This window comes from Protomyctophum parallelum (genome assembly GCF_964188405.1).
Source record: "Protomyctophum parallelum genome assembly, chromosome: 2".
Classification (NCBI taxonomy): Eukaryota; Metazoa; Chordata; class Actinopteri; order Myctophiformes; family Myctophidae; genus Protomyctophum; species Protomyctophum parallelum.
In genome coordinates this window covers 4,652,070-4,724,158 of record NC_139699.1, presented here as the reverse complement: position 1 = coordinate 4,724,158, position 72,089 = coordinate 4,652,070, and the positions used below count along the sequence as shown (strand labels likewise).

At 42.7% G+C, this 72,089-nt stretch overlaps 2 protein-coding genes across 3 annotated transcripts; both read right to left on the bottom strand.

The window, feature by feature from the left end:
• Positions 1–12,879: 12,879 nt before the first annotated feature.
• lpcat2 (lysophosphatidylcholine acyltransferase 2) lies at positions 12,880–31,421 on the bottom strand. The gene is made up of 14 exons (XM_083759634.1): positions 31,063–31,421; positions 30,468–30,610; positions 27,475–27,692; positions 26,978–27,090; positions 25,352–25,412; positions 24,937–24,995; positions 24,513–24,547; positions 23,960–24,014; positions 22,247–22,329; positions 18,761–18,886; positions 17,068–17,221; positions 16,466–16,564; positions 15,522–15,663; positions 12,880–14,321 (listed from the first exon to the last, which is right to left on the bottom strand). The coding sequence occupies exons 1-14, from the start codon at positions 31,171–31,173 to the stop codon at positions 14,140–14,142; spliced, it is 1,581 nt and encodes a 526-aa protein (XP_083615760.1). The 5' UTR covers positions 31,174–31,421; the 3' UTR covers positions 12,880–14,139.
• A 1,165-nt stretch (positions 31,422–32,586) lies between these two features.
• Positions 32,587–68,074, bottom strand: mmp2 (matrix metallopeptidase 2). 2 transcript variants are annotated; one of them, XM_083794275.1, is made up of 13 exons: positions 67,631–68,074; positions 67,137–67,363; positions 64,234–64,382; positions 61,011–61,139; positions 60,384–60,557; positions 57,109–57,282; positions 53,516–53,689; positions 50,776–50,934; positions 49,268–49,406; positions 41,667–41,803; positions 37,259–37,418; positions 36,628–36,737; positions 32,587–33,736 (listed from the first exon to the last, which is right to left on the bottom strand). In XM_083794275.1, the coding sequence occupies exons 1-13, from the start codon at positions 67,763–67,765 to the stop codon at positions 33,633–33,635; spliced, it is 1,971 nt and encodes a 656-aa protein (XP_083650401.1). In that variant the 5' UTR covers positions 67,766–68,074; the 3' UTR covers positions 32,587–33,632. The 2 variants fall into 2 exon arrangements, with proteins under 2 accessions (XP_083650401.1, XP_083650402.1); XM_083794276.1 differs by having other exon boundaries at positions 50,779–50,934.
• Between the last annotated feature and the right edge of the window lie 4,015 nt (positions 68,075–72,089).

The window sequence follows — 72,089 nt, the reverse complement described above, 5'->3', positions numbered from 1 at the left end:
ACAATATTATACCTAGGGTGGCCACCTGCAAGACCTCAGAAAGGAGGACACTTTTGGTTTTGGAAAAGAACCAAGCAACCATGTCTATGAAAACAAGCCCAAAAGAAGCCTGACTAGGCTTAGTAGCCTATTATATAAAACAAGCCCAAAGTCGCTTATAATTAAGCGGACATGGCAACACTCTGAACGTCTCCACTCGCCTCTCTCTTTTTAAGACAGTTTGGCCGGCTCGCTGCGGAGGCGGAGCTGAGCAGCGCTGCGGAGATTTTAATACCCAGGCAGGCGACGTAAATGACACAAGCACTGTATATCACAAAAAACCGGATAATTATGTGTCCGGCCAGAGGATGAGGTGGGAGGAGGACAGGTGGGTCTAAAACCGGACTGTCCGGCGTGAAACCGGGCGTCTGGCCACCCTAATTATACCACAAGACAAACCTGTTTTTATTCTGGACACAGCAGTTGTCACAGTGAAGATCCACGTCCGTCTCTCCCAGCCCATAATGACAGAAGAAGTGGTGTACAGTACAGACAGTAGCTAATGACTGCATTGCTCCCTTTGCCACATGTCAGGCCTTCATCTACAGGTCATTGACCTGTTCTGGTATCCCTTCATACCAGTGGCGTGCACAGATAGACACTAGGGGGTGCTAGAGCACCCCCTGCCCTTTTGGCAATGTGCTAAAAAAAAGATGTGATGTGTGGACCATGCGGTGACATTGATCAAATCTTGATAAAAAAACGCTTCTACTATATTATTTAGGCCCCCACAATCTAAAGCTATATGTTTCTATGTCAGTGGTTCTTCGATAAATAAATAAAATAGCAGACCTACAAGCTCGTAGCGCGGCACTCGGTGGCGCGCTACGAGCTTGTAGATCTGCTATTTTTCAATAGCTAAAGCTCCAAAATGGGTTCCCGCCCCAAAATGCGCTGCACAAGGTGCCCTTTTTTTCACTTGAGCACCTGCCCCTCTAAATGTCTGTGCACGCCACTGCTTCATACCAAACATTCCACACTTGCGTTTGAGTTTTGAAAAATATCTCCTGCCTGGTTATGGCGATATGTGGATACAAGATCTGTAAGAAAATAGCAAAAACAAGAAACACATTAACTTTAATTCACTGTCGTATTAACTGTTGTACTTTGTACTAGATTAGGCTGTTATTATTTTTTGCACATGTGTGTGGTAGAGGAATCAATGCCATAATGACTAAATCGGGGAGAAAAAGTTTACACACACACACACACACACACACACACACACACACACACACACACACACACACACACACACACACACACACACACACACACACACACACACACACACACACACACACACACACACACACACACACACACACACACACACACACGCACGCACACACACACACACCCTGGCCTGAATATAAGATGGAAATGGAAATATTCAAAAAATGCGGTGGTATTATAATCGAGGAGTAGACTATCTGACATTCAATGTTCTTTTTCCACAAATGAGTCTTGAAAATTGGGGTTCTCTTATAATCAGTTTTCTTCTTCTGCACTTATATACTGTATATCTATAAAAGTATTTAAATATGATTGCATTATATATTTGGGTAACCACCACCTCAAGCCGACCACCACCTCATTGCTTCAGTTTTCCTCCTCTGGCACACAGCTCTATTGGAAATGGTTTCTTTTTGAACAAGCGAACATAAAGTATAAATCAGCCACAGTCAGAACACACCGGGCTCACAGTCAGAACACACCGGGCTCACAGTCAGAACACACCGGGCTCACAGTCAGAACACACCGGGCTCACAGTCAGAACACACCGGGCTCACAGTCAGAACACACCGGGCTCACAGTCAGAACACACCGGGCTCACAGTCAGAACACACCGGGCTCACAGTCAGAACACACCGGGCTCACAGTCAGAACACACCGGGCTCACAGTCAGAACACACCGGGCTCACAGTCAGAACACACCGGGCTCACAGTCAGAACACACCGGGCTCACAGTCAGAACACACCGGGCTCACAGTCAAGAACACACCGGGCTCACAGTCAGAACACACCGGGCTCACAGTCAGAACACACCGGGCTCACAGTCAGAACACACCGGGCTCACAGTCAGAACACACCGGGCTCACAGTCAGAACACACCGGGCTCACAGTCAGAACACACCGGGCTCCGCTCCACTGCATCTGCGTTGCACAGAAGCCAACACAATTCATTCTTATGAAAGCAGCAGGGTTCACCCCCCCCCCCCCCCCAAAACCTCACACTGACCCAGCTTTGAATTATGACACAGGAAAAGGTTTGCGAACAGACTCAACGACATGAGGCATGAGTTGTGAAACCCGCCCATAACAACGAACGTGAAAACAAACCTGGGAGAGCAGAGCATACAGAGCGAAAAACTTTGCCCTACACCCAGATCCTCCACTGTGTTCTCAAGAACCATCACTCAGGAAATCAAATAACAATCACTGTCGTGGCAGAATAATAGGGGAGAGCAGATCAACAAGGTGTCATCTGGTACGACAAGGCAAACATTAACAATACGGTTCGGAAGCCGTCGCCACAGGGCTGAACTCTGAGAGACTCCACACTGCAACAGTGGGAGGCACACAAGCTACTGTATGTCATTCTGTGTGTGTGTGTGTGTGTGTGTGTGTGTGTGTGTGTGTGTGTGTGTGTGCGTGCGTGCGTGCGTGCGTGCGTGCGTGCGTGCGTGCGTGCGTGCGTGCGTGCGTGCGTGCGTGCGTGCGTGCAGAAGCCAAGGGCCTAATATGAAAATGTGGTTTCATGTGATGTACCCCCAACTGGTCAAGCCGCAGGAATAGAGACTAAAGGAAGGATTCACATACGAAGGGGAAAAATAAATGCTGTTCATCCATGCTCAGAGCCAGGCCATGCTCAGAGCCAGGCCATGCTCAGAGCCAGGCCATGCTCAGAGCCAGGCCATGCTCAGAGCCAGGCCATGCTCCTGGAAGATCTGCCAATCGATCATGGCAGACTCAGCGGTGAGGATGCAACCATAGAGTTATGGGACGCACAGCTCAGTGGTCCACCGCCATACAGGTGTGTACCTTAGAGTATATATATTTATAGAGAAGGCACCCAGAGGAAATCTTGAGGCGAAATGGACATAGTGGCCGAATGAAGGTATTGCAGCCTGGCCCCAAACACATGAACGCGCTGTCCGTTGACTAACATTGTACACGTTCACGACGGACGACACTCGTGCGTGTTCAACGGCAGCGCGTTCATGTGTTTGGGGCCACTCACCATTGCAATCCGTCCCAGAATGCACTCTGTTCCTACCAGGAAGGAGGAGTGAATCCGCCTCATGCGCTTTTGAGCAACTTAATGCAAGTGGATGGGAGGAGAACTCGGGTGTCTTCTCTATAGATATATAACTCTATGGTGTGTACAGTATATGGATTGCAGAGAATCAAAAGAAAAGTTATGAGAAAAGTTATGACCACCAACCAAATCTATACTTCAGCCGTCTCAGTTCTGGAACACCAGATGTCCACACTCACTGTTGGGAGTCATGACGACAACCACACCGACTCAGTGTGACAAAGAGGACAGCTTCATTAACCCATTCTGACCTGAGATCAGATTCATAACGAGGTTTCCACTGGACACACACTGGTCCTGATGAACCCATTCTGACCTGAGATCAGATTCTAAAAAATGTCAGTCGTTCTTCGATTTAAAAAAAAATAGCAGACCTACAAGCTCGTATCGCGCCACTCGGTGGCGCGATATGAGCTTGTAGATCTGCTATTTTTCAATAGCTAAAGCATAACATGATGCCCGTTCAGAATGGTTTAACAATGCTGAGACAGAAATAGGACATTTTACAGGCATTAGGAAAGATAGGAAACCTAAAGGAGGTTTAGCCTCGGTCCCAGTATTAGTCATCTGCGAGGAGAAATGCCTGGTCACAACCTAAGTCGGACCGGAAAACATCCGTCAGATGTATTTCCCTCGGATACGATATTTTTTCGACCACTTGCTTCATTCACAGAGAATGTAAACTGATTTGTAAAGCGTCAACGTCATTTCCTTGAGTGGTACATCCGCCAAAATCCCGCAACTTCCACCCCCCAAAAAATGATGCCGTCTACAGCGAAGGTCTTGCCCAGCGTGTGTTTATGTAAGCTCAGACGTAGGATTCAAAGGGGCACGGTGGCACAGTTGGTAGTGCTGTCGCCTCACAGCTAGAAAGAAGGTCATGGGTCAAATTCATGATGACGTTATGATGTGACTCCTATAGGTCCTGACCGTGCTTGCTGGGCAATGTTATGCTGGCTGGGACCGCTTCCCCCTTCTTAAAGGGACACTTCACCCTTTTTGCAAAAAAAAATATGTTAATGACGTTTAGAAGCTTTAGATCACTTTCCTGGGGGTATTTATGTGTGTAATGTGTGGTTTTAGTTATTTTAGATTGTAGCAGTGAGCCTGTTGTCTCTGATGTCATGGACACTGGTCTCACTACCTTCCTGGACTACAATTCCCATAATTCTTTGGTGCACTGCTCCTCCTTGTGGATAGGGGGAGAGTTGTCTTACTGAGACAACATGTAGTCCAGGAAGGAAGTGAGCCCAGTGTCCATGACATCAGAGACAACAGGCTCACTGCTACAATCTAAAATATCTAAAACCACATATTACACACATAAAGATCTCCAGGGAAGTGTTCTAAAGCTTCTAAACGTCATTAACATATATATTTTTTCAAAAAGGGTGAAGTGTCCCTTTAAGATTAACTAGATCTAACTTCCTTTACTGAGGAATTCTGTGACGCTTACAGCATTGTCAGAGGTCACTCAAAAAGGAAAACTTCAGGCTAGAATGTCCACTTTTATACAGTAGATAGAAGTGCTCTTGAAATATTGACAGGTGCACTTGTTCAATGTCAAGGTTTTATTACACTAGCGTCCCTAAGATCCTTAAAAAGAAGCTATACAGTCGCCTCCAACTAAATTAGTCAAGTTGATTGACTATGGAGATGCCGCTGGAGGGCTCATCCGCGGATAACCTTGAATTATAATTTCTCTTATAATTAGAGAAGCTCAAAGTGGAGGAGAGAGCACGACACAAACTGGATTATTCAAAACCCAAATATCTAGTCAATATCTCGACAATTTAAATCTTGGGTATTTTTAATTGGTGCCATGACCCGGCTCGGTGGGGTTTTCCCGGTTGGGGAGTGAATGTAATGGAGTAACTCAGCCTGAAGCTCAAAGACCTAAGATCTCTCCCCTGCATGGCCGTGGGCAGATTCCCTCTGAATGTTTGGTTTCCAACACGGGACCCGGGTTTGAATGTTGTGTCAAACTTACAATAATTGTGTCCCCTTCACTTGTTCTTGGGGTTTTGGCTACAGTATTTGCACATAGTGTACATAGTGTCCTTTGCATTTGCCCGTCCTAACTATTATAAGCAGTGGCTGCCATTAATACAGAGATACGCGCCTGGGGAGCAGTTAGGGGTTAACGGTTAAGTGTCTTGCTCAGGGACACTTGGCACTTAGGGACGCGCTTTAGGTCGAACAAAGGTGACCTTCTGATACCCAGGTGGCCTCTCAGTCTCTCTACCCACTCAGACACTGAGGCTGCCAATATTCATGTAGCAGAACGAATGCAAACTGAGTGACCGCTCCAAAACAAAGAAAAATCTTAACTAGGTACGGACTCAGTGAGTGCAGTCTCGCGATCGAGAAAGGCAGCCATAGGCAGACCTGGCTCCCGAGAGAAGACAGACTATGCACCCACTGCACACAGAATTAAGTGGAAACTGAGCTACATTTCCTTTCTTTCTTTCAATCATTTTATTTTTCATTTTTGTACAAACCGACACATGACTCACATATACATACAGACTAACCGACATACCTACATACATTATACATACATCCATACATCATCTTCTTCTTACTACTTATATAATCATTCATGTAGTTTTAGAAATCATAAAGCCTTTGTTCTTAACATGAATAGTTCCTTAATTTGCCAAACCTCTTGATAATATTTCTGCTACATTTCCTAACCATCTGTCCACTGCACCAAGACATCCAGAGATACCATACTTCCCACAGATTACAATCACCCGCAGAGATTTTTAAAACATGACTAATGACAAAAAACTCCCATATCTGTACAACAATGTGCAAACACGCAGCAGCAAGATTTGTGAGCTAGCTGCTGTGATAGGAGAAGGATATCAAATGGAACAGAACCACCCTAAAGACTAATCATTGTGTGCATTCCTCAAATACAGTATCTGCATCGTGTGATCTTGGTACACAAAAATTGATTGTGCACGCCACGCCACGCACTCACGCACGCACGGTGGGGTTATAGTTACAGGGCGTAGAGAAGGGTTACACACACGCTCTCACTTGGGAGTGTGCGAGTGATAAACTGCTTGCATGTGTGTCCTTGACCACTCGATAGTTCACTGGAGCAGTGGAGTGCTCGATACTCTACTCAAGGACAAGGACACGCTGACGGGCAGCAGTACAGCTGCATGTTTAGGACCGTCACGCAGTGTCACGGATGGTGACCCACGGTGCGATATGGTGGCCCAGCATGGGGTATTGTTGCGGTGGCTGAAAAACCACTGTCACTTAACCAATTTCAACCGGACGTGCCATAGGCAAAAATAACTCGCACTTGTGTGAAGTGAGGTGGCTGGCAAAACAGTTTCATCAAAACGTGGCGCCGGCTGGCCTAGCGGTCCAGGCCCATACCACATATATATATATATATATATAGGCTCTGGCCTGACAGAGCGTTGCGTGTTCGAGCCCCGTTCATGACAACCTTTGCTGCATGTCTCTCCCTGTCTCTCTCTCTATCAATAAAAGGCACAAATCTTAAATAATAATGATAATGGAGAAAATGTAAAAAAAACAAAGAGTCGTATTCTCTGTCTGTGAAAATTGCATATGTCATACTCTTTGAATAAAATGTACTTTAAAATAATAATAATAATAATAATAATTTAAGAAATCATAACGGCCCGAAACAAGCATTAAAGTCCATAGACTTGGCTGGCAAAAAAGTGAATCATACATGCCCTAAACAAGCATTAAAGTTACACCTCTGCTCTCTCTGCTCATTTCCTTTCTCTCTACAGTCTACACTGCAACTGTCAAGCCTCAAAAACGTTCCCAAAAAATCCCTTCTTATCAATCTACAATTCAACCCTTTGTAGATTGTTAATATACAGTATGTAGGGCATAGCAGTGGGCATGGTTCTCTAGTTCCACTGAAGAATCGGCCATTCATGTTTCCCATAGAGATTTACAAAAATATGTGATCAAATATTTTAAGTCTTATCAAGCCACCCAGGATCCTGGTGAATCATGCCCATAAAACCTTTGATTCTGTGGAAAAAAAATATAAATAAACATAAATATAAACAAAGGGTATTTATTAAATGTAGTAAATCATATCATTATTATTATCGAGTTTGAGCAGGCTGGTTTACAGTAAAACATAAAATAAAATAAATGTTGGCTGCATATTTGTGTGCTGTTTATGTTTTCTACCAGGGAGGGGGCGGAGGGGGAATTGCTCTGATTGGCGAACCAACATTCTCCAGCGCTTGCTCCAAGCGCGCCCGTTCCTCTAGACAAGAAAGCACGCTGGCTGGGCCAGGCTAATACATTATAAACATGTCATGATTCGTGTCCGGGTAGAGCACTCGCCTTTCGACTGCAAGGTTATGGATTATCCCGGGCAGCACCAACTCAGCGTATGAGTAGCATGGCTTGATCTTGTTCGGTACTGGGAGCTGATGGTAGGTGTTGCGTAGCCTGGTTAACCCATTCTGACCTGAGATCAGATTCATACGAGGTTTCCACTGGACACACGCTGGTCTGACGAACCCATTCTGACCTGAGATCAGATTCTAAAAATGTCAGTCGCTCTTCGATTTTTCAAAAATAAAGCATAACATGATGCTGACACCAAAATGGGTGCCCGGTCAGAATGGGTTAATACAGAGATACGCGAGATCAGAGATCAGATTCTAAAAATGTCAGTCGCTCTTCGATTTTTCAAAAATAGCAGACCTACAAGCTCGTATCGCGCCACTCGGTGGCGCGATATGAGCTTGTAGATCTGCTATTTTTCAATAGCTAAAGCATAACATGATGCTGACACCAAAATGGGTGCCCGTTCAGAATGGGTTAATAAACCAGACTAATATCGCACGGACCGCGGGATATTAGTCTGGGGAGGCTCAGCTTGGATTTCATTTCCAGGGGGGGGGGGGGGGGGGGCGGGTTGAAACATTTTCTCTTTGACGCAATTGGTCAGAGCTACTGTCAGTCAAAGGTCTCAAGCATTGAAAGTCACTGTACCAAAGCCCGCCCATATTGCATACCGTGTGGCAGATTGGCCGCCCCATTTCTCTGGTGTAGGAAATGGGCGTACAATTGAGCCTCTCCAGACCGTAATCCGCCGGCCAACGGCTGATTCGGTCTAGTTTCCGTGCCGGGAATGGATTACTCCAGGTTACTGTCGCTGCCAACCTCGCTAATCGCGACTTCTGTTTTAAGTGTTTAATCCGCCGTAATGTAATAAATAAATAGAAAATCCGTCTTCGCCGCGGAGAAAGAGACTAGATGCATTTGTTTTGATGATGAAACCGGAAATCGTCACATGCTGTGGGCTGCTAGGGCTTCTGGGAAATTGAGGCCAATGCAAATGAATGGGGTTCAACGCCTCATGGAGGAGGGTCCTGTGCTGCGTCTTCCGGGTGTACCAAGATGGCGGGTGGTGCGATCATTCATAACAAACGGAGGAAGCTTTTTTCGCTCGATTTTCGCGGATTAAAAGCCCAAATAATTCAGCGTATGCTCTAAAGGTAATACAACAATCTCGGCAGTGAAGGGGGGTTGATTAAAATGCGGGTTAAGCGTATAAAACAGTCAAACTGTTAACCAGGCTAGGTGTTGTGCTCCACCTCAGCTTTCCATCTCCCAGAGGTCTAGCGCATTGAAACAGGGATAAACTCCATCTCCCAGAGGTCTAGCGCATTGAAACAGGGATAAACTCCTGCACCCTGGCTGATACAGACAATAAGCCTCTCTGACTTACTTACAGTATGACCTTATATCTGCTTGATAACGAGTATTATAATGCCTTACATTACAAGCACATTATAAATGTTGTAGCCTAACAGGTGACCCCAACAGCATCAATTCGATGCTGAGGGTCTATTTTGGGATGAGGGAATATGAATTGAGGGAACATAGGATGGGGGAACATATACAGTAGGATTGAGGGAACATGGTGTATTTTTGGATGAGGAAACAGATGTCTGAGGCATGACCCCGTTATTGAAAACTGAAAGACACATTTCCATGTTCCACCTCGCCTGAGAGCCAAGTTACCTTTTGGAGCCCTCGATTATCGGTCGCATCAAATTAATGGCCGCGGCCTGTCTGCCCTGACCTTTCCGTCCAGCTCTCCCCACCTCGATCCATCTGAAGGCCGCCTCCTGCACACAAGCCTCCGTCCACAAACAAAAACACAGGATGCCTCCTCACTCTCACAGGACCTGAGAAGACCAAATGAGATTACGAACGCATAACTCTCACAATCTACTAAGACAGGACCAGCGCCTGGGGCAGGGGCTGAAATGGATACAGAGATACACAACAGCAACCCCGAGGAGAGAGAGAGAGAGAGAGAGAGAGAGAGGAGAGGAGTGCGATTTATGCCCCTCCGTGCGGCGGTGTTTTGCGAACCGAAAAACGGTCAATCTATAAGCACACAACAGGCCGCGGACGTGACTCGTTGCGAGCTTGCAGATCGGCTATTTCTGGCGTGCGACACCATCATACGACAGAGTAAGAGAGAGAGAGATGAGTGCCCGGACGGGGAGGAGGTGTTGTGGGTGGGAGGAAAAACAAGTGTGACAACAGCATGACTTAATTGATTCCATGCCATCTCATCAATTGTGATTAAAATGAAATGGGGCCAGGTACGTTTGAAAAGGTTAAAACAAATTGAAGGTGGATAATCACAGCTGGTAATCACAGTCTAACACAGGGCTTTTAATGAAGCGCTTTGCTCTCCATCGTTCATCCTGTGCTCCTCTGCCAGTGTGTGTGTGTGTGTGTGTGTGTGTGTGTGTGTGTGTGTGTGTGTGTGTGTGTGTGTGTGTGTGTGTGCGTGTGTGTGTGTGTGCGTGTGTGTGTGTGTGTGTGTGTGAGAGAGAGAGAGAGGTCTCTAAGGGCTATCTGTTGTATCTAAAGTGTTGAGCATGCCTCATCAGGTGGAGTGTGTCAAATCAGACATGTCTGATTTGGTCTGTGTGTCAGTGAACCTGGAAATAAAGTCATTTACAGATCATGTTATTTCCCCAGGTATTCTCCACAAAGGCCAGCTAAGTGGAGGACAAAAGGTCTGACGTCGTGAAGCACAAACCAACAGATTAAAGTTCCATTGTACAACTTTGACAGCACCTTGCGCTGATTAAGCTTGAAACTTAAAGAGTGATGTTCAGAGACTCAATACAGCTGGTATTGTCCGACAAATTAGCCTGTGGAACATCAGAAAAACATAGATCGATATCATTTACTTTTCACCTGCATTCGACTACCGGTAATTATTTCAGTGCCTCTTCACCTCTCAATGCTGAAACTGGAGCAGATGGTACAGTTGCTTATGGTTTTGAACTTCCAATATGTATAGGGTTCAGTATTCAAATATAAAATGAAGCAATTCAATCAGAATCAAAATCCTAATAATTTAATGGTCCCATGTTTTTTTTTTAATAAACTGTGTACAAGATTTAACTCTTACAGTTTTACATTGTGGTGTAAAACTGTCTGCATCACTGCACTTTCCCACAAACTGTTAATTTATTAAATCAATCACATTTCCAAAGTTGACAAAGTTGATTAAATAAATTCACAGGGACAATTGTGTTGGGTTGATGTAGATACCAGTATTACTATTTGTATTTACTTCAGTTAATGCTAAAAATAATGAAGATAGTTGTGATATGTAAACATTTTCACCTCTTTTATCTTACCATTATGGAACCAAAATTCTGCTTATCAATAAATTATGGTTCTTATTTATTCCCTAATCAATAAGAACCAGAATTGATAAACAGAATCAGAATCAATACAATTCTAACCATAGCCAATCCTACCAATATGTATGGACATTAGCTAACATTTTGTCCATTTGCTTTTGTAATGAGCAAGTAATACAAATTCAAATTCAGATATTTGTCTCTTGAAGCCTTTCCCTTTTTTTCTTTCACCAATGCATTTCCTTTAACCCATTCTGAACGGGAACCCATTTTGGTGTTGGCATCATGTTATGCTTTAGCTATTGAAAAATAGCAGATCTACAAGCTCATAGCGTGCCACCGAGTGGCGCGCTACGAGCTTGTAGGTCTGCTAAAAAAAATTAAATCGAAGAACGACTGACATTTTTGGAATCTGATGGTCAGAATGGGTTAATCAGACCAATGTGTGTCCAGTGGAAACCTCGTATGAATCTGATCTCAGGTCAGAATGGGTAAATAAAATATAATTGGCCCTTGCCTCCGAATGTTCAAGTTGGGGTCATTCCTGTAAATGGCACCGCTAACTCACCAACAGGTACTGACCACCATGTGTACTTGTGTAGATTCAGGACTTGTGTTGCAGATCCATATAATCATTTCTATGGAGAACTGCTGGCACCTGGTGGCCGTTTGAAGAACAGCAGGGGTAGAAAAGGTATTCAGTGCCGAGCATTCAACACCTCATTACAAGCAATTACAAAGTCTAAGAAACTACTGATTACAAGTTTCCTCACTGTGATATACAACATCACAAAGGACACAACAAACAAACGCAGAGTTAAAATGGTACTCGTTTTATTGCAAGAAAGCAAACTTTTGCTGTGTTAACAAAAAAATCATAATTGCGACGCATCCTAAATGAATAGCAATGCGGCCGAGATAATTGGAAGGCATAGCCCCATTGGAATATGCTCTGGTGAATAGACACTGTTGCCTGTTTGCTCACAAATTGCCCTATTTTCAGCTGGTTGCTCTGCTTTAGTCGACTTAACGCTGTGCAGACACACTGCTGCATCAGCAAACAACACTCTTCTTCAATGGAAATGCAAATAGATACAGATGCAGAGCAAAACCTTTAGCTAATTATACCGGCGTCTTACAAGGTCCATGTCCCAGAGCGCTGGGGGGGGAAAACAGGGGAAAGCGCAGCATGTATGCTCTTTTGCAGACATTATTTCCATACGGCACCACTGTGAGGTTGCCAGATCGGGCATTAAAAAAAAAAAAAAAAAAAGGAAGTGCAGTAATTAATTCTGCAACATATTGTCAAAAGGACTTTCCTACATTTAAAAAAGTGAAATGTTTTGCTTATATAAAATTGTGAGGTTTGGAAATCTCTCAACTTCCAGTCAATACAGACTGTTAATACCGACTACATGGCTAGCATGTAGAAATACAGAGCTAGAAGTCTGGCTGTTGTCCATGCTAAAGCACAGTGTCGAGGATTATTGAGGTTGCAGTGCACTAAGATCTAAAAAATATACAAGTCCAGGTAAAATGTATAATACAGTGTGACAATATTTAACCCATTCTGACCTGAGATCAGATTCATACGAGGTTTCCGCCGGACACACACTGGTCTGTCTGATGAACCCATTCTGACCTGAGATCAGATTCTAAAAATGTCAGTCGCTCTTCGATTTTTTCAAAAATAGCAGACCTACAAGCTCATATCGCGCCACTCGGTGGCGCGATATGAGCTTGTAGATCTGCTATTTTTAAATAGCTAAAGCATAACATGATGCTGACACCAAAATGGGTGCCCCGGTCAGAATGGGTTAACCATAAGCTTTATTTTATACCTCAGCTGTACAAAGGTGTTATGTGGGCAAAAATAGTAATAATCCATTTTGTAGATCTGCTATTTTAGCTCCTTAATAGAATGTTTTGCCTTTAATGACATGCCCAAAATAGGGGCACCAGGCATATGCGGTGAAGACACCCCCCCAACACTGTCAACTGACTTGTCGCCCAACTTCCTGAAATAATTATTCCCACACTACTTAACTTCAAGTTCCTACATGTTTTGTGTCCTATTAAAATCACTTCATGTCAAAATAGTCTCTGTCACTGACAACCTGTACTGTCGGGGTCTAGACCAGTGGTTCCCAAACAATTTAGCTCAAGAAGCCAAAAGAGAAATTAGCTGTTTGCCTGGGACCCCCCACACTACTGTGAAAATATCAGATCTACAAGTTCAATATAGATTTCCTATTGTCACTACTTCTTAAACATTTGTTTTCTTCTTCACGAAATTACTGAAAAATAATCATTGAACTTTAGTTTTTTCTTTTTTTTCTTTTTTTTGAAAATGATAATTAAAAACAAAATGTAGGAAAAAAATTATAATAAAAAGGACACATAAAAATGTATCTGGGACCCATAAATGGGTCCCGGCCCAGTTTGGGAACCAGTTATGAATGTGTATACAACCACACGTCTGGAGTCTTCTCTTCACCCGACAGGGAGGAGTTTCACGAATGTAAACGCATGCACTAAAACATGCTATGCCTCCTAGTCTCCCAGGCCAAACTGTAGGAATCGCAAGTACAGTGACAGAGATCATAATAATATCAATAATAATCTTTTTCTCCCGTGAGGAAATTGAACCCCAGTGTGCCTGATGGAGGGCATGAACTTTGCACCTGCTCACAAACGCACACAATGTGTTTGTCCGTTAGCATTCAATGATGTTAACAGACACTGAAGACGTCCGTTTCTAAAACCGTTGGCTTGTGGCACACCTGCTCTTGCTAATCTTAATAAGGCACTCACACGTCATGATAATAATAATAATAAAAAAAAGGCAAGTACGCACCTGCCAATTTATACAGTGAGGTTCACTTAGCACTGCTGTGGTAAGAGCCAGTAGATTTTGCTTCTCCAGAAAAAAATAAAAAAATAAAAATCAGTGCAAATAACTGTTTGAGTTGTCCATGTCCATGCAACAGATACGGCCATCTAACTTTCAGTGCAGTCCAAAAACAAAAAGCTAAACTCCCACGTCCCCCCCACTCCCCCTCCTACATCTCAGTCATCTTTCTTATCAGACGTGCTCTCTTCATGTTTGTCCACTGATTGGTTAGCGTAACTGGCCTGTTCCTCATCGTCCATCCCGGTTGCCTGGAGGGCCTGGTATCGCTGGAGCTCCAGGTACGTGGTGAAGAGCTTGGCATACTCTGGATGGCTCATGGCGAAGGCCTGGAACTCAGCTGTCACCACAGACGCAACAGACAAAGACAGGGTCATTCATTAGAATAATAATTAAATTATTAGTATTTTTTTTGCATTTAATGTCATGCCCGAAATACGGATGCCAGGTTGACGGGTGGTTAACCCCACCCTTTTCACACGGCATTGCATTCATCGTCCAGTGAAGCACTGAGTATGTCTCTGTGTGGAAGTGGAATGCAAATACAGTTCCAATGGATTCAATACACTTATTTCATCACAAGCTCTTGCTAATATGTTCTTTGTTTCAATATTTATAAAACCCACAGACTGAACCAATTTTACTGTCCCAAAAATAGATGATGTACAAGCTCACAACGCACCTTAAAAGTTGAAGTTATGGAGATACAAGACGGCAATGATTATACATGTTAACTGGATCTAAACCAGTGGTTCTTTTCTGGATCAGGGCCAACTTGAAAACCTTGAAAGCATTTGCAGGCCCTAGGACGCATCACACATTTTTTGCGCATGGATATTTTAATGATCAATCAATCGATTGTGTTGCGTTGAATACTTTAAGTTCTTATTTATTGGTATCACTTTTTTAATATTAATGCCATCATTAGAAACCCATTCAGGCCTAAGGCCGATTCTAAAAACGCCTCTAAATCCTGACCTAAGGTTTCTGAAAAACTTCAAATATTGATATAGCAGAATCAAAAGATTTACATTTTTGAATACTGTACATACTGTACAGAACCCAAATATGGGTTCCCGGCCTGAGGGGGTAAGATACAAATAGGGGTTCCCGCCCAGAATGGGTTAAGCCAAGGATTTGGGAGGCCCACTGGCCCACAAGTTGAGAACCAGTGATCTGAACTGTGTGTAGTGTGTGTGTGTGTGTGTGTGTGTGTGTGTGTGTGTGTGTGTGTGTGTGTGTGTGTGTGTGTGTGTGTGTGTGTGTGTGTGTGTGTGTGTGTGCGTGTGCGTGCGTACACACCAAAGGTGATGAAGCCAGAGCCGTCGGCCGTGGAAATGCTACACAGCCAGAGCATTTACTTGAGATGTGTCCTCATGTTTAAGTCATTGTTCAGAGGGCATACTGTGTGTGTGTTTGTGTGTGTGTGTGTGTGTGTGTGTGTGTGTGTGTGTGTCGTGTGTGTGTGTGTGTGTGTGTGTGTGTGTGTGTGTGTGTGTGGTGTGTGTGTGTGTGTGTGTGTGTGTGCGTGCGTACACACCAAAGGTGATGAAGCCAGAGCCGTCGGCATCGATGGCCTTAAAGAGCTTGGCCATGTTGATATCAGACACGCCCAGAGTGGAGCGCAGTAGAGCCCTGAACTCCTCTCGAGTGATCCTCTCATCCTTGTCTGTGTCAAACAACTGACAGATAACACAGAAACACAAGATTACAATCTCTTACAGTATCTGTACAATTCTAGTCCATCCTTCTTTCTACGCATCTATAGAAAATCCTTATACTTTCAAGTTATTTATTTATTAGTTTATTTCATATTGAACATTAATCAGAGCAAAAACCTCATCTACCAACTAGTCTTTAGTAGATGAACATGTAAAAGGTCCACACCCCTGCTACTGTAAACCTGTAGTGCTCTTAATTTAATTACTTTTTCGTCATGTTTTTGGTAATTTTCAGAATATCTTTATAAAACGTGGCATAGGAGAAAGGTGATTTAATAGATTAACTGTATTATCGATGAACGGTATTTGTTTTAACTATATATTCTATGTACAGGTCTACTGTATATGAATGTACTGCATGTGTCTTGTTTAAAACCAGGTTGTATTATGCGTTGCTGGTTGGAATGCAATTTATTATTTGATCTGATGTGTCTGATAATCCATGTCGGATGGGTCCAGAAATTGTCTGGAAACGGAAATAAAATATGCATGACTTCCTAGAGGAAATGTGGTCAGGTCATTCCCGGTCAATAAAGTTATTATTATTATTATTATTCCAACAGTGGATAGAAGATTTAGGATTTATCAAAATACAGATGCATACAGTACAACGCAACAAAAACTAACATTTCCAAAAACAGAAAAAACAAACGAAGTTGAACGGAACCCACAAGCAAAACATTAAACTTGGCGGCCACATTGGCACCCCTCAAGAAACAGCAAAGTCGAACAACAGTGAGACAGCAGAATATGAGTTTCCCACCTGAAAAGCCATGCGCAGAACCTCTTCAGTGTTGGCTGGTCGACACAGGACGTTCACACCGATCACATACTCTCGGAAGTCAATGGTGCCATCTCCATCCTGGACAAGGTCAAAAGGTTAGTCACATGAACCCCTAGTGTCCCTAATCTGGTGTGGACATTCTGGGAAAATAGCCGATCTACAAGTGGCAAAGACATTTGGTGTAGAGGGAAATATAGTAGGCCTAGTATAGAGTGCTGGGGACCCCAATCAAAGTATAGTGGTTAAATTAACACATTTAGACCTGATGTAACCTATACATTATTTTGCCATTCATGAGAGAGGAAGCTACCTCTCTGTCTCATACACCAGGCTCTTGTGTATCATTATAGCAATTGGGGTTTTTTTTCATAAGAATTTGAAGGTTTTCAGAAAGCCTTAGGTTAGGTTTTAGAAGGCCTCAGGTCTACATGGGTTACTAGCATTAATATTATATATATACATTTTACACAAGTTGGTCACCATGTGTACGACATTGATTTTACAAATTAGCAGGAAGCCTCTTAGCTAATTGTAAAAATCTACGGTAAACTCTACTGCGGCTTATTGCTTTAGTATCTCACCCTGTCAAACAGAGCAAAGAGCTCCTCCAGCACCGGAGTGATGGGCAGTTTGAGGAAGGCAGAGAACTCTTGGATGTTGATGCGTCCCCCTTGACAGGAGGCGGCCATGGACGCAAAGCCCTCCAACTCCGCCCTCATGTTGTCCCACTTCAGGCTGCATGGGGAGACCGAGCAAGGACACAATGACATGGGGAGACCGAGCAAGGACACAATGACATGGGGAGACCGAGCAAGGACACAATGACATGGGGAGACCGAGCAAGGACACAATGACATGGGGAGACCGAGCAAGGACACAATGACATGGGGAGACCGAGCAAGGACACAATGACTTAACCCAGTCTGACCGGGCACCCATTTTGGTGTCGGCATCATAGCTATTTAAAAATAGCAGATCTACAAGCTCATATCGCGCCACCGAGTGGCGCGATACGAGCTTGTAGGTCTGCTATTTTTTGAAAAATCGAAGAACGACTGACATTTTTAGAATCTGATCTCAGGTCAGAATGGGTTCATCAGACCAGTGTGTGTCCGGCGGAAACCTCGTATGAATCTGATCTCAGGTCAGAATGGGTTAATGTGATGATTGAGGAAGTGGTGGGGGTACAGTAGGTGAGGTACAGTGTTAGGTTTACAGCCAAATGTAATTTTTGTTGTACTATATTCTTGTTTGAAGTGTTAAAGGTTTTATGACATTCATTTTCATTTATTTTTCTTTTAGGTTTTATGACCTCAATTACACCCAAAAAACCTGAACTTTGAACATTCAGTGGATTTTCTGTGGTCAGAAGTTTTCTTTGGGGTTTGGAAGCCTTTTGAGCTACAATGAAAACAGGCAACACAGTGAAAACAGTGACATCTGCTGGCAAATCCCATTGACATATATGGGATTTGCAGGGTCTTACATCACTTACTGCCGGCAAATCTGAGCACCTGTTTGAGCCAGAAAACCCCAGATCACAGAAAATCTACTGAATGTTAAAAGTTAATGTTTTTTTGGGTGCAATTGAGATTAGAAAACCTAAAAAAAATAAGAACAATTCCAAAACCTTTTTTTTAATGTCACAATCCCTTTAAAAGAACACTATTCACATGTTTTGGCCTGTCCTTCTGTACTGCATGCCATGTTCAGTCCTTCTACTGTGTGAACGTATTCTTGTGCAATCTGATGACGTGTGTGCGCCCCAAAGCAACCGGAACGAGTTAAAACACATATTCATCTCATGTAACTACTTGCTCTGATTAATAAAATAGCTGACCGACAAGCTTCACTTCACATCGTGTTGCGAGCGTGTACATCTGCAATTGTATTAGTGTACTTAGCAGCCTATTTCCTTGTTTGTTAATTAGATTTTTATTTACTTTAAGGTTTTCTGCCCAAAATAAGGATGCCATGTACAAAGTGGTTAAAGGGATTATGATTCAAAGTCAGTGATGCAAGCAATGAACTGCAATGTAGCTCTAAAATATGGCAACTTGGCAAGACAAATGTATTTGCAGGGATTAGAATAGAAATGCACACAGAAATTGGAAAGCAGCACTCACACAAACACAACACATCTAAAAACTGATCACGTTCAATGAAATAAAAAAAATAAGCCGGCTTGGCTTATTTTTTTATTTCATTGAACGTGTTCTTCGGCACAGTGAGCCTGTGTGACATTTGGGTTGATTTTCCAACCCTAGTTCATACTTGAGTTTCCGGCTGATTTTGGTGAACTCCACCAGGCCGGCCTCCATGGGCAGTGTCAGCTCCCCAGCAGAGATCATCAGGCGGCAGTCTTCATATGTGTGGTCCGTCACGGGAACGCCCAGAGCCCTGAACAAGGACCGCATTAGAAGAGCATGGACAGACAGACACACAGATAATATATCACATATCGTTGCAGTCGGGCGAGAAACCTTGTAGCTCCATATTTCAACTTTTAATGTTTTAAAAGATTTTCCCCATAAATTCACACCCTACGCCGTTATACTATTATGTCACAGAAAAGTAGCAAAATAGCCAATCTATAAGCTCACAATTGCATCAGCCGGGATGCCGGGATCACGTTGTGATCTTGCAGATTGGCCTATTTGTGCTATTTCAGTTTTTCTTTTTTTTTTAAGATATTTTTCGCGGCTTACGCCTTTTTATTGATTTTTTTGAAGGGACAGACAGTAGGCTGACAGGAAACGGGAGAGAGATGGGGGGATGACATGCGGTAAAGGCCGTGTCGGGTCCGGGAGTCGAACCCGCGGCACACTGCGACTGGATTACCAGTCCGGTGCCCAGACCGTTACGCTACGGCCTGGGCCTGCTATTTCAGTTTTAATGTTTTTTTTAAAGTGAAAGTTAAGTTGTTAAGTGTGTCTGTGGGTTTTATATATTTACAAGACTCAAAAGCTTGTGACTAAATATTAATAATAACTACAAGCTGGATCCATTGGAACACAGTTAATTTGATCAATTTCCTGAAAAGTAACAGTTTTGGACAGGTTTCCAGCTGACAGCAGCGATACCATCCCCTACACCAGGGGTTTTCAACAGGTGGTGCGTGGACCACTGGTGGTCCGTGGAGGTATTTCATGTGGTCCCTGACCATGCATTTAGTAATGTAGCAAAGCGTAGATTTTGTATTTTCTTCCACGGAACAGTGCACTAAAGTTTTGTGCACTCACTGCTCCGTGGAAGACGTGCGTCAATGTTATCAGAATTACTGGGAAGTCTGAGGTTAAGAAATTCCACAGAAAATCTCAAGAAGAATCTCAAGAAGGGTGACGTGTACCAGCTTGCCTGATTGAGTCATCATTATTACGAAATGTGCCCATATAATCATGTCATCATGTGCTATATCTTGCACGTATTTGCCATTTTTACTATATATATATATATATATATATATATATATATATATATATATATAGTAACATAGTAACATTACCGTAACATTTTTTTAAATTCTTTCATACCAAATGCCATTAAGGCACTCAATGATACCATGTCTCGCTAGATTTGTTTGTTTTCCAATGTATCTGCCACTGTTTGTTGTCCTGCACTTTTTGCCATGAGAAAATAATTGTGTTAAGTGTTGTTGCTGTTGTTGTAACCGTTTGTTTTTTACTGTTTGAGACCGAAGACGAATTTCCACACGTGGACAATAAATGAAACTAACTAACTAACTTTATTACAATTATTAAAATAGTTCAAATAGCCGATAATAGCCATAATGTATGGATGTAGATCTGCTTCAAGATAGTAAAATATGGGGAAAGAAAGTTTAGGGATAAAGGTTATAGGGCCACATGTGTCAGTACGGTATATCAGTTGAGTCCGTGGACCATCGTTTGAGAAACAGTATAAGACATGGGTTTTCAACTGGTGGTCCGTGGACCACTGGTGGTCTGTGAAGGTATGGCATGTGGTCGCTGATCATGCATTTAGTATGTAGGAAAGTATTCTGTAGGCGTATGATGAGTTGATGACGCATCAATGTTGTCAGTTACTGGGAAGTCGGACGCCAAGAACTTCCACAGAAAAGGGAGTTAGAATGTCAAGGGAAAGTAGGTATACCGGATTGCCTGGTTGAGTCACCATTATAAAGAAATATAATGTAAAACTCAATACTCAATGTAATGTCTGCTCACTGCTCGTCGTGCATAAATTGCAATGAACAGCATCATGAGTTTAATATGGAAGGTTAATTTCCCCCCATATCCCCCTCCTCCCAACATAACAGTGGTCCCCAGGTTGATTCTCAGTCAGGGTGGTGGTCCCTGGTTCATAATCAGTTGAAAACCCCTGCCCTACACCTACAGAAATATCACACACAGAGGCACATGCAGTGCTGTATGCCCATTATCAGGCCCCAGGAATACCCTTATTTATTTGTATTATTATGCAATCAGGGAAGATGTGTGATTTGCAGGGATGTTCCTCTACTACAGTACGGTAGTTGTTTTGTGTAGTTGTATGTGTGCTTTGGCACAATTCTTGTCATTCTTCCGTTTTCCCACTCGAATGCCAATGACTTGATATTTTTAGGTTGTTAGCTCCATTTTGCTTGCGAGACCAGCATGCCAGGCGCCAGTGATCCTCACGTCATGTCCAAAATATGTTTATTCAGCTACTAGCTAGACATTCATTATACTCCTCAGTGGCAGTCTGCCAGTGCACGCCATTGCATGTGGGAGTCATCTGTATGGGCAGGGTGGTGTTGTGTACTTCATAAACAGGATAGTGGGGGCTATCGTCATTATTAGATATACTGTAAGTTTCCGCATCACAACATATCAGTTATTTTTTTTTTATAATATATTTTTTATCCCACGATTTTGTAACCCATTTTTCACCCCTGTGTCAATCATCTAATGTGATCCTGGGCTCTACACATCCTCCGCCAACCTGGGGAGAGCAACGGACTTAACTCATGCTTCCTTCATGCTTGAGTGTCCAAGTTGCTCCTTTACACCTGACAGGGGGGAGTTTCCCTGGTTGGACGTAGCGCGTGGAAGGAACACGTTATTCCAACCAGTTCCTTTCCCCTCCATCAGGCGCCCCGGCTGGCCAGGGGGAGGCAGTTTAGAGACCAGGATTACTGCATGTTTTTGTGAGGGTATCTACCCTAGGGGACACGGGGAGAACATGCAAACTCCACACAGAAAGGCCCTTTCGCCAACCCCGCCTTCGGGTATGGGCACTGATGACGCGGAGGAGGAAACACGCCGCCAGCACCCACAGCGCCCCGAGCGGGAATCGAACCCAGGACCTTCTAGCTGTGAGGCGACAGCACTACCAACTGTGCCACCGTGCCCCTCTACACTAACATATCAGTTATTGGCTGGGTTTCCCAAACGTATCACTTCACAGGGGTGTGATTTTATTTTGTTTCTTAGGTATTGTGAGGATAGCCTTCATTTATAGGAGGGTGGGATGACCGGATTCATGATAGAATGTTGGAAAAACTAAAACAAAGACAATTTTACATACATTTCCTTTTCATTTGATTGTTTTATTTCATTGTTCCTTTTAGTTTAGTTTTTTTTTAGTTTTAACTTTAGTTTTTATATTAGTTTCAGGGATAATAAAGGTATCATAATCTAAATTACCTTTTCCCTTTTTAGGTTTATTCGTAGTTAACCCAACAACAACTTTACACATATCTAGATGCTCAGCTAAAGGAGGTCAGAAGATGCTTACTGAGCCATGGTGTTCCGCACGGCGCTGGCAAACAGAGGTGGGCTTTTCTTTTCCTCCTCAGTGGGGATTTGTGTCGGAAGGAACTGAGGAACAGAGACAAGACCAGTACAAATAAAGCCTCCAACAACTCATCATCCTGTGTTAAAACACAAACTAATATTTCCGTTAAAGAGTAAATCTTCATACAGTAGTATGTACACTAAGACTGATTAATAGTGAGTTTTACACATGATTTTATTCAGCTCAACGGGTAAAACATGCTATTAATGAAGTTTGATTCCCACTGCACTGACTACAGTCAACTCTCTTTATTCCTTCTTTCTTTATTCGGATCCACAGTAGCTTCCATAAAGTGGTCGCTAATCTTACAATTGTGCTGCACAGGGTGTGCATTGACGTCATTAACGTCATGCCTGCGTTGCTGCAGGAACGAGCTGATAGTCAAGTTCTGTAGGCAGCGCTATTGATGACAGTAACACATTACACACCCTTGAATGTAATATTGCTATAAAACAGTTCAGCTTAAAAAACACACGTCAACTCAATATCATTATAACTAACATATTTGATTAAAAAAATCATTTTTATTTTAATGACCGATGTAGCCAATACGACTGAAGATTTCCGTGCAAACGCCTAGCTTTAACACTTTCAGTGCCGGAAGTGCATCAAAATACGTCGTATGTAAAAATTGTGTTAATAGCTAGAATCATGTTTTGATTAGGTGTGCAGTGATGCTGGTTTGAAGCACGGGTAGAGAGCGATTTCAACCAATCAGATTTCTAATTAGAATCATTCTTTCTAATTATAAAACTACCTGGTTGTATAATTAGTTTCCAACATAACGCTACAGTATACCATAGAACCACCAATACCAGAGTCACAAGGAAAGGGTTTCATACATTAACATCAAAAGCCTTGCTCAATGGCACGTCAGAGATAATTGTTCAGGGATGGCCTTTCTCCAAAGTGCTTTATAATGTGGCCCATAGCACTTACCCTAACCCCTTAGATAGCATTTCTGTTGGCTTAGATAGCATTTGACACAGACTTATAGCATGTTATGTAGACAGCACTATAATTGTATTGTATATAGTCATAGCACGCCATAGTACATATGTATAGCATAGTAGTAAATATGTATAGTTTATGTATAGTTTCATTATATAGATATTCCACTGTTACTTTCTTAGCTTACGCATGTTTCATGATAAATGCTTTTATGTGATGTATTCCCATGCTTTTGTTCTTGCTTAAATGTAAGTCGCTCTGGATTAAGAGCGTCTGCTAAATGCCTAAATTGTAAATTGTAATGTGCATTGCATTCACCCAGTCACACCACTACAGCAGCAGAGGAAACCATACAAAGCCAGCAACTTGCTCACTCTGAGCAGAATAGAATTGGTTAAGTTAAGTGTCTTTCACAAGGACAGAGGAGCGGGAGATGGAACCAGGCCTTTCCAATTCAAAGATGCATTCTACTGCGTTCTACTTCCTGAACCACTGTATGATCCTTTTAGTCACTAGTTAATAGATTCCCAGTCCAGGTTTTCCCCCCCACCAGCCTTTGGATTTTTAACTGGCAATCATTCATTCGCTAGACTACTTTTCTAAAATGTAGGAAATTATTAGAGAACCTACGATGAATGGATGTGCAAATATATTCTATGGTGCTGCTTATAAAGAAATATCGGAAGAAAGGCTGCATTTTACCTCAATCTCTACAGTAGTGTAGAGCTGTGACAATGTAAGAAGCAGGAGACTCTTCCTGAATAATGAAATCAATGAAAACAAAAGCAACAGAATAGTTAGTGGCATCTTGGAAAAGAGGCCAAAGGTTGTTGTTTTTTTGTGTTAATGCTGTTGTGCTACGTATGCTGACTAAAACATTAAGATGTTGCTCGTGCCATGCCATTAACAAGGAACTTCGAAGTCCTTCCTCATTATTGCTGCAGTATGTTTCATCATTTTCTAAGTGCACAAGATCCGAGAAGTGGTTCAACTTCCTCTAATATTGGCGCTGAATAAACAATGCAACTCTGTAATGGCTTGACCTTGGGGATTGGAGCTGAAAAAGACTGACTTCACTAATTCAAGTTTCGTACCAGTAAGGACTGGTAAAGGTTCATATCTGTAAAATAGGTAGTATCTGAAAACAATGAGTCTATACTTTGTGGAGATTTACTTTTGTATATGGTAGTGTTCTTATGTACGCAACGACTTCAAGGTCAGGTCCAAACAATGACACCACAAAGTGGACACTTACGAGCTGAAGCCTTGCCATGTCCATGTCACTGTGTCCTGGTAGAAAGAAAATGAAAACACAGTAACACACACACACACACACACACACACACACACACACACACACACACACACACACACACACACACACACACACACACACACACACACACACACACACACACACACACACACACACACACACACACACACACACACACACACACACACACACACACACACACACGTCATATAAACAGACATAAAGTGGAAAGTAAGTTATTAGATATTTCTAGTATAATAATAGCAAAAAGCTAGATCCATGATAGACATCACAGTGAAAGGTATTTCATAAAACAGAATGAAATAACACAAAAGATCTGTTCAGTTTTTATAATCATAATATCATAATGTAGTTAGTAAAGAAAAGGCGGCGTTGTACCTACCAGCTTGTTTGGATATCTCATGACGACAGGCTGTACTGGGACCCCAGGGATGAAGGCACCTTAGTTACAATGACAGAGCGATATGGTGTCGGGTTAGGGTTAGAAGCTCACAATGTGCCGAGTCGTGAGCTTGTAGATCAGTATGTTTGATGCAAGGGCTTTTTTTTGTTGATTTATTGATTTTTATTTACAACATAGTATTTTCAAAGCATTTATTCACATATGTTTTTCCCCCCCACATGATGCAAGGTTTGAGTGGTCCATATTTAAGTAAACATAGACGGCCAGACTGGCAGTTGAATTGTCCATTATGGAAAGCTCGTCCCTGATATCTACAGTATATAGGTTATAAATCCTCAACACATTATTCGAGTCAGGTGCAGGTTTTATTAATATTAGGAGTATATAAACATACCTTGTTTGAAAGTTATAAGACATGAGCGATTTGTACATGTCCCTTCAGGGAAAATCAGCACCTGGAACAAAGAATAGACATTTCATGTAAAAGGCCATGGGTATTAACTGGTAGGGTTTATTTTTTTTCCCTGTTATAACACCTTTGCCCAAAGCGCTTTAAAATGTGTGTAACATGCTCCCCTTCACATTCCTGCCAACACTCCCGGTTCTAGCTCAGTTTATAATCTCCCTATTTAGTGTGCAAAGCATTCACAAACAACCCTGTTGGGCGTGTGTTGCTTGACACTGCATTCATTCAAACTCTCTCTTTAAATTTAATTGAATCAGTTCCCATGAATACACTGATCAATTGCAGTTCACTTGGTGCGAGAACTTCCCCCTTTGACCTCTAATAGACATACATATTACCACTAGCCACGCACAGAATAAATTGAGAATAATTTTGTTATGTTGCTAATATTATTATATATATTCTATGGCTCTTAGAGGAGCTATGGTGTAGGGATTAGATATGGCGCAGGGTTTGTTGAAGGTAGGCCATTTGCCGATACCTTACAAAATCTCCCTATTTTTCACAGCGCAATTGTTGGCAGGTATGCTTTCACACCCCAGAGCCAACCACACACGCCAACCAACCTGCTCATCAGGACGAACACAGTGGGCATGATCTGAAAAATGTACTGTAGGCTGACCTTAGATTATCTGTTAAAATAATCACTAACTGTGAACCTCTGCTTACGTCATTCTTTCATCTCCATCAAGCGAGTGCACTAGTGCAGTGGGATGAGCAGCTCTTTAGTCTGAAGACAGGAATGTGGAAAACCAAACCTACACCCTGTGCTACGTTTCTCACCACTTCCTTCCTTTTGAACCAAAAGCAACCAGCGCCGTTTCCTCCAACAAACTGATAATGGTGCAATTTGGGGTGTGACTTCTAAATGTTCAAAAGCTAAACATTAACAAAAGTTGTAAACATGTAGAAAAATCTCTAGCCATTTAAACAGAGAAAGGTTATCTCTCACGTGATAATGTGGGCGTACTTCGCGATAGTGAGTTGTTTTACTCATTATCCTTTTATTTGATTTAAAACACCCGGTAGTGACCTCGAGTGATGCTAGTGGTGGCGACATCAGTCCAAGCCCTACTACTTAAAACTTGGCAAGAAGGCGTGACCAGGTTTTTTGTAAAAAGGATAGCCACGGATATGCAGCTGATCTCCATTGAGGAAGATGGGGACTTCACAAAGCTTGTGGCAAACCAGGATTATGTGATGCTGAGCCACAAAATGTTTACAACAAGAATTGACAAGATGTATTGTGAATGCAGGAAATTAATATAGCACCACTTGCATGAATTTGGCATATTTATCTTTGTAGAGAAAAGGTCCTTTTGCACACCTACTGGGACAGGTACGTAGAAGCACACAAGTCTTGCACACTATCTTCACTTGCAGCAGTAATTTATTTGGCTACAACATTTCGGTCTCAACGACATTCATCAGGTACTGTACCTCCTCCCAAAATGAACAGATTATAAATGGTAGGGCTGTTCTATGAGACCCTATGATCGGTGTGTGTGTGTGTGTGTGTGTGTGTGTGTGTGTGTGTGTGTGTGTGTGTCTGACCTGTGGCCAGTGGCCCTGTGACTTGGCTCTACTCTCTATCTCTCGGATGGTGTTCTTCCTGGAATCTGGATCCTTTCTGGACACCAGCACCGGCTGGAGGCAACGAATAAACCCTGGGTTGAGAGAAAATACATACAGGCACAGTCATACCCCTTGTCATACCCCTTGCACAGCACAGGGATCAGACCACTCTTCTAACTGCTTCAAGGACAAGCTGAAACAAGACAGGCTGTACCAAAACAATAGCCATCAGGCCTAAATTCTTCTTCAAGTTCCATAATGCAAAACAAAATGCCACGATCTTCTCCATTCTGTCACACTACCGCTGCTGAACTCTCCAACATCCCACAAGTCCAAACACGATCATTGTGTTTAACAGACAAAGAAACCTTGACACCAGAGTTACGCCCCCACAAAGCCATAACGAGCAACCACCATCACCCTTGTGTTTATAAAAAAAAGTAAATAGGAAAAGGAATAACAATGACAGCACTCACTGCCAAAGATGGGTGTCGCCAGGTTTTCGGTGCGGGACACGGTGGAGGGCAGGCCCGCCACTACGCACACGATCCCATCAAAGAAGGTGGAGTGTGGAGCCACCGCCAGGATGGGGGCCTCGTTGCTGGTTACCTGCTTGCCCTTCACCACCACTCTGAAGCCCATGCTGAAGTAGTAGGCCCTTCCCAAGAACGCCATTACTCTCCGACACATGAACCTGAACGAACGGAACCACATCCAAGATGAACGGACTTATTACATAGTCGCCCAATGGAAATTATTTGAGACAATAGCTAGTAGATCAGCTACTTCCACTATTTCAAAAAGAAATCTTGAAAGTATTAATAAATGTGTCAGTAATTTTTATATTTAAGTTATTTGTCAGCATGCCTGTGCAATTTGGGATTATGAAGCCAAAAAAAATAAAATAAAAGTTGCATTCATATGTTCCAATGTTTAATGCCAAAATACACAATTAAATCGTGTGAGTATGAATCGTCAACTTAAAATTGTAATCGTGACAGCCCTGCCCCTAACTGTGGAGTCCAGTAGGGCCACATTCCAGTCCAGAAGTCCACTTAACCACATTCAACCTGGCATTCCTATTTGGGCGTGTCAGTATAAGTGACAATGTTGGAATGCCATGTGTGCTAGTGTCGCACAGCTATTATTGTGTGACACTGTTGCTCAATGAAGAATACAGTAGGGCTTAAGTTGTTGATCAGTCTAATCGATTCGGTCGCTTATTAAAAAAGATCTATTAGAATTATTTTACATTGATTTGTTGATATATACAGTATACACACTAGCCTACAGTATAAAAACATGCTTCTCAGTATGTATGTTGCAGAGCTATCAAAGCAACAGCAGCCTATTCGGCAACACAGGGTTTACGAAGTAGAGGACGAGAACGTCATTGAATGCATTTTCAAGGCCTTTCTGCTTCATTAGTAAAGTGGGGATAAGTAGGGCAGAATAGGTAGAGGAAGAAGATGCCACCACTGGCTATGAGCCAGACTCTAATACCAGGAAGATCATGATTAGGTCTGTGCCTAATGTGGCATGGCACGGGCTTTATCTGTTTAAGTCAGTACATAGGGCACCCCGCAAGTGAGGAACTGACTGCAATCTCAAACCTCTACAACTGATGCAGAACGACATCACATCCCTCACACCTCTGGGTGTATGCACTCGCACAACACTGGTGGTGACAAGACGACGCCTGTGGGCATGCCACCACCCGAAGACAGACTATGTCTCATGCGACTTACTCCAACCTTACACTTTGTACTGTAAATAGCTCTAGATACGAGTGTCCGTTAAATGTGTCAATTATAAATTGTGTTTTCAATAACTTGGTATCCTGCAGTGGCATGACTTGGCAGGGAAGCAATACTTGTCCTTCATATAATCTTTAACCAAACCTTTGTGATAACCAGATATACTGGATTTTACTAAGTATGCAAGTGTATGGAATTTCCCCCTAATGTCAACTTTAATGACTTCCTCAAATAAGAAATAACTATAACAGAAGTTAAGGAAGTGGCAGTTTTACGAGAGTTTTACGATAGCCACAATTAACCAGTGTCTAAACAAATTGATTGATTTATTTATTAACAGTTTGCAGAATTGCAGTACATTTCAAGCACAAACCATGATACTACATCAATTATTGTGAATAGAACCTCCGTACACCATGTACAAAAACATGAGCTGCCAATATAAAACACACATGGATGTGTGACAGACAGTATATGCTATCAAGATAGCAGATATTACTTAAATCTCAAACGTATATGAATATTCAGTACAACTTTAACTGTCAACACACAAAACGTATGAGCTGGTTGCAGCAGTAAATTAGTCAACAGATAAGGCCTTGACCCAGATAAGCGCTCTCTTCCCTGGCTGTCACATACACATCGTTTCCTCACTGTGCCAGTAATAAATATGTTTGTGGTCTATCATTGTTCACAGCGAGGTCTGCAGATGCATTACTCAACAATTGGATTTCTTGCTTTATAATACAGTACAGCACAGACCTATGGTGTGGCAATTCGGTCTGTGAGAAACACTCCAGATTAAACAACAGTCTCAAGGTGCACAATATCATGAAACTGAGAAACCAGCCAGCTGACGGTAAATGTCATGGTCACACTTAATCACGTATTATTTTTACACTTGTCATGATGCTGAGGAAGCTACTAACCAGCTGAGCAACCGGGACACCCTGACGCAACAGCGCCAACTGTCAATACTACTATTGGCTGATTTGATTTGAGAAGTTTCAGTCTGCAATTGCATGAACCCCTGTTCCTGTTGAAATACATACACCATCATGGGTTTTCTTTAGTGATTCCTGTGAACTCATTTCAGAAGTAGATAAAAAGAGAGAAAAGGAGAAGGATCCGGGCACACAAAGTAAAATAAAATGAGGAACGCCTTTATTAAATCAAAAAGGGCGTTCTGCCAACATGTTTGGACCTAACAGGTCTTCATCAGGTGAAGACCTGTCCCGGATCCTTCTCTTTTTATCTAGGTCCTGATCCCGTTTTGATCCGTGTGAGCACCGTATTATCATTATCACATTTTGCTATCTCCATTGAGCACCTGGTTAGTTCATATTTTCTCTCATTTCAGAAGTGTTTCCTAATCAAGTAGTTTCCATGTTGTTACAACGGTGGTACAATGTAATCATTCAGCAGAGCCACAAATAACAGTAAATAGTGCAATAAATATGTACCGTCTGCAAGTGCGAGTGCAAATATCGAGAGATTGTTCTTTCGCGTCTTGCATCAGCAATGTTACAAGCATGCTCCTGTATGTGTGTTGTATTTGACCGTTATGAACAGGTACTCTGATTGCTAGGTGGTCTTGATGATGGGCTGTGAGTTTGAGTGTTTGTTTTTTTTTTTGGGGGGGGGGGGGGGTTTGGATCCCTCTCAAAATATGTGTGGGCGGGGTGGGCATTTCATTTTTTTTTTTTAGTTACCGTCTCCAGCCTGTCATGGGCTCCACGGCTCCTTTCATTGGATACATTAATGTTATTATGACAGCCACCGGCCATGTCACCATGAGAACCAGGGAACACAGGATGGCTCGAACAGGGACCAGGATGATCCCAAGGAGAACACACTGAAGAGGAGAAGGGGAGCACACACATAACATAACATAAAGTAGTCACAGACACAATGCAAAGAATGGTACAGTCTGACCTATGACATACATAGTACATGGCTGCACAGACCAGAACTAGTAAGCACACGATTAGTCTACTCTAGAGACCACACCAAAAGGATTTCTAGAAAGCACACAACAACGGCCCTATTGTTTATGTTCTTTTAAAGAAAAATGAATTGGTGTGGGCCCTGTGGGGCACACACACAGGCTTTGCAAAAGGAATGCCACACTGTACCATACTCCATAGATAAGCTATAAGTCATTGCCACACAATGTGCATGCAGGCTACCTGTCCTGTGTTACTGCACGTTCCCTCCGTTTGGAATTTAGTGTTGGGCTATTTATTATTTCTTAACAGAATCCTGATGCAAACCAGAAGACACGTACAGACAGACAATAGCACTCACTTTAATGATGTCAGCCTTGCACAGTTTGGTGTCTTGTATGAACGGGTTGATGACAGGGGGCAGAAGCAGGGACTGCTGCCGCGGTAGAGCGCACACCCTCTGCGACGGCATGTTGACACGGCGTGCCGCGGCGGAGCTGTTCGAAATGCTGAGGTTGCTGTTGTTCTCCCCTCCGTTTCTCCGTAGCTTCTATATTTTATTGTGTTTATTATACCCATACGCCATCCTACGACGCAAACCTCCCATCTGTCGCCATTACAGACGCTGACATCGCTCACATGGAGGTGATCGGTGACCGTACAGAGGACGATTAGATTATATCCTTGTTATGGTTTAGCTAGCGGTCTAGGTCTAGGTGCTGTAAAAATCCCATAGCCCTGTGGGTTGGTGTAGTTGTGATTGGCTGTGTGGTTGTTTAGCAACCGCTAAACATGGACACGCGTTTGACATCTGACTGGCCAATCACAGTTCGACCCTCTGGGCTATGGGCGGCTGATGGTTATTGTTGACTAATGGAATGGATTTTTTCTAATCAGTGAATTATTTACAGTTTGATTAGTAATTACTTAGTTAAAATAGAGGGTTGTGGACATACCCAATATAGGGACGCAAGGGTTAAAATATTTAAGTGGGTTTTTTGTGTTAATAAATAGGCCTACAATAAATTAATAATGATATTAAAGTTTTTGTTTTGGTATTCCTATGAGAAGAGTCCAGAGACAGTCACCAGCTGCAGTGCACTGTTGTAATCTTAGAGCAGGGGTTTTCAACTGAGTATGAACCAGGGACCACCACCCTGACTGAGAATCAACCTGGGGACCACCACCCTGACTGAGAATTAACCTGGGACCATTGTTGTGTTGGGAGGGGGGATATGCATGTGGGAGAAAGAAATTAACCTTCCATATTAAACTCATGTTGCTGTTCATTGTAACTTATTCTATGAGTAAGCAAACACTTACGATTGATTATGGGCACAGTTCCTTGTAATGGTGACTCAACCAGGCAATCCGGTATGGTTTCCCTTGAGATTAACTCACTTTTCTGTGGAAGTTCTTGACATCCGACTTCCCAGTAACTACTAACTGACAACATTGATGCGTCATAATTTGTCACCAGATCATTTACTGCATTGTTTCTCAACTTTCTCTAAACCCTAACCCAATACAATAAATTAAAATACGAATCTTCACTTTCCTACATTACTAAATGCATGGTCAGGGACCACATGCAACACCTTCACGGACCACCAGTGGTCCACGGACCACCTGTTGAAAACCCATGTCTTAGAGTAATAATATAAGGTTGTGTATTGACTGTCACTAAAACAAAAATGAACATGTATCCAATGACAACGGGACTGAATTTGAGTAAATGGCCTCAACGAAATGTCCATAAGATGGCGCAATTACATAATAAATAAATAAACAAATAGTCTACCACACACTCACACAGATCCAGCTTATTATAGCCAACAGTTTGTGAACAAATTAAGTGATGTGCTTTCGCTGTTTATCACTGAACCAATATTTACCATTAATCTTTATTGACGACAGAATGACAAAGTGCACAAGCATAAAAACAAAACACAACACAACCACTAATGACTGCAGAGTAAAATCTTAAGGAAATAAAGATGAATATAAAAATGATTATCAAACAATACTACTGGTACTCTGGTCATGATTCCATCATGCAGCAAACCTATACAGCCTCTAGGCAAACCTGTGCCTTTTTTTCCCCTTTTCTGTACCATTACTGAAGGAAAATGCAAAATGGAGGTTCAATGAAAATGAATTGGGTCTCCATATTGTGCAGTTCCCCTGTATATGTCTATACAAAGTGCTAGCCAAATGAAGAATAACATGTGCCTATGAATACTAACTTCTGACGTTAAAAAAAAAAAAAAAAAATCTGACATTGTTACACAGAGTATAAAATACATAGGACTAATATGCAAATTAGCAATTTCTAAAGCACCATCTTCGGTTGAGAGACATTGTGCAAAGTCATGTTTTACTTCAAATGTATTTCACAACAATGAGACAATTAATAATCAATAAAACATTAAGGCATTTATAAAAGAAAATGCACTTCATACACTGTGGACATAGAAGTAATTCTAAGCCAACACAAATCCCTCATAATATGGTACAAGACCAGCCCTTGGGAATCAAATTGGCATAATAGGCAATATCTCACAGCACAGTATGGACATACCTGATGTCTGAATTTATGACAAAAGACAAAAGAAAACAATAAAACTAAGGGGGTTGGGGGATGGCGCCACATAATAACAAATACAATGCCAATATCACACAATAATGAATCAATATATCCAGTTGCATACTGTATGTTCAGCCTATGTAGAAGGCCTCAGGGCTGCCTAATAGTACACACTGGAGGGGGTAGGGCCCTTCATGAGAGCAAAGGGGGCAGCAGGGCCTGAAAGCCCAGCAACAGGATACTCTTTGGTGACCTCTAGCTGTGCGCGATTCCATGGCAAGGTCCTCATGAGGACAAAGGTCATCCCAGGAAGAGCCGGCAGTGGCTCTGTATCTCATCACTGTTTAACACCCGAGCCAGTCCTTTGTAATTTCTCCCAACTTGACAATCTTCAGGCTACTGTCTTCCAATTTGAAATAGTGGGCACCTTTGAAGAAGTAGCTGTAATCTGTGAAAGCAAGGAGAAAGCATTGCACATTAAAGCTCTTCATTGTGAACCTTTGTTGCAGAAGAAATGCCAACGAGCAGTCTGCCTAAACCACACTGGACCTCTGCATTTATGTTTCTTTCATCTCACCTAATCTTAAGACAAAAAACAATTTATCATGTTTCTCGCTTATGCTGGAACAAAGGTTGTTTGAATTGACAAAAACAATATTCCTTATAGTATAGGCTCGGAGTACAATCAGCCTTCAATATGGGGCATATATGACATCATTTGCCGTCGGAGAAAAAACTGAAACAAATCAGGCACAAAGTTGGACGTCCTCATTTTCAAAATGTTAATATAAGGCAGTGTACAGAGGCGCCACTGTGGAGGGGTACAGAAGTTCTCTATATAAATGTGTTTTCTCACCATGTGGGGGAGGTGCTATGTGATGCTTACAGTATGTATGTCAGGAGCAATGGCCTGAGCAGTAATGGAAAAATCCCTGGTAGACTGCCATCATACCATCTCACAGAGCAGGGGTTATGGCAGGGGATGGTCCCTCTGATGGACCATCAGAAGGGGTTCTTCAAGTTTCATGTTCATACAGACGTGCATGTGCCTTTTTATGTTATATTGATGCATTGAATACATAGGACCACAATGGAAAAAAGCCTCCAGGACTTTATTGTGTTACCCTTTTAGCCCAAATGTCTGACTGTACCGACTCGCTGTTACATTCACAGTTACACAGTTATCCCTTGGTATGCCCATATATGGAGTTCTTTGTCAGGCATGCCCAAATATGGAGTCTATGCAGATGTCAGAATGATGTCAGAAGTCGGTGGGACGAACCCGTATTTAGGCATGCCCAAATATGGAGTCTGGCCCGGGCAGGGGCCTTGTGATGTCAGCTGTGGCCCGGGCAGAGGCCTTTTGTGGCGGTTCTGGACAACTGTGGGTCCGACCTACTCGACACCAGGTACTGCACTCCCTGTGGGGGTGTGGAACGCGTGTGTCGAATTTGAAGTAGGTGGGGCGAACGTTTCTCGAGTTACGTGGATTAAAGACGTACAGATGTACACACACACACACACAGACTTGGTGCATTTATAGTTATATTATTATTATTATTATTATGATGATGATGAAGTCTAATCCTAAATGAACAATACAAAAGTAAACCAAGATAATGTGCTACTATATATCTAATACATCTAATCGACACAAGGCCATCCGGCTTCAGAGCTACTTCTTGTCAACTGTTTTATTTTCACATCTTCACTAAGCAACCCAGTCCTTCTGAAAAGTCCATTTTTGGCTGCATGGCAACGCAAGAGTTCTGGTATATGAGCAGTGTTGTTGTTGGAGGCATGGTGCCAGACATGATGAAGAGGCTAGGCTAGATCGGCCTGGGCTCTGGAAACAAGGCATGTCACGGCAGAGAACTGGATCAGACAGCACTGACCCTGAAGGCTTAGTTTAGACAAATCTGGTTTGTTGTCAACACTCTTATTTGCAAGCGATCAGTTCCGATTTGTGTATCCAGACACATTATCAAACTACATGTGTTGGTGTAACGACACGCTAACGACACAGGAGTGAATGATGTAATGCTTAACTTGTATTCTGTTGCATGATGGTGTCACTTGCAGAAAATACCTATCTACATCTGATCTACATCTTCTTAGGCTGAACACAGCCTAAGAAGGCTCTATGCACAGCAGCCAATATTGGACAGAAATCCTTACTTCCTTCACAGGTCTTATATTACCAGTTATACTAATGAAGGCTCTGTTCCATTCTGGTCAAACAGAGTCAGGGTGCTAATATTGTGCATTGGATCACTGGAAAAAACTGCTACACAAGGGGGTTTCAAATGGTCCCTTATGTTATGGGTAACTCTGAGAGTGTACAAATGGAACCAAATGGACCATTATGGGCCTAAACAAAGTATTTGCACCGGGGGCCTAATGCAAGGTCCATTCGCCACTGGAACAGAGCCTTAATTAGCAGTCCCGATTTCTTTCCAATACTGTGCATAGAGCAGTTTTAGCAACAGAATTTGGGAGATTGTCCTGTATGACCTCAGTCTCTAGTTGAGCGAAGCATGATACACACTGACTTGTGAGTCTGAGGCATTTCTTGTATTATACCTGCAACCATAACCTGCCGCATACTGTATGTACTCGCTGATTGCACAGTCTTGTCTAAGTATTATGTCTCTACTGTATGTCTATTGTATTGCAGGGTAAGGATTGGAATGCCAGGCTGCTGCTGATGGATGGGCAGACAATGCAGCACATGCACACAGAAGTCCAGTGGTCATTTCCTCATGGTTGCCCTTTCACTCTGCTCTGCTCGTCGAAAGCGTTAGTTACCGAAGGCAAAGACAAAATCACTCCTGGGGCATGAGAGGAGTTATGTGGAATATGGCAGGATGTATGTGTTTTGCAGGATCAATATTGTAGCTACTGTAGGTTTGTTGCATAAATCTTATTTAACCTTTTTTAATTATAACTATGGTCATAGCCATACATATCGAAATATATCTATATGGCTCTTGGATTAATTATATATATGACACTCTGGACTGCTACAGTCAGATTGTCTAACATTGATATAAAACATGTTGGGGATAACAGAATTTATTCACTAAAACCCTGCAAGGTTATATACATACACTTATTGAGAGAACAATTACAGTTTTTGCTGCCAGATCCAGTCTTTCTTTCTTTCTTTCTTTCTTATCTGATCTTATACAATTTAGGCATTTAGCAGACACTCTTAATCCAGAGCGATTTACAGTAAGCAAGAACAACACATGGAAATATGCCTACATTAAATACATACAAAAGATAGATAAAAAAAAAAAAACAGAAAGCTTAAAATAAATGAAGATGTGTTCTTACCAATGCCATTCAGACTGAAGGCAGAGTCGATGCCGTCTGGAATTCCATTCCATGAGTCAGCGATAAGCTTGGGGAATCCAGGGTCCATTTTCTTTTTATCCTCATTGTACCTAAGGGATCATCATGAAGTGCATGGATTTGTATATTGAATAGGTATGACCATATTTCACATCTTTATTACTGTAAGTGGGTGGCTCTACAATCTAATGGTATTAGTTACGGTGGACCTCAGTGACCTATCTGCTCTCATTCATCCCCCATGGCTCTAACCTGCAAGACATCTTTCCTCTTTTATTTTTCTACATAGGCGGTTATCCTAGTTTTATAGCACAACTACACAACAAAAGTGCCTCACTGCCTATTGATGCGGAGGTATTAAATGTAAACATAGGACTCAGCAAACAAACATGCTCTTCCTTGGAAGTGAAAGAGTTACAGGAAGTCCATACTGAAATTGTGTATTTGTGTAAGAGAGTTCAGTGTAAATCAATCATACTAAAGAGCCTAACCGAAACCAGGCATGACTCTGGGCAGCAATAACATATGATAACATCGTCAACGCAGGCCTGGACTTTGCAACAAACAACCTTTATGCTTATGGACTTATGTGCATTTAGGCTTTGCTCTTCACCTCCAGAACTTGTCCCCAGAAAACAGGTACGTCTTCCTGTTTTTCCTGAAGCTGAGGGCTGCGTCAATGTTTTGTACGTCACTGGGTAGGCCAAGGGAGGAGATACTCTTGGGGTAGCCTTTCTCCAGCTGGTCCGCTTTGTAAATCCACATTTCATTGCCTGGGATAAAGACAGGGGTGTTGAGACACCAAATCAAAGCCAAAATAAATACATGAATGAATATATATATATGAATGTGTGTGTGTGTGTGTGTGTGTGTGTGTGTGTGTGTGTGTGTGTGTGTGTGTGTGTGTGTGTGTGTGTGTGTGTGTGTGTGTGTGTGTGCGTGCGTGCGCGTGCGTGCGTGCGTGCGTGCATGTTTTGTCTCATGAAATGCCTGCAGAATTATTCCACTAACTAATGTACAAACAATAATGCATTTATACCTTAATTACAGTGTAATTCATCAAATCTACTCTATTCAGAATCAGATATATTGCAAAGGTGTATGAAACACTGAAATACCTAAATAATTTGGGCTGGGTATGTAATCAAAAAAAGGTTATGTCACATGTCAACTATTAGAAAGACAATATAAACTTTAAAAATTGAGAATATATGGAGAGCCTTTTGCTCAGCCAACCCTGAGCCTACATATGGTGGAAAATATACAGTGAGGCAGCTCTCAGTGTCCTGCAATCTGGAAAAGATATTATGTAAATGGAGTCAAGAGTCCGGAAGGTTGTCATGATGCTGCGATGCAAGGCATGCATGTTAAACCACTAGTAATAACCACAGTCTAACTCTAATGTCTTAACCCATTCTGGACGGGAACCCCTTTGTGTTTTAACCCATTCTGACCTGAGATCAGATTCTATAAACGTCTTCTACATCCTGACAGTTTTCTGATAAAGCTATGTTTCTATGTCAGTCGTTCTTCGAATTTTCAAAAATAGCAGACCTACAAGCTCGTATCGCGCCACTCGGTGGCGCGATATGAGCTTGTAGATCTGCTATTTTTAAATAGATAAAGCACGACATGATGCTAACACCAAAATGGGTTCCCGTTCAGAATGGGATAAGCATTATTTAATTATTTTATACTTTAGCTATTGAAAAATTTGAAAATGTGGCTAAAATCTTTGAATATATATTTCAGAGAGAACATTTTTAACTGAAATCTTTGCTTATGGGTCCCTGGATGGAACTACATATTTTGAGATGGGGGTCCGTGTCCAAATAGGTTTTTCATAGAGATGTCCCGGAAAAGTATCAGTATCGGCCCTATTTGGTCATATCGGGTCATATTGGTATCAGCAAATATGCCAGTCTAACCACCGATCCGACACAGGGGTAAGGGGTCGACACTATGCCAGTCTAACCAGCGATCCGACACAGGGGTAAGGGGTTTACACTATGCCAGTCTAACCAGCGATCCGACACAGGGGTAAGGGGTTTACACTATGCCAGTCTAACCAGCGATCCGACACAGGGGTAAGGGGTTTACACTATGCCAGTCTAACCACCGATCCAACACAGGGGTAAGGGGTTTACACTATGCCAGTCTAACCAGCGATCCGACACAGGGGTAAGGGGTTTACACTATGCCAGTCTAACCACCGATCCAACACAGGGGTAAGGGGTTTACACTATGCCAGTCTAACCACCGATCCAACACAGGGGTAAGGGGTTTACACTATGCCAGTCTAACCACCGATCCGACACAGGGGTAAGGGGTTTACACTATGCCAGTCTAACCACCGATCCGACACAGGGGTAAGGGGTTTACACTATGCCAGTCTAACCACCGATCCGACACAGGGGTAAGGGGTTTACACTATGCCAGTCTAACCACCGATCCGACACAGGGGTAAGGGGTTTACACTATGCCAGTCTAACCACCGATCCAACACAGGGGTAAGGGGTTGACACTATGCCAGTCTAACCACCGATCCGACACAGGGGTAAGGGGTTTACACTATGCCAGTCTAACCACCGATCCGACACAGGGGTAAGGGGTTTACACTATGCCAGTCTAACCACCGATCCGACACAGGGTTAGGGGTTTACACTATGCCAGTCTAACCACCGATCCGACACAGGGGTAAGGGGTTTACACTATGCCAGTCTAACCACCGATCCGACACAGGGGTAAGGGGTTTACACTATGCCAGTCTAACCACCGATCCGACACAGGGGTAAGGGGTTTACACTATGCCAGTCTAACCACCGATCCGACACAGGGGTAAGGGGTTTACACTATGGCAGTCTAACCACCGATCCGACACAGGGGTAAGGGGTTTACACTATGGCAGTCTAACCACCGATCCGACACAGGGGTAAGGGGTTTACACTATGGCAGTCTAACCACCAATCCCACACAGGGGTAAGGGGTTTACACTATGGCAGTCTAACCACCGATCCGACACAGGGGTAAGGGGTTGACACTATGCCAGTCTAACCACCGATCCGACACAGGGGTAAGGGGTTTACACTATGCCAGTCTAACCACCGATCCAACACAGGGGTAAGGGGTTGACACTATGCCAGTCTAACCACCGATCCAACACAGGGGTAAGGGGTTTACACTATGCCAGTCTAACCACCGATCCAACACAGGGGTAAGGGGTTGACACTATGCCAGTCTAAACACCGATCCGACACAGGGGTAAGGGGTTGACACTATGCCAGTCTAACCACCGATCCAACACAGGGGTAAGGGTTTGACACTATGCCAGTCTAACCACCGATCCGACACAGGGGTAAGGGGTTTACACTATGCCAGTCTAAACACCGATCCGACACAGGGGTAAGGGGTTGACACTATGCCAGTCTAACCACCGATCCGACACAGGGGTAAGGGGTTTACACTATGCCAGTCTAACCACCGATCCGACACAGGGGTAAGGGGTTGACACTATGCCAGTCTAACCACCGATCCGACACAGGGGTAAGGGGTTGACAGTATGCCAGTCTAACCACCGATCCGACACAGGGGTAAGGGGTTGACACTATGCCAGTCTAACCACCGATCCGACACAGGGGTAAGGGGTTTACACTATGCCAGTCTAACCACCGATCCGACACAGGGGTAAGGGGTTTACACTATGCCAGTCTAACCACCGATCCGACACAGGGGTAAGGGGTTTACACTATGCCAGTCTAACCACCGATCCGACACAGGGGTAAGGGGTTTACACTATGGCAGGTAAATAAAATGTTGGGGCAGGTGGAGTTTGCTTTCGAGTTGCCAAAACTACAAGTGCACATTTGAGTGAGGAGTTTGCTATTAACAACACAAGATAAAATAAGTATATACGTACGGTACGTATACATATTATTCTCTGGTATCGGTATTCGGTATTGGTATCGGCTAACACAGACATTGTGGTGGGACCCTGACGAAGGCGAAATGCCGAAACGCGTTGGTCCTTCTTTTTGTAATGTTCTTTGCCATGCCTCTTTTTTCACCTCACTGGAACAGAGTGCTTTGGATCCTCTTCTTTTAATGTTACAGAAATTGTGGTATCGGGATCGGATCGGGAACGAAAAAAGTGTATCGAGACATCCCTAGTTTTTCAGAAAAATGTTAGGATTTAGAAGCCGTTTTTTTAATCGTGTCCAAGAGCGAGCACCACATACAACCATACCCTGCTAATGTTTCTACTCATCCTAATGTTACAGTTCTTATAAATGGACCTTCACTACAGCAGGGGAAATCAGACAAAGGAATGCCATCCATTAGTCATGGAAATGGAATAACGGCTGTTTCTCTGGTCACCGTAGAGCTTGAAGTGACGCAAAAGCAACTAGATCCTGTTAGAACAGTGGTTGGTTCGCAATCTTTTCAACAAGAGACCCGAAAGAGAAAGTTGATGTCTCTCCAGGACCCGCAAAGTGAATCCTTTTTTTATTCTTCTTATTTTTTTATTCTTTTATGAAGTGTATTTTAGTTTTATTTTTTGTATTCTGTTAAATAAATGTTAGATTTTTTATTTAATCTTTTTCTTTCCTGAAAATCTTTTGAAGGGAGAGATAAAAAAAACATATTTACTCAAGCCGTGACCCATACAAATGAGTCTGTGACCCAAACGTGGGCTCCAACCCAGTGTTTGGAAAACCCTGTTGTAATACACTGGTTATCAACGTATGGCCCAGGACCCCAGGGGTCAATGCGGTGGGTTCCAGGGGTCAATGCGGTGGGTTCCAGGGGGTCCCCACTTAAATGACCGATATTTTGGCAGCGACAGGACACAAGTCCCTCTGGGTTAAATGAACACAGGGTTTTATGGAGTAGTTTTGGTTCCCAAGATATCAGATGGTGGTCCGTGCCTTAATGCATATCAAACTGGGATTCCTGTAACAACTAAGCTACAAAAGGGTGAGAATCACTGCTCTGGAATGAAAGCATCTTCATCTGCTGTGTACCTGCAAAGAAGATGGTCTTCTCCTCCATGGAGCTCTCGTAGGCAGCGTCCACCTTGACCGGCAGGTCTGGCCAGTAGGTGGCCACCAGCATGGGGCCGCTGGGCTTGCTTCTGAAGTTCACTGACCGGAAGAGGAACCTGGAAGAGGAAGAGTGGATGAAAGGAATGAGTGGAAGTTATTACTTATTATTATTAATGAGGCCAAGGCCTCATCATACACGTTTCATGATATTAGCAGTGGTAGTTTACTGATGAGTGTTTATTATGATTTGTTACCCTGTCCATGAGGATACCCTACAGTTGGAAATAAAGCATACTGTCACCAATGTTTTCGTATTCATATAATCACGTCATCTCCATACTCAACATTATGAAATTACTAATAAAGCCAGTATACCCTTTTTCTCTTTTTAATGACCTTCATATTCGTACAGAATGTTTAGTTGCTGGCTTCAAGTAGAAGAGCCTTTCTTTGTCAAACTCTCTCAGCACTGAGCGTTGGTCTAAAATTAGGGCTGTATTTTGCGTGTCTTAAGTACCAGGTCTTATTACCTAACTTGAGTAAACTAAAGACCTGGAGGCGTGATCAATGCTCTTTGGCCACTCAGAATAGCCAAATGGCATTGATCACGCCTCCAGGTCTTTAGTTTACTCAAGTTAGGTAATAAGACCTGGTACTTAAGACACGCAAAATACAGCCCCTAGCTAGACTGTACTTTCCCCCTAGGAAGTTGAGCTCTACCAGCCACCACAACAGCTGAATTATTTTAAATGACAAATCCTTTCTGATCGGCTGCCTCTAACCCAACCGACTGTATGACTACTACCATACAGTGGTTACATAACCTTCGAAACAAGCAGGCACGCATGCGTAGTACTCCTCATAGGTGCACTCCTGCACTTAAACAAACAGCACTACACCCCTTGGGGAAGAGGGCATGATAACAGAGTGAGCGAGCAAGACAGAGAAAGAGCAACAGAGAGAATGACAGACAGAGAAGAAGAGCTTTTGGGAAGTAGAAGGTCCCCGGTTCGACCTTCCTGTCAAAGTGTTCCTGAGCAAGACACTGAACCCCTAACTGCTCCCGATGAGCAGATTGGTGCCTCTCCCATCTATGTGTAACTGGGTGTAATGCACATTGCACAGAGCTTTGGATAAAGGTGCAATATAAATGCAGACCATTTAGAGAGAGAGAGAGAGAGAGAGAGAGAGAGGGATGAGGGGGGGACAGGGGGGTTAGTGCAAGTGCTTCACTGGCCCTAGTCAGCCACAATGGCCTGATTCATGAGCATCTGGTCCTCGTTAGGGCCAGGGCTGCCGACGCCAGCGGAACAAGACCCATCTTGCCCGGATTTCCAATACACAGCTGCACAACAACAGCAGCTTCCCAAACTCTTTTCCACTGACCTATTTTACACAGAGCAAGCGCTGCCCATCACAAAGGGTTTAAGTTGTGATAATGAATAAATATGAAGACGCAAAGCAGATATCCCCAAAACTTGTGTTTTTAATCAAGTCTGTCACATGGAATCAAGAGAACTGGTTGATAGTTGCTCGCGGGGAAATAAACCTTTTGTCTTCAGACCACAAGTGTGAGCCAGCGAGTGTCAGCCAGTGATTTTCCAACCTCTCACATAAAACCCGACCATCAAATGATGGGTCAGCTTGCTACTTACGGTATGTGTCTGGCAGAGTAGAAAAGATCTACGTAGGAGGATGTGACTCGTGGTCTGACCATTTAAATATATACAGTACTCAATTGACCAGGGTCATCCAGGGGTCTATACTTAGTGTCCCCTTTATACCAAATCTCTTCACGGAAACATAACTCATCTACTGTACTAGCTTACAACTTGTTGCAATTTGATGCATTGTGAGCTTGCATGTGCCTCACATGACAAGAATAGGGATGCTAAGTTTCATGTGGTTAATTCCCGACATACAGTGTGAGACAGGGACTGCCGATAATTCCGACTACGTGGCTTTGTGTGAGGTTAGGGTTAGGGATAGGGTTACCTATGGTTTTTGTAAGAGCAGTGCCTTAAACTGTCCAAAACCGTAGTTGGCTATAGCATCAACAGTGGGTAAGCTGATTACCGGTAGTCAAAGGGTTTTTGGTCCAATCCAACAGTTCTTAAAACTGCAAGGACATGTAACCCATACTACAATGCATCAGAGAGTTTGGAAACATGTGGCTGTATCTGTCCCTGTAAGAATGAACACAGTCAGCGGAATCAGCTGGTTGGACAGCAGATGTTATACCATCTCACCTCTAAAGCCTCCAGAGAGACATACATGGTATTTTATGCTGAGCTCCGTGAGAACTTTTGTTATTTGTCTCATCACGTCTAGATTTGTCCAAAACATAAATACGCAGAGCCAGGACAGAGAGGGGAAATCCTGAATGTTCTTTTACAACAACACAGACGCCTGTGAACGTTCGCTGAAGCCCAAAGTGCACTGGCTTTTATCTGCCGATATAAAAGTTGACTTGTTTTGCTGCTCTGCAGCCAGAGGACCTGACATGGCCTTGATCGAGGCAGCTCATTACGTCTCAGTCTAAGTGTCGGTTCCAGCAACAGGCAATGCACCGAAACGTTACTCATCTCTAACTTTGGAAAGGGGAATGTTATTGCCTCCAGACTCCCTCTCTTCTCCCCATTTCGCGCAGTGCCTCTGGGTCAGTGTGCTTGACGGCCCTATTTTCTCACATTTCATAGCAGGGATCACACAGCTTGCTTGATAGCAAAAGCCTTGTGTGATTCTACAAAAGCCAGAAAACACAAACCAATTAAAAAATATATATATATAAATAAGAACACCAGAGCTCACAGCAAGTTTAACCAGTTGAACGGCCGGTGTACATATTCTTGCGGGAACATTAGCCAAAAATAGTCGATCTACACTAGTGAGGTTGTAAATCAGCTATTTTTGGCAAAGAGATTTGGTATAGACGGAAAAAGTGGTCAAAGTATAGTTGTAACTCAAGTCCAGTTCTCAGACTACAGGGGTTTAAGTGGTTAAACATCTGTCACAACGGTCCAGCTGCAAATAACAGTATGCTGGAGTAATCCCTCTGAATTAGCAGAAAGTCCTGTTCCTGGGGTGAAAATATAATGCAGTTATGAAGTAATTTATTTTGTGTGTCATAATTCGATCATAACTTAGTCTCCTGAGACAGACTGTTGACTCACGTCAACTAGTTTGCCAATGGGTTCCCAGATTTCATAACTAAACCTTGATGACGTTTCATGACATACTTTGTAGTAATTAGCTTTATGCATTTAGCACACAAAGGTACTGCATGGTTATTGTTTTAAATATTGACACATGAAATATTTAAATATGATTAAACACTATCCTGATTGGACGATGGCAAGAACTGTATTGGTGAGAGGGAGTTCCACAGCGTGTCAAAAGACAATTTGTCTATTACTTGTGGGAAATTACAATCACAGATTTGTGGAGAATTAAGACAGAACGAGACCTCTGAGCTGTGAATGTTTTGCAACATGCATACGTCAAGCCAAGGCAGCTCAACGGATTCGCATTACGGGTGGTTTGAAAAGGCACTTTCCGTTGTCCTAAACCTGTGAGCATACAGTAAGATAGCAAAAATAGGGAAAGCACATCGACACGCCTGCAGACACACCTCCACCCGCAAATATAGGTGTCGGCAAAATGAATAGTGGGTTGTGTGGCCTGCAAGAAAACGTTTACGCATAGTGGAAGCTCCTAAATGCGTAATTCACGGAAAATGTCTATTACTTGCGGATAAAGAATGGCGTACAATGGAGCCCATTGTGTAATTTTTTTTTTTAAAGATTATTTTTTTGCGGCTTACGCCTTTTATTGATTTTTGAAGGGACAGACAGTAGGCTGACAGGAAACGGGAGAGAGATGGGGGGATGACATGCGGTAAAGGCCGTGTCGGGTTCGGGAGTCGAACCCGCGGCACACCGCGACTGGATCACCAGTCCGGTGCCCAGACCGTTACGCTACGGCCTGGGCCCATTGTGTAATTAAGCCCATGTTAGAGCCCTATGTGTAATTAGTCGAATAAGATCTCAATTCCCAACCATTGGGCAGGGGCCACAAGGTGGCGCTACACTGCAAATACAACTTTAGCAGCCTAGCAGGCTTATTCCCTGCTCATAGATTCCAATAGCTTTCCAATGCTACAACTCTGCCCACCTCAAAATGAGGTGGGAATCTGTTATGAAAGTTGAAAGTAGGAAAGTCCCAAACCTTCTATAGCTCGAGACCCAAGAGGGAACCTCGATGTCTCCCCGGGACCCAATCTAGTGAAAATAGCAGCTCACAACAACTCACCATACGACGAGTTGTGAGCTTGTAGATCTGCTATTTTTTTTTTTTTTTAAGATATTTTTTTGCGGCTTACGCCTTTTATTGATTTTTGAAGGGACAGACAGTAGGCTGACAGGAAACGGGAGAGAGATGGGGGGATGACATGCAGTAAAGGCCGTGTCGGGTCCGGGAGTCGAACCCGCGGCACACTGCGACTGGATTACCAGTCCGGTGCCCAGACCGTTACGCTACGGCCTGGGCCAGATCTGCTATTTTCACTACTTCTTCACTACTACATATTTATTTATGGGACAAAAAAAAAAAAGGAAAAAGTAAGAATTAATCCTTGAAAGATTTAGATATTTGGGGAAATGTTTGAAAATCTTTTGAAATAATAACAAAGAGATATATATTTTTTAAACTACAAGAATAAATGGATATTACTCCAGGCCCAAAACAATGGGTCCGTGGCCCACACAATGGGTCCCGTCCCACTGTTTGGGAAACACTGCGCAAGAGCTAGTTAACCCATTCTGAACGGGCACCCATTTTGGTGTCGGCATCATGTTATGCTTTAGCTATTGAAAAATAGCCCTGCAACTTAGGCAGGCCCCCTCTCTGGCCATTTTTTAAACCTCACTGAAAACGCACTTTTATTCTTTGGCTTTTAACACAGCATGAGACCTCTGTTCCTGAACTTGCTTCCCCCCCCCTTCTTTTCTTGTTTTGTGTGTTGTCTTTGTATTCTGTGTTTTTAGTCTATGTGTTTACTTACTGTTTTTACCTATGTACTGTACAGCACTTTGTGGCAGCTATGGTTGTTTTAAATGTGCTATATAAATAAAGTTGAGTTGAGTTGAGTTGAGTTGAAAAATAGCAGATCTACAAGCTCATATCGCGCCACCGAGTGGCGCGATACGAGCTTGTAGGTCTGCTATTTTTGAAAAATCGAAGAACGACTGACATTTTTTTAGAATCTGATCTCAGGTCAGAATGGGTTAATCAGACCAGTGTGTGTCCAGTGGAAACCTCGTATAGAATCTGATCTCAGGTCAGAATGGGTTAAGGAGCTCCAACAAAAACAATAGTATAGAGCACCGAAGTCCTGACGTAACTCGCTCATCCCGACGATTCCCCTGGTTTGCGGAAGTAATTTCTCTATGGAGAATAACATGGGGTGATCTTAATATCGTCTACTATAAGCGTTGTGGTCCAAAAATAAACAAGCTGTCTCTGCGTTATTGTCAGGGAGGTGTCTCTGTATCGTTTGCAACAGTCAGTCACTCACATATGATACAGTCTGCTTCTAGCGAAAATCTAACTAATTCAGCAGCAGTAACATTAGCGTTTTCTCTCAGTCAGTTGATTCTTCATATCCATATGAGTGAAGCGGCCGGGGTGACATGTTTATTTTTCAAACACAGTTGTTATATGAGGCGATCTCAAATCGCCTCAATGGGGATTTCAATGCAACTAAACAAATACATGAACCTGGGGACTGACGCCCTCTACTGAAAGTGACGTCAGACTTCGGTGCTCTATAGGGTCCGCGATTCAGGACAGTAGTCACACTGTTTCTTGGGTTAGAGCTGATCAGAAACAATTTGTCATTTAAAAGAATTCAGCTGTTGTGGTGGCTGGCAGAGCTCAACTCCCTAAGGGGGAAGTACAGTCAGGAAGCATTTAGACCAAAGCTTTGTGAACTGAGAGTGATTGACAAAGAAAGCCTCTTCTTCGAGTTGAAGTCAGCCCAGTAAACACAAGCTTACAAGCATCTACAACAATAAACCTACCTCCTGGGGAAATGATTAGGCTATGATCTGCATTGTGAAATCCCACTTTCTTTGTTTTGCTATGTTACATTTGTTTGTGATTGTGTGTTTCTTCCTGTGCATAGATTACAGAAAAGACAGACAACAAAGCCAACGTCTTGATACGTTTAGAGAGGGTTCAACCCGGGTGCAGAGTTAACGTTCCTTCAGAAAAGACAGACAACAAAGCCAACGTCTTGTTAAGTTTAGAGAGGGTTCAACCCGGGTGCAGAGTTAACGTTCCTTCCCACCACTGTGGACAATGCGGTTAGATTCCTTCACGGTGCCTCTGAGGGCTGCCTAGACCAGGGATTCCCAACCTTTTTATTACGCTGACGAGGACTAACATGACTCTGGGTAGAGTTGGGGTAGGTACTCGTGGGAGGGGTGGGCGGGGGGGTCACACGGTAGTTGTGCATCAATCGTACCAAGACGATTGGCAGACAGTCAATGAGGCGGGATTTGGGAGTGTATGGCAACTTTGGGCAAGCCACGCCCCCGGCGTGCCTCTCTCTCTAGGTCGTCCTCAGACGAGCCCTCCATCGTCGTTTCCAGTCATCTCGATTCTCCATACATCCGGCCAGTTCGTTGGTACTTTGCACTCCTGCATCGCTCTTGAGTACATCCACGTATGTTAGCGTGGGGCGTCCTCGTGATCGATGCCCGTGTGTTGGTTCCCAGAGCACCAGTTTGCTGGCTGGCAGTTCTTGATGCCTTTGGCAGTGTCCTGCTAGTCTCATTCTCCTGGCTGCTATTTTCTGGCACACTCTTGGTAATCCCTCATACAGAGTCTTGTTAGTGACAAGTACAGTCATGCTGATGTTAAGTACTGCACGCAGCATTCTGGTGTAGCACCCGTCAAGGGACTTCTGCAGGGTTGGCTTCAGGGTCCAGCATTCACTGCCGTATAGGAGAACAGACTCCACTGTTGCGTAGAATAAGCTGAGTTTGATTTGTCGGGGGAGATTGGAGTTCCATACACTGGTCACGCCATTCAGGGCCCTCCATGCCGCTGGAGTGCAAACCGCGTTTACAGAATGTATAATAATAAAATGCACTGGACAGATATTTGGGTTTATGTGCGGCCAAAATGGATGCATTCTGGAGCCCTGTTCTTTTGTCTTTTGTCAATAATAGTGAAAATAGTTACAAGCTCACAGCTTGTACTTTAAAATTGGCCAAAACAATTTACATGGGGGTTAAAGCGGTTTACCAAGTATTCTGTATTTTAACATAACTACATGTCTGGTATTTGTAACAAAGCAAAACATCCAGCAAGAGACGACCTGTCTCAATTGACATAAAGATGCTTGAGACAGTGGAATAGTTTCATAGTTTCATATATTAACAAAATGAAACACTGGATATGATAAAAGCACAAATGTAGTAGGCTGTAGTATGGTCATTGGTCACCTATACCGTGACCATATTAACAACCACCTACAGTATAGGTGGAGTTTCCTTTGATTCTGTTAGGCCTACCTGTCCTTGAAGAAGAATGTCTCTCCCCTGATCTGTGCTACAGCGTCAAACACCACCGGCTCACTGCAGATGTCCATGGGAGTGACAGGCCCCTGGGTGGGGGGCAGGGGTTCGTCTGCACCACCACCACCACCACCACCTATCAGGGGAACATTGGCCAGAATATTAGCAATTTGAAAGATACATTCATGCTCCAACACGACAATATTAATTTAAAAACGTTGGTTTCATACTTGAGGGTTTTGAATGGATCTTTGGTTTAGTTTTGTTGCCAAGCATGCAAATAATAAAAATTGTGGAAACAATATATTTACTCTTTTTGTGCCTGATCATCACGTTTAAGTTACAGATTGCTCAACATAAGTTACTTAACGTTATTGCCAAATAAACAAAAACCTGCCTGACTAAACATTTTCCACAGACAAGATTACATTCCCTGTGCACGCCCAAAGCTAAAACCCAAAACAGCTGGGAGCAACACAATGTTGCAATCTCTAGTCTCCAGACCGTCCGTTTCTAAGGAGCACAAATCTTATGCTTATAACTGTAATGGGAAAATGACATTTCAGTCTATGTGAGCTAACTGTTGAGAGAAAATACTCTTCCACCTCATGTTACCAGCAGTCAACAACCTATTTGTGTTTAGACTAGCAGAATAGAACAACATCATGCAAGGACATGTGTTAAACCATATAAGGCTATGTGTTAAAGAAGTGTCTTGTTGCATTTTCAACCATGTGTATTTTTATTCTTTGGAACCTTCTCGAATTGTATAAGAGAGGATGGAAACCTGTAATTGGGAGTTGTCATAATGCTTCGGTGTTGTGCTGCTCCAGGACCGCTCTTGTAATAAACCAGTGATTGTGTTCTCAACACTTTTGACCTTTTACTTGATTTGGACTTCGACTTCTTTCCATTTTTTGATTGTAAGTCTGATATTCCTTAACATAACACACAACGATGATACCAGTTCAGTGACCTTGTGGTTACACTGCCCACCCTGAGATTGGGAGGTCATCAGGGTTTGATTCCTTGCCCAGGTCATAACCAAAGTCCCTCAGTTGTGAGCTTGTAGATCTGCTATTTTCACTAGTTTGGGTCCCGGGAGACATCAAATTTATCTTTTGGGGCACAGGCTTGGGAAGTTTGGGAAGCAGACAGTGCACTAGAGTCATGTCTACTAGGGGTTGTACTTGGACATCAAGCCGCCTCGTCGTACAGAAACAGGAGATAGGCTCCTATGGGCCACGTGGTCTGGCAAGGTTTACTTACTACACATGGCACTTGAACTTAGCATTTCTATTCTGGCCTGGGCATCATCTCAGGTAATAATAGCAGATGTTCCCAACGGGTTGTGACAACTTGTGAGGTTATAGTTTTTTGTTATAGTTATAGTTTACTTTTTCTGGTAAAGCGATTTGAAGGGGCCATAGACAGACCCGCCGGGGGAAACACCTTTCAGTGAAGTATTTAGCGTTTAAGTGGTTAAACGAATAATTTAGTCTCACCACCATAGAGCTCCTGGATGCCTTTGATGTCGTCATTAGACAGCCTGAAGTCCTTTGTGAAGGTGTAGATCGGAGCCATCAGTGCACCAGGGTCTTGAGAGTGTTCCAAGCCCAGGGCATGACCAAACTCATGGGCCGCAACCAGAAACAAACTGTAGCCTGGAAATAATCAACCAAATTACATTCACATTTCTTGCATATTTTGTGCCAGAGATGTTAAAATACCGTATGTTAATTTCACATCCCAAGCTTATGAATAATTTTTAAACTTTTTTCACAAAATCTGCATTTACTGTATGTAAAAAGCAATTAGCCCTTCGCTAAGTCCCTCCCCAACCCGTTCTTGTCCAATAGGCACGTTATGAGCGAGGAGACAGGGCAAGCTGTCCTTCTCCCCCATAGAGATGCACGTTAACCCATTCTGACCTGAGATCAGATTCATACGAGGTTTCCGCCGGACACACACTGGTCTGATGAACCCATTCTGACCTGAGATCAGATTCATACGAGGTTTCCACTGGACACACACTGGTCTGATTAACCCATTCTGACCTGAGATCAGATTCTAAAAAATGTCAGTCGTTCTTCGATTTATCAAAAACAGCAGACCTACAAGCTCACATCGCGCCACTCGGTGGCGCGATATGAGCTTGTAGATCTGCTATTTTTCAATAGCTAAAGCATAACATGATGCTAACACCAAAATGGGTGCCCGGTCAGAATGGGTTAAACTAGAACTGCACTCTGTCGAGTGCCTACTTGCTTGTTGCACACTAGTAGGCCATAAATGGCCTACTAGTGCGCAAGCAGAGCGCGCAAGTACTGTCGACCGCTACAAACTGTCAAATATCAGCTTCTCTGTGAAGGAACGTTTGAAATGTTGAATTATTAGGTTTAGCTATTTACTACCTACCTACTTTATGCATGTAAAAAAGTAGTATTATGAAGTATGGTACAAATAGTATTATGAAGTATGGTATAAAATAATTACAGTTTTATCAATTTAGAATTATTCTGGATCCCTTTATAGTTTCTCAAAGAAAAAGAAATCATCGATATCCGATGAAAAAAAGGTATATAAACTGAAATAAAATATGTTATCACGTATACTCATCTGACTTTTGATGAGTATGCACCGTCCCAGCATATGACTAGCTCTCAATGATGACGTAATAAAGATGTGGATTAAAGGACCCAATGCCAGAGTGTAATTGGTTTTCGATGGTGACGTAATGACGATATGTTTCAGTGTCGGGAGGATTAAAGGTAATGCTCCTGTGTATACATGTATGTAATCTGGCACCACTGCCGTATCAGGCACAAGTAGTCATTACGTAATTTGCTGGTACGGTGCATACGCATCATTTGCTGGTACGGTGCATACGCATCATTTGCTGGGACGGTGCATACGCATCATTTGCTGGTACGGTGCATACGCATCATTTGCTGGGACGGTGCATACGCATCATTTGCTGGTACGGTGCATACGCATCATTTGCTGGGACGGTGCATACGCATCATTTGCTGGGACGGTGCATACGCATCATTTGCTGGGACGGTGCATACGCATCATTTGCTGGGACGGTGCATACGCATCATTTGCTGGGACGGTGCATACGCATCATTTGCTGGGACGGTGCATACGCATCCTTTGCTGGTACGGTGCATACGCATCATTTGCTGGGACGGTGCATACGCATCATTTGCTGGGACGGTGCATACGCATCATTTGCTGGGACGGTGCATACGCATCATTTGCTGGGACGGTGCATACGCATCATTTGCTGGTACGGTGCATATGCATCGAATATCGTCCTGGGCGAAACTAGTACTTGCGCGCTCTGCTTGCGCAAGTAATGATGGGATTTCTCCATACAAAGAATCGATCATCATTTCAGCAGCAAGAGCATCAAAATGCTCTTCTAGTTTCTGTTCTATTGTATGCCTTGTTTGTCTTTTGTGTCTGTCTTGCATATTCAAAAATTCAAAAAGAAAGAGTTAAAAAAAGAAAGAAATGCTCTTCTAAATCTAGTCAACAAGGCCTGCAGTAGGCTATGCACTGGACACATTTGCATGACATTATTTAAAGAGGGAGAAATCAACTTTTAACGACTGTCCGACAGGAGTTTTCATGTTGCACGGTTAGACTACAGTCATTAGTATGATTGCCATCACCTGGGTGGGTCAGGCATGAAACTTTCCCGAGCCGTGTATATGTTCAACAACACGGCCAAGCAAAATAACACTGACAGCTATGAGGTGGTGAAAGCTTGCCCTGCATAGCAACAGTTGTTAAACTATTTGGATTGGCATTGGACAATTGCTTTTTGGGTGGGATATAGTGAAGGGCTAAAATAAATGACAGATGACAGAACTGGAACAAAAAAACGGTTCCAAAACCGTGGGATAAACAAATAAAAAAAATGAATATAACACAATGTACTTGGTACCACAGTGGTGGTGAGTCTGGGTCTTGGAATGCCAAATGGATGGCGCTTCTGGTTTTGGTTTTGCTGTGACTCTCACATCCAAAACAAGTGTGTCAGTTAAGCAATCAATTATACAATTTAACCTACTGTAAATCTAATTGAAATGTGTTTCCTGTGACAGTCTAACTTCCTGCAATTCTCACTTGTGTCCTATTTGGAAAATCCCACCCACCTGGCACTCAAAGTGAGTTACAACAAAGACAATTATGTGCATTATATGCATCTTGAACCCGTGGCTGAATGCTTCTTACCCTGGTCGGGACAGAAGCCCCACTTGCGGTCGTCATCGTAGCTCTTGGTGCTGGCACACCACATCTTGCCATCACTGCGTCCAGAGGCAGTGCAGGCTTCATAGGTGTCTCCCAGGAACGTGAAGGGGAACGCGCAAGGAGCTCCCTCTGAGTTCCCTCCCACTGTTGACATGGCTGTATGGAGGCATTGGAGGCATCCAGTCACACGTTTCAGAGACACGTTTCAGATTAGTCACCAGTCTGAACTTTAGCTGTTCATGCCGCAGTGCTCACCAAAAGAGTGTTTTGACATGTATTGCACTGTGAAATACTTGCAGATGTTGGAAATGGCACCATTAATTAAAGCATGCACAAGGCGCACAGAATCAATAACTAATATCCCAGGCACCAAACGAAAAAGGGAAATTTCCAACATGCTTTCTTTCACAGACAGATAATCTTTGGCTAAATCTGTTTTGTGATGTTGTCGTTGTTTATATTATATATATTGTGGGGTGTCGCTAGGCAACCAGCCACCAGGTGAGCATAGTAGCCCAGACAGCCAGTGGGGAGGAGGCAGAAAAGACGCCTACTCGGCCTCGTCATTCAACAGACGTACTACCCCGCCTACCTATTGGCTCAAGGCCTACGCCACCTTCCAGGGAAGGTTCAAAGGGAAGGACTGACTGCTTCTGCGCTCATTCCCCACTGACTACTGAGAGGGACAGTTCGGGCATGCTCGGCGGTAAGCAATATCTCGCCCATCCTCTCACACCAGGCATATATCCATATTAATATTAAAGTTCTTTATTTCTCCTCCTCTATAGGTAATCCGCCGCCCCGGACAAATCTATAGTGACCACATAGAGAGAGAGAGAGAGGTCCACTTCCCCCGGGGGGAATATTGACATACAGGGAAGGAAGTACCTGTCAAACCCGGGGACATTCTGAGGGTGATTTATATTAAAGCCCAGTTAGGGAAAAGGACCCTAACTGACCGCCCAATCCTGCCTGTGTGACAGACGGCAGAGAAGAGGCGGATTTCTGTTGTTTAAAGGACAACTTTAGTTTTTTTCAACCAAGGTTCATGTTTTAGGTTGTTATTAGAGAAAGTAAAAGATGAGTCTTAATTCTTTTTTCATTTGCTGCTTTCTTTTGTTTTAGGGATTTTAGCTCTTTTTGACAGGGGGGCGGGGGCATTCGAGCATGGGGCTAAATATGTACTTTTTTACATAGTTTTACGGTGATTTATTTTTTCATGGTTTATATATAGTCCTAATAAACGCCAGGAAATTACATCTGGCAACAGCAGATCACAAGAACTACTGAATGTGAAGGTAGCCTACTGGGGGAAGGCTTATACTGTGTGTATAGGCTCAATATGTCAGTTTGTCACATTCAGTAGATCCTGTGATCTTTTGTGGTCTGATGTAATTTCTTGGGGTTTAGTAGGACTATAGTAAATAACAAAATAATAAATCGCCATAATATTTTGTAAAAAAAATACATATTTAGCCCCATGCTCGAATGCCCCCGCCCCCCTGTCAAAAACTGCAAAAATCCCCAAAACAAAAGAATGCAGCAAATGAAAGAAAAATAACACTCACCTTTTAGTTTCTCTAATAACAACCTAAAACATGAACCTTGGTTGAAAAAAACTAAAGTTGTCCTTTAAAGAGACACTCTGAGTTTGCATGTAATGCCGTGCGCCGCCCTGAAGCGCACTTATCATAATAAACGGCCGTGGTGGCCCACTCTGATCCTGCCTTGTGTGTGTTGGTGTCCGCTCAGTGCTCACAATATATATACAGCTGCAATCCCAGGCAATTAGAATCAGATCCCAATAGTATTACTGTACATCCTGTATCCATCTCTTTCTCTTGGGCTCAAATAGAAATAAATAATATTGTACTTTAGCGTCCACTACATTTTCTAGGAAGGGGCTCATGGGACCGAAACGTAACCACTCACAACGTGACACACTGCAAATTTGTATATGTACTATTTTCAGTATTTCTGAAAATGTACAGTACTTTTGAATACTTGAGTATTTACTTGAGCATATACTGCACTTTGTCTACTATACTGCAGAAAGCTGAGGATGTTGATTTTGGCTCTCACTGCTAGTGGATTTCACACACAAAATTGCAGATGAACTGTAATACTACCCCATTTGAAAAGAATGCAAGTTGCGTGTCCAAAATCCTAAAGTTATGATGACCCCCCCCCCCCCCCCTCCAATTATTTGACCACCATGTTTTTTTTTTAATTACATGCACTAGATATCAACGCTGCATGTTAAGTGGTTAAGCTGTTCATCAAAATACATCTTGCAAGTTACTTTCCTTCCTAGCTCCATCAAGTGCTGTAGTCCCACAGCTAAGTGAATGAGCTCTTTCTCAGGGTAGTGCAGAGACAGACCCAATTCTCTTAGGTTTTTGTTTATTCACCATGCACATCAAATTCATACCATCTCTCTCTCCTCTCTCTCTCTCTCTCTCTCTCTCTCTCTCTCTCTCTCTCTCTCTCTCTCTCTCTCTCTCTCTCTCTCTCTCTCTCTCTCTCTCTCTCTATCTCTCTCTCTCTCTCTCTCTCTCTATCTCTCTCTCTCTCTCTCTCTCTCTCTCTCTCTCTGGCCTACTCTCCCCAGCATCACGGCCAGCCCCAGTGACCAAATGGAAAATGAGCGGAGCTATTGCACAGTAAAATACTTTTACAACCGTTCAGTAAACCACTAGCAAGAATGAAAACCACAGATGGAACATTCCTATCAAGCAGTACGGAGAAGCATTGTGCACTGTACAGCAAATAAACACACAAGAACACCCTCAGGCATGCACAAACATAGCTTACACATGTACACGCACACACACACAAACGCATGCACACGAGCGCAAACACATACACACAACTTTCACTCACATATAAGCATACAAAGATATTGATTTAATTCTCAGAATTATGGTTTCCATGCAACAGCTCTTTTACGAGCAAAACAGTGCAAGTCAACCATGGATGGGCGACGTATTTCCAAAAGAAGCTTAGAAGTCTTATTAATTAATTAATTTGTCAAATACGATAAACATAGAATAATTTGTGATGTGGCATTGGTGCAGAGTCTGCAGACACATTTTGACAACAGACAAAGTGACACAAATGATACAGGGAAAACATGATCTCGCGTACTGTATGCAAGTGAGAGGCATGAGACAGACAGTAGGCTATCCAACCCACCGGTTTCAGGGCAGAACCCGTAGGAGGTGAGACAGACATGAGACAGACATGAGACAGGCATGAGACAGACAGTAAGGCTATCCAACCCACCGGTTTCAGGGCAGAACCCGTAGGAGGTGAGACAGACATGAGACAGACATGAGACAGGCATGAGACAGACATGAGACAGGCATGAGACAGACATGAGACAGACATGAGACAGACATGAGACAGACATGAGACAGGCATGAGACAGGCATGAGACAGACATGAGACAGGCATGAGACAGACAGTAAGGCTATCCAACCCACCGGTTTCAGGGCAGAACCCGTAGGAGGTGAGACAGACATGAGACAGACATGAGACAGGCATGAGACAGACAGTAAGGCTATCCAACCCACCGGTTTCAGGGCAGAACCCGTAGGAGGTGTCGCGGTCGTAGTCATCGGTGGTACCACACCAGCGGTAGCCGTCGTCGCGGCCTTCAGTGGTGCAGCCGTCATACTTGGTCCCCTGGAAGTTGAAGGGGAACTTACACGGAGCTCCATTGGCGTTTCCACCCAGGGTGAACAGCACTGTGCATACAGATGAACAAAGCCCGGTATGTCAACACTTTGATGACAATCTCCAGACACAGACAGACACAGCACACAGACACAGCACACAGACACTCACACAGACCCTCTCTCTCATAGATGGCTAACCTCTTGCAGAGCCACGGTTTAAAGGAGAATTCCATACTAAAAGGCTTTCTTACCTTTCTTTGTAGTTGTTACGTCCCCATCAAAGAGGTCCAGGTGTTATTTTGTGCAAAAGCTCCTTATTGGCTATTTCCCCTACCATAAGCCCTCAATGAAATGCATTGAATTGAATGGGATTTATGGGGTGTTGTGCTAATTTGCTTATTTCCATCGAAAGAAGTAGTAAAGTGTGCCGCTTGGGTTATTATTTACATTATGAAGAGAGGATATATACAAAAAATATATAATTTTGAGCGATGGAAATAAGCGAATTAGCACAACACCCCATACATCCCATTCAATTCAATGCATTTAATTTAGGGCTTATGGTAGGGGAAATAGCCAATAAGGAGCTTTTGCACAAAATAACACCTGGACCTCTTTGGTGGGGACGTAACAACTACAAAGAAAGGTAAGAAAGCCTTTTAGTATGGAATTCTCCTTTAAGGTTTAACCCATTTAGACCGGGAACCCCTATACGTAACTATACCTTTCAATCCGTGGACCTTTTTTGGGGTTGTTGTTGCCATGTACAGTAACATCATTGTTTTGTGATTCTTTAAATCTTTTTGCACCTTAATGTCTAATATCTAATATCATGCGCCTTACAATTTACAATTTACAATTTAGGCATTTAGCAGACGCTCTTAATCCAGAGCGATTTACATGTAAGCAAGAACAAAAGCATGGGAATACATCACATAAAAGCATTTATCAATATCATGAAACATGCGTAAGCTAAGAAAGTAACAGTGGAATATCTATATAATGAAACTATACATACACTATACATATAAACTATACATATTTACTACTATGCTATACATATGTACTATGGCGTGCTATGACTATATACAATACAATTATAGTGCTGTCTACATAACATGCTATAAGTCTGTGTCAAATGCTATCTAAGCCAACAGAAATGCTATCTAAGGGGTTAGGGTAAGTGCTATGGGCCATGATGGAGTCTGAAAAGGTGGGTTTTCAGGCTACGGCGGAAGATTGGGAGTGATGCTGCAGTTCTGACTGCAATGGGAAGTGCATTCCACAGTTTTGGAGCCAGAAGGGAGAAGAGTTTGGGACGTGTGGAGCGTTGTCCCGGCGTTTTTAGTGAGGGTACTTCCAGTTTCCCTGCGTTGGCTGATCTGAGTGCGCGGGAGGGTTTGTAGGGTTCAATCATACTTGTAAGATATGGGGGAGCCATACCTTTGGTTGCTTTGAATGCCAGCATCAGAGTTTTGTATTCTGTGCGGGCAGCGACCGGGAGCCAGTGGAGGGAGCGGAGCAGGGGGGAGACATGTGAGAATTTTGGCTGGTTGAAGACCAAGCGAGCTGCTGCATTTTGGATCAGCTGGAGAGGCTTAAGTGCATATGCTGGTAGGCCAGTAAGGAGGGAGTTACAATAGTCGAGTTTTGACAAGACTGTTGTCTGGATTAGGAGCTGGGCTGATTCCTGGGTGAGGAACGGTCTAATTCGTCGTATGTTATAGAGTGTGAACCTACATGATCGAGTGACAGCTGTGATGTGAGCTTTGAACGAGAGCTGACTATCCAGGACAACACCAAGATTCCTGGCTGTTGGGACAGCCTTACATCTAAACTCATGTACATACTGTGTACCGGATGGATATGCTTGTTGATTTGTCTTTCAAATCCCCCCTCCCCCTCTTCTTCTTTCTGGAAACAACAGAAACAATGGAGCTTCGTGGATCATGGATGAAACAACTTTCATCACTTTTTCACACCTGTAAACATGTGACGTGACAATAATTTTGATTCTAGTGGGAACGGTGTGGCTCCAATGTGGGGTTTGGACTTCAAGAGGCCAGTCTGTGACGTCAGTAATCGTGTCGTCAGTTTGTATCTGTGATGTATATGACTTTGGGCAAGGGTTCAACCAAATCAGAGGCCTATTTGATTTCCAATTCAAAAGTTAAATATTTCAAAAAAGTATAAAACATATGTGGAAAAAGGTTAGTGGTGAATGGTGATACAAAGTTAGTCTACTGCCAGTGTGCACAAGACGTTTGGCACTGATTGGTCCAGCGGTTTCTGTGATTTGCCCCAGAGAAGCATGCACGCACGCATGCACGCACGCATGCACACACGCACACACGCACGCACACACACTGCGATAGATACATAATGGTACAGCTGCTGCAGTTGTTAGATTTCAGTTCCATATGAAAATGCACAAATATGCAGGTATTAACCCAATTATCCTATTGCATTACATGAACTCACTGGTTCAACTTGTGTTTACATCATTTCCAACAACCCAGTACATGTGTACTTTGGCAACAGATCATAATGAGCCTTTGATAACAGCAGTACCATGGACAACAACTTAACAACATGTTAGACAAATCCCAGTATTTTCAAAGTGGGACAGTACCTTTTGCAAATTAGCAAATTCCATATGCCGTTCCTGGCAGTTATTCCAGCCTATTTTCTCTCCATCCAAAATAAACAGAACTACTTCAAATAAATCTTATTTGGAGTAGCTTCTTACCACCAACTTATTGAACATTTCTGAGGTTCAGATACAATGAAATTGAGCATGTTGCTTTAACGCTGCTAAAGTTGTTGGTCTGATTTCTCATGGGGCCATCTCTACTGCAAATGTGCACACTTGCAATGCTGCAGTTGGTAAACCACTTAAGCCTTCTTATTCTTATATAAATTGACTGGGGTACTTTTACTTTACTGGAGTATTTAAAATGTTGTATACTTTTACACCACTACATCTCAGGTCAAACATAGTTTTACATCTTTTCACGTTTGTGTACGACGTACACATAAACAAATGTAAAACCTCAAACCTGTCACATCAAACCTGTGATGTGACAAGTTGACAACAATAACGTTGAGTTGAGATCAGAATATGATTTTGTTGCATTAGAACAGGAAACAGAACAGTGACCCATACTCACACTCATGGGGGCAGAATCCGTATTTTCCGTCTTTATCAAAGTCGTAAGTGGTGGAACACCACAGGAAGCCATCATCACGGCCCTGATTCGTACAGCTGTCGTACTCTTTCCCCTGGAAGGAGAAAGGGAATTTGCAGAATTCCCCCTCAGCGTTGCCAAACTTCACCTTCACCACTGCCAAAAAGAGTTCAGAAAAGATGTCTTACAATTCTCCAACTTTTGCAGTACTACTACATGATAAGAGTGCACTATCATATTTATTTTCTATAATGGTCATTTCAAACAAAGCATTCTTAACACTTATGGGCAGCTCATATACAGTGCACGTTTGCAAATACATACTTGGTTTTGGTTTTTGATCCTCCTAACATTGTGTGGTTATTTGCCATGCATTGTAATTCAAATTGTGTTGTAATGTTTAGGCAATTGCAGAAAAGTACAAGCAAAACAAACAAACACTTTACAATTATTTGCAAAAATGATCAACAGAAATGCAAATTATTGCCTGGAGCGGGAAAATAGTAAAGGCTTTAGAATCCACACCTGGATATGCCTTTTCATGAAAAGTGTAACTTGAATTAACTTTTTCTTAATATCAAGTCACGATATGTTGTATTTCTCTCGTACCTGAACCCTCTCCGAGGGTCCACTGCTCATCATCATCAAAGTGGGAGTCTCCGCCAATGCCTGGTCCAGGGGCAAAGGCATGGGCCAGCAGGCCATCTTTACCATCAAAGGGGTAGCCATCCCCATGCTCTGTTGGTGACACGATTCACACATGATTAAAGAATAACAATAAAGATGAAGGTTGAATAGACCGACATGTTGATGTTCCCTTAATAAACTGTATTTGAAGATTTTTTTCCTTTTTTCTATATTGAATATATACTTTGGCAATGAAAAGGATTTGGCCTATATGTACTGAAAAGCTAGTACCGATTTATTTAAAGGTATATTCAGTGATTTCACTTAATTCAAATATCACTTATTTTTTTGTTTTGTTGTGATAATCCTCTCTACTATAGTGTGCTGACCATATAAGGAGTTCCTCCCTGTCCCCAGTTAACCCCTGGGGGTCAAAAAACCTTAGGTATCCTGATTGGATGAAAGGCTTAGGTCCCAGCCAAAAACGAAACCTAAGGTTTTTTGAGTGAAATCACTGAATATACCTTTAATTTCAATAAATCGATTCAGTCGAGATTAATATCGATATATATCGATATACAATATATCGTTACATGCCTAGTGGAAACTACTACCAAAGTATTATGGAACCTTGTGAGTTAAAGTTTCCATTAGCATTATAATATGTTTAATTAACAAAGATGCTATTGTAAACAGCATCAAGACTTTTAAACATAAAACTAGCTTGTTAGCAGATTTCATGGGGAAATGCAAACAACCTGCAAATATATTGACATTTTTCTCATCTGTTTTGTTGCAACCGACTGAAAGCCCCAAATGTTAACATGCCCCTTAAACCTTTTTATAGATGTTTTCTCCCAGTTCATCCAAGGTGGCTTGTTTTTATTTGTGTGCCATCATAATTACGAATGTCTTTCCAGACAGGGTTACCTGGAGCCAGACAGATGATTTTATGATAACTGTCTAATGGATACCTTGACTGAAATTACCCTGGTAACCCACCCCTCTCAAAAGACTATAATCCTCAACCATGTCCCAAATCTGTCCAAAATATAGGCTGTGTGTGGCATAGTGTCATAAGAACATAATAATAACATAATAAATGTTACACTTGACAATATGTCAACCAGGCAGTCTTCTGGAGAACCGTTTTCTTCCTTATGGTTCGGTCTGAAGGTAACTGCCCTTACTCAAGGGAATAAGTGGTTTACAAATGACTTGCCAGAGTTATTGGCACTGGGTTCCTATAATACGTTAAGCCTCAGTGGGGAATACCAATGAATTTCAGAGTTTCACCATGTCACTCCTATTCCCTGTGGAGAACTGGGAGGTCTGTCCGTGATCATTTCTAACAGCCCACACAAGACATGAGAGTTTATCCTGCAACGACCTGTCCTAAATGTGCTACGCCAAAACTATGTGCAACTCCATACGGAATGAATATTTAAAAGATGGTCAAAAAGGACCATTGCCAGCCAGGATGACTAGACACACATAAAGCACATACTCACAAATACTGACTGTGCTGTTCAAGACCACAGATAGAGCCATGTTCAATCGTAGACATACAGTAGTGTTACGTCCTTTAAACAAGTGTGTACCCTCATCGTACCCACAGTTACATAAAGATAATTCTGTCTTGTGAGATTACACATAGTGATGTTGTTGTCTTTTATGTTATTACTTAATACTAGACCTGTATGTGCCCGTGGGCCACCGGCCTACTTGAGAACGATGCAACTTGTAGGGAACCTAATAATACCCGTTGTCATAGCACCCGTTTTAACTGTCTGTCTGTGTCCCACATGGAGATCTACCCGTGTCTGAAGAGGGCTGACTGTGAAAAGTGGAATGGTTAAGTAGGCTAATCAATTGTCAGGTGTGGGGTTGCCATGGCAATCAATTGGCTGAGGCAGAGGCTGGAAATTGCACAGGTGAGGGGATTTAGGCTGATTATGCCCACTGGCAGAGCCTGACCAGAGCCTTTTGTGGTGGTTCTGGAGAACCGTGGGTCCGACCGAGTCGGGGCCGGGCACTGCACTCCCTGTGGTGGTTTGGAACGCATGTGTCGAATTTGAAGTCATTGGGTCAAACGGTTCTCGAGTTACGTGCATTACACACACGCACGCAGACAGAGACGTGGCACATTTATAGTAGGATTGTTATTACATTTTTAAGATATTTTTTTGTCTTTTTGCCCTCATAGATAGATAACAGTAGACAATTGGGAAAGAGAGTAGAGAGAAAGAGTAGAAATGGGGGGGAGAGAGAGAAAGGGAGTGACACGCAGCAAAGGCTGTCGGGATCGAGAGTCGAACCCGCGACACGCTATCAGGCTGCAGGTGTCCGGACCGCTACCCTAGCCGTCCGGACCGTTACAATTCTTTACCATATATCTTGAGCGCAGCATCCAATCAACCCCCAGATTGGAATCACATGTTGATGGGCCTCTATAGAGCGCACCCCCAGGGGTGCTTTCTTTTCTGACAATCGGGGGTGCAACAGATGGAAAGAAATTAACAGTATATGTTATGTAGAAACTCTATTCCCCCACAGGTTCCTCGGGTCCTGGAGGCTGCACCACGAGACTTACACAGTCCTGGGTGGGCCACCCGGCCTGGTGGAGAGTAGACATGTTCATGAAGCAAGTTAAACACTTGCGTTCACTGATATGACTTCAAAGTATTGCTCTTTGTCTTTAAGTGTCTAAATGGTTTGGCACCCATTTATTTATCTGAACTGCTGAAACCCTATGCTCCGACACGGACGCTCAGGTCCTCTGACCAGCTTCTCCTGGTGGTTCCTAAAACCAAGCTGAAGCTCAGAGGTTATCGAGCTTTTGCAGTGGCAGCTCCCAAGCTCTGGAATGAGCTGCCTCTGCACACAAGACAAGCCCCCACCCTCCAGGTGTTTAAGTCACGCCTCAAGACTTACCTTTATTCCTTGGCTTTTCCAAGCACAGTATGAGATGTTCGATGTTTAACGTGACACTGTGCATGTTGTTTGTGGTTGTTTTGTGGTTTTTAAATGAAGTTGTTTTTTAATGTTGAAGTTGTTTTTTAATGTTTTACTGTAAAGCACTTTGGTACAACGTTGTTGTTTTAAAATGTGCTATATAAATAAAGATGGTATGGTATGGTATGGTATGGTATGGTATATACCTGACTACAGTATATGACAGAAAAGGAAAAGAGTTGTACTGTACCGTTGCGGCCAAAATTGATCATGATGTCAGCCTCTCCTTCCGTGAGGCGTGTGAAGGTGAGTGGAGTGACATCAGCCCACACTTTGAACGCCCTGAAGAAAGCGTCGTCGATAGTCTCTTCATCCAGATCTGGGCTGTGTCCGAGTATTCTGAAGAGTGACACATGAAGAGTGACACATGAAGAGTGACACATGAGAGTGACACATGCAGGGATTCATTCACCAAAACCGGTGTTTAAACCGGTGTTTACTCACTTGTTTAACCCATTCTGACCTGAGATCAGATTCATACGAGGTTTCCGCCGGACACACACTGGTCTGATGAACCCATTCTGACCTGAGATCAGATTCTAAAAATGTCAGTCGCTCTTCGATTTTTCAAAAATAGCAGACCTACAAGCTCGTATCGCGCCACTCGGTGGCGCGATATGAGCTTGTAGGTCTGCTATTTTTAAATAGCTAAAGCATAACATGATGCCGACACCAAAATGGGTGCCCGGTATATCTGAATGGGTCAAAGCGTACGGATGACTCCATCCTGCACATGTATAACATTCAAATTTGAATTAAACACTTCACCACCTTCAGACTTTACATAACTAATCCTCAAGACCAGTGGTATTTCAATTTCTTTGAAAATCATTAGGATCTATAATTTGCCATTTTGTAATATATATATACAGTGTATATATTCATAAATATTTGTATAGTAGCATATGTTGCAATACTAATACTAATGTGTGGTTGTCACAAAATCGCACCTAAATCACACCTAAACTTGTCTTACGGCACACAGTTTCTGCACCACTGGTCAAGACAATGACTATGGATTATTTTGATATGATATGGTCAGTAGAATACAATCAGGGTCAGAAAGACAATTAAATCAATACAGCCATGTTGTAGTACTACTGTTATCTTCAGACAAGCAGACACTACTCCCATTACTAGTAGACTATGAGTCATCTGGGGAAAATCTTTCCTGAAAGAGTTCAACCGCAAAAAAAGAAAATGTGTGCCTGTTTCTGCTGTGGATTCTTCTAGACATGGGCTGAGCTGAGATTATTATTGTTATTATTGTTTTCCTTAATAGCCTTGCTATCCTCCTTGACAAACAGGGACAGGCTAAAGTGGTCAGGCGGCCACATCACCCAAAAAACACTGAAATAAATAAAACAATTTGGTGCTGTTGTAAACTTCAAATAAATGGAGGGGGAAAAATAAAAGGAAATAAAGATCAAAGCCTATGAAGGAATGCTGATGTTAGCAAGAAACAATTCAAACACAAAGATTGTGTGGATGGGGGTTGGGTGTAAGGGAATCAGGGGCATAGCTGAGGTCCATCTCTCAAAGCAAACAGACTCTGGGGGTGTTCTTTATAGTTTCCTTCCTTTGCTCAGCAGTTTATGGAACAACAACACTGGTTAAACACTGGTTAGGGGAAAGAGATTCAGACCTGTGTGTTTGACAGCGTTTTCATGTGAGCCACACCTGGGACAAACAGGATAATACTTTAGAGGCAAGAAACCAAGTAAAAATGTGCTCCTGGATCAATCGGGATAGGACATCAACTGAAAAAAAAAGGCTGAGATCCGGCCGGGCACACAAAATATTTAAAATAGGAGAAGAATCTTTAAAAATAATACTTTGTTGTTAGTGTTTCTTTGCCCTGATTAAGATGGATATGCTTTATTTCACATTCTTCTAGACTTAGTAAACTAGATCTGCAAATTGGACTGTCTACATTAATGAATGTCTTCACAAAAAAAGAAAAAAGTCACGCCTGTGTGAAGTGAGGGGCACTCTTATCATCATACATCACATTTAGGGGGTTTACCGCCCACAAAGATTTTTTTTTAACTGGGGGACCCCCCCCCCCCCCCACACACACACACACACACACACACACACACACCCTGACAAGCACTCGAAATTGTAGGCATTACATTTTTGTTTGACTCAGTTCAATACATAAATATTGTGATACAGTAGATCTGTAGATCTGCTATTTTCATAATGTGTGCCTCTTTCTTATGTAATAGGCTATTTTATCATTTGGATAATTCAATTGTAACTTTAGAACTGCACAGATAGATTTGGTCTGGTATTGCATTTTTTGGTTAAGGGCATGGTTTAATCATTATTATTATTATTATCATTATTTATTTATTTTTTGTCTCCATTGCACAGTAGTAGGAGTAATGACATTTTGTGGCATCTTTGGTCTCAGGGGGGGGAGGGGTGGGTGGGATTGTTTATTTTAGTGTTCCTTGCTTTTGCTGTTATGTGTTGTTTTATATGTGTTTTGTTTTCTTTAAGTCATTCATGTTGTTAACGTGTATTGTGATTTTTGTCTTAAAATAAAAAACATTTGATAACAAAAAGAGAACTGCACAGATACCCAGCATATACTTTAGTTGTTTACAGTGAGAGAACAATGTTGCACATTAAGCTAATCATGCAGGGAATTTGGTGACACCCTGGGAACCACTATATAGTCCTACTGTAGGCTATCTGAAACTGTCATTTGTGTTATAGTGTGTTTAGCGTTGTGTTGTGTTGTGTTGTGTTGTGTTGTGTTATAGTGTGTTTAGTGTTGTGTTGTGTTGTGTTGTGTTGTGTTGTGTCGTGTCGTGTTGTGTTGTGCTGTGTTATAGTGTGTTTAGTGTTGTGTTGTGTTGTGTTGTGTTGTGTTGTGTTGTGTTGTGTTATAGTGTGTTTAGTGTTGTGTTGTGTTGTGTTGTGTTATAGTGTGTTTAGTGTTGTGTTGTGTTGTGTTGTGCTGTGCTGTGTTGTGTTATAGTGTGTTTAGTGTTGTGTTGTGTTGTGTTGTGTTGTGTTGTGTTGTGTTGTGTTGTGTTGTGTTGTGTTGTGTTGTGTTGTGTTGTGTTGTGTTGTGCTGACCTGTAGGTGATGTCTTTCTTCTGCCACATGGGTTTCCTGTGGAAGAAGTTGTAATTGGCCACATCTGGTACTCCACAACGAGGCTTCTTCATGATCTCCACAGTCTTCTGGTCAATCTCTCCAGTTTCTTGCAGCGTAAAGAACTTCTGCATTTTCTTCAGAGTGTCCTTGAGCACCATTAGGTTACATCTGTCTTGTGGGCATCCATAAAACTTGTTCAAATATTGCTGAAAGAGAAACGTGTAGTTAATGGCCTTTATAAATAAATATATAATGTGTGCAGCTTTGATGAAGTGGGGGGGTTTCCGTTCTCCTGACGATGACAAAGGTATATTTTTTCCACATTCATATGAACAATATTAAATATGTTTTAAAGAATGCAATAAAAACTCGCAAGTATTTGATTTGATCAACAACTTCACTATTTAGGTCTATTGGGTGTTCTAGCGATTAGTAAAAAGAGAAGAAAAAACAAACAAACAAATACAACTTACCAGGGCAACTTCTTGGGGCGTTTTGGGGCTGGTGTCGTCTCCGGGAAACTTGATAATAGGCGAGGGGGCAGCATAGCTTTTCTGAAAAGCGATGAATTGCAATAAAAACACGCTAAATATCGTCAAACACCCCATAGTTGTTGTCAGGTTGGACAATAGATTTTTGGGGGAAGGGTTAGGAGGATAGATGCCGTGCGCTCTGAAGTCCTACTCTGACTGACTGCAATAGTTTAGTCTTTATTTCTTTAACGGGACATCCTGCACCTCAGCAGCTCCATGAAAGTTCTCTCCGTTCTCCGTCACTTCTGCAGTCTGCTGCACACGCACTTTTCTCGATGCTCTCCGCTGTGCGCAACACTGCGCAGTCTCCAGGTTGGTGCGCGCGCGTGTGTGTCTGTGTGTGCGCGCGCGCGTGCGTGGTTGCTTCTCTCTCCGTCGTCGTACGACGGTGTCGCTATGCCGAAAATGGTCCATCTACAGCCTATCTCCGGACTCCGGTTTGTTGTCTCCACCAGGCCGAAGGCATGCAGGGGAGAAAGTATGTTTTGCACTCCGTCCGTGTGTGTGTGTGTGTGTGTGTGTGTGTGTGTGTGTGTGTGTGTGTGTGTGTGTGTGTGTGTGTGTGTGTGTGTGTGTGTGTGTGTGTGTGTGTGTGTGTATGCATGTGTGTGTGTGCACGTGTGTGTGCATTTGTTTGTCCTCTGTGTCTGTTACCAGCTAATCTCCAGCCCGGTCAATGCCAGATTTTGCACACACTCCCTGGATGCCAAAATGAACCTCTGCCCAAATTTTTCCAAAACGGCTTGTTATAGCACCACCAGGAGGCCGACTTTTGTAAAACACATTTTTTTTTTATATTACTCCTCCAGATTCTGTCCAACAATCCCGCAAATGGTTACACAGTATCTCTACATTAATTTCAAGACGGATCTGTCCAATATTTCATATTCCATCATAATTGGTTAACATTGGATTTTGAACAAAAAGCCTCAAATCATGAACGCAGTGCAATTTACGTGAAATCTTTCACAGACTTTCCTACTATAGGCTGAGGAATATATCCCACCTTTTTCACATTGGCCTGTTTGTTATAGCAGGTGGATTTTAGCAAAACACATTTTTTGGAACAAAATGCCTCAAATCATCCAATTGCCATCTAAGGCGTGAGAACAAATGGCACATTTTCACATTGGCCTATTATTATAGGGCTACCAGGAGGCCACAACCTGACCTGGCCTGGTGGAGACCTGTGTCCCCAGGGGCACTTCATCTACCAGGAGGCCACAACCTGACCTGGCCTGGTGGAGACCTGTGTCCCCAGGGGCACTTCATCTACCAGGAGGCCACAACCTGACCTGGCCTGGTGGAGACCTGTGTCCCCAGGGGCACTTCATCTACCAGGAGGCCACAACCTGACCTGGCCTGGTGGAGACCTGTGTCCCGAGGGGCACTTCATCTAGTTTGTTTAGTGACTGACTGCCTGGCAGGAGTTGAGGAGTGTGTCACATTCTCCAGTGGTCCGTGGGGGGTTCCAGACAGTGGAAAAATAAATAATAATTTGGTGTGGTCATACTTCATTAATTGGACTGATTGATAATTGATTGATTGATTGAATACTTATTAGTCAGAAATGTAAACAGCTATAACAGCACAATACAAGGGTACAGTCAGACAAGGATTACAAAGATTTCAGATTGTTATTGAAGGGACAGCCCCTTGAGATGCAGCATCTCATTTTCAAGAGGGACTCATAAACAAACAAAATACAAAAAGCATACTGTACACAAATGCACAAAACATACAGTAGGCGCCCTACACAGATACAAACGGATATACATGCATAGCTTCCTCACCCTCTTCCACCTACCCCACCAAGCACCACATAATCTGCTGTTACACAATGGAGATAAGGTCACAGTGCAAATACTTCATTACTGGTTACCGTCAGGTTAGAAGCATAGACAAGTTGAGTCTAGAGGTGAATATAAGGAAGTCCTGAAGCTACCGAAAGATGAGATGGATCTAAGAGATAGAGGGAGATTGTTCCAATCAAATGGGGCTTTGTAGCAAAAAGACCTCCGTCCAACCACATTGGAGATTTGGGGGATTTTAAAGTAAGGGTATTGTAGATGTCTTAGTGGATATGACGAGGTAGACTGAGTCAGGTACTGCTTCAAGTAAGCAGGGCACCTAAAATAAATGCATTAATAAATGAAGAGAAACCAGTGTAGTTGCCGTCTTGCTTTAGGCTACAGCCAATTGAGTGAATTGTACATGAGGCAGCCGCAGTGGTGGGTATCATTATGTATGCATATATAAAAATAATTAAATAAAGTGATATACTACTATATAAAGTAGTCTCTACTAAAAGGAGACCAATCAAGTTCAAACTGTGCGGCGTCACCAGTCCTAGTTCTTGTTCAGCAGTCTAATTGTGGACAAGTAGAAACTGTTCAGTAGTCTGGAGGTGCTGCTCTTGATGCTCATGAAGCGTTTGCCCGGCCGTGGGCGTGGAAGTGGTTTGAACAGGCTATATGGCTGGAGGGGGTGATGGATGTCCCTGATCGCATCTTTGATGTATTTGCAAACAGACGTGCCACATGGACATCACAATCACATTGCGGACAGACCAGATGCATTGTTTAAACTAAAGTGTTATATTTTAGCTAGTTTTCAACACCTGTCCACAGGAGGCTTTTCTAAAATAGAACAACACTAGTCTAAAACCCAATCATGTACACAAATGAAATGAATAATTAACATAAAAAACCAGACCCAATACATACATTAACTAGAGGAACTATTCATGTGAGCACAGTTGATTTGATTTCAACCATAATTTCAGTCCTTTGTACTATTACAATCATCCTAAACAGCATAATCATCATCAATAGTTAACCATGGAGAAACACATCACAAAAATATCACAATATAATATATATATATAATCTTACTTAAAAATGACTAGAGTTTGATAAGCACATCTGTGACTTATTGTTGCATCTGTGTGAGAGAGAGAGAGAGAGAGAGAGAGAGAGAGAGAGAGAGATATCATATAAGTCTCGCTCTGTGTTTTGCCCCTCAGTACACAGGCTCAGCCTGTCACAGGTTTTGTTTCTTTCTGTCACGTGGCCTTATGGCATCATTACCACGGTTCCAAGGAAGCCTGACAGCTGTCTACAACTGTCACCTACCTTGTGGCTTCCTTTGGAACTGGCCAGGTAGGTCAGTGTAGGTCAACATGACACTGAAACTACCTGGGTTCCTTCCAGGTAGGTCAGTGTAGGTCAACATGACACTGAAACTACCTGGGTTCCTTCCTTGGAACCTAAATATTTAACGCCATATAAGGACTCAAGGAGAGTCCGTTTTGAGTCTCTATGTGCTTATTATAGCCGAAGCAGTGGTGGAAATGATCTAAGTGCATTAATACACACTTGAATTTCAGATATTTGCACTTTACTTTAACTTCCACTCCACTACATCTTGGATCCACATATTGTACTTTTACTCCTTTTACTCCTTTTACTACTTGAAAACGTACTAATTGCTTTGTAGATTGCAATGTTTTTTCGTTCTATTGAACAGAAGTGAGGTGTTGAAATAATAAACACAGCAGTGATATTGAATTGTTCTTGGTTCTTTCCTTTCTGTCTGTTTGTGTGGCTGCTGAGTGCTGCCTGCTGGTAGGAAAGGTTTGGCTCAATACTATACATTAATGATATATGTAGGGCTTCAAGTATAATGAAATGTGTTATTTTTGCTGATGATACTAATATCTTTTGCTCAGGAGAGATTATTCAAGAGCTACTGGAGGTGGTCTCAACTGAACTGGACAAATTTAAAAAATGGTTTGATCAAAATAAACTATCACTTAATCTAAAAAATAACTAAATACATGGTCTTCGGCAAACAAAAAACATTGATGAATACTCATATTGAGATAAAGATCGATAATATATTAGAAAGAGTATTTGATAACAAATTCTTGGTGATAATAGATCATAGGTTTTCCTGGAAACCTCACATAACTTACATCCGCTCCAAACTAGGGAGAAGTATTGGTATTAAAACAAGACAAGCTTTAAACATTGACTCACTGAACACTTTAATGACACCATATCTCACCTATTGTGTGGAGATGTGGGGTAATACGGTATTACCCCACAGGGGTGGCCTTAAGGATCGGGAGGCCCCTTTCATGACGTCATCATTTTTATATATATATATATATATTTTTTTTTTTTTAAATGTCAGTGTCAGTGTGTATTATCGGACTTCAAAGCATGAACAGCATACACAGCCAAGTAGAAAATACACAAAAGCAGCTTGCTTGATTAAACAATGTTTTACTTTAAGCCTAAATACACACCCAGTTGTCCTTCTCAGGCCCGCCACCAAGTGGTCAAAAATAATACTGAAAATAATCTAATATTATTGGCTCCTATACACATACATT

Coding starts and splice junctions, on each gene's coding strand:
- lpcat2 (XM_083759634.1), bottom strand. CDS start 31,173: ATGCCGTCGCAGAGGGTGTGCGCTCTACCGCGGCAGCAGTCCCTGCTT. Junction 30,611..31,062: donor GCAAGGCTGACATCATTAAA/GTGAGTGCTATT, acceptor TCTCCTCTTCAG/TGTGTTCTCCTTGGGATCAT. Junction 15,664..16,465: donor TTCTGCGCATGGCTTTTCAG/GTGGGAAACTCA, acceptor GTTATCTGTCAG/TTGTTTGACACAGACAAGGA.
- mmp2 (XM_083794275.1), bottom strand. CDS start 67,765: ATGGGGTGTTTGACGATATTTAGCGTGTTTTTATTGCAATTCATCGCT. Junction 61,140..64,233: donor GATCAATTTTGGCCGCAACG/GTACAGTACAAC, acceptor TGTCACCAACAG/AGCATGGGGATGGCTACCCC. Junction 41,804..49,267: donor ACATTCTTCTTCAAGGACAG/GTAGGCCTAACA, acceptor TTCCTCTTCCAG/GTTCCTCTTCCGGTCAGTGA.